The sequence below is a fragment of the Neomonachus schauinslandi genome, chromosome 13 (assembly GCF_002201575.2).
Source record: "Neomonachus schauinslandi chromosome 13, ASM220157v2, whole genome shotgun sequence".
NCBI lineage: Eukaryota > Metazoa > Chordata > Mammalia > Carnivora > Phocidae > Neomonachus > Neomonachus schauinslandi.
The window spans coordinates 46,667,619-46,739,707 of NC_058415.1; the positions used below are offsets into that span (position 1 = coordinate 46,667,619).

Consider the following 72,089-nt stretch of genomic DNA (forward strand, 5'->3'; position numbering starts at 1 on the left):
TCTCCCTCTCCCTCTGCCCCTGCTCATGCTCTCTCTCTTTCAAATAAATAAATAAATAAAATCTTAAAAAAAAAAGCCACACCTGAAACGTGTATATTTCTGAACTCTTTTTTTTTTTTTTTAAAGATTTTATTTATTTGACAGAGAGAGACACAGCGAGAGAGGGAACACAAGCAGGGGGAATGGGAGAGGGAGAAGCAGGCCTCCTGTGGAGCAGAGAGCCCGATGCGGGACTCGATCCCAGGACCCTGAGATCATGACCTGAGCTGAAGGCAGAGGCTTAACGACTGAGCCACCCAGGCGCCCCTATTTCTGAACTCTTATAAGAGATAAATCAGTTTACATTTTTTGCTTAAGTCAGTTTGAGATATATATATTCTAAAATATATGAAAATTATATATATATAACATATCTAAATATATAATTTATATATAAGTATATACCCTATATATAACATATATGTAATATATATTTTATTTTTTATTTTTTTTGTCGATTGTAACCTAAGAGATACCCCTGGCCTCTTCATTTACAGTTCAGGAGACTAATATCCAGTATGCCAGATTGACTCACTATCAAGTGATTCGTTAAAAACTGAGAATAAAACTCAGGTCTCTTGTCTCAGAGACCAGGTTTAGGAATATCCAGCATTCTAAAAGCATCTGTATGTGAGGGCCTCAATATACATGTATCTAGAAATCTGTTTTGCAGGAACCACCTATTTGAGAGTGTGACTGAGTTTAGTTTAAAAGTGACATTTCTAAGTGACAATATTGTAGAAAGAGCATTCAACCAATAATCTGTCGTTATTGGGTCTGGGCCCACTTGCCACTAATTATCATCGTGACCTTGGGTGCATCTTTCTGGGACTGAGTTGCTCATGGGATGTGATTATCTCTAATTCCTCTTCCATTTCTATGATTTGCAGGAAAAGTACACTCAATTTTCAGTTATCCATTGTGGATTTTACATATTCCTACATACCCTCGGGAAATCTTCCTTTTGAATTGTTTTTTGATATTACTGGGTTCAATGCCACACATATTTCCTGAACAGCGATTATGGGTTAGGGGAGCAAAAGCGCATAGTTATTTCTAGTCAGTATTACTTACTCACTTTTGTATTCACAGATGCAATCTGATATGGTTTGTAGCCCTAAAGTATTAAACAATGCCTTCTAATCCAGGGAACATGTGATCCCAAATAAGAGCAGGGTTAGAGAGAGGGCTAGGCTGTCACTATGCATCAGTAGGAGAAGTGAGGCTATAGTGTCCAGCGGTCAGAGGGAGGCACAGAGCAGAGTCCTGAGAAGTGCAGGCAGATTGGGAACCAAATACGTGTACAAAAACAAATTTCCGCCCACATAGAATTGGTTTTGAATCATAAGTCTTCAGAAGATCGGCACCACAGTCATCACTGTGGATACCTATGGGTCCTTTTGGAGCGGTTGCCTTCAAGTTTGGGGACAGCTTGCTAACATTTTTCTTTGTATGATATTATAAGCACTTAATTGCTTGATGTACTCTTTTGGATAATTTTTTTGTAATATAGCAATTAATGTGATTCACCAAAGTAATTTTCTAGCTTGGATGAAGATCAGCTTTGGTCTGTTTCTTAGCCTGTCCACAAATAGTCGTATTGGCTGGAAAGTGACCCTGGAGCTCTACCACCTCACTTGAGTCTTGGGAAGGGGGCAAAGATGCTGGCTCTGCATTAGCTAGTGACCAGGTTCTGTCTCCTCCCTCACCATTTTGGCCTGTGTGGCTGCATACATGACATAAGTTCTTTAAGCCTTAGTTTTGTTGTCAGTAGAATGGGAATCATGATATCTTTCTCCTGGGATTGCCCAACACAGTGATTATTTACAGCATCAACTAAATAAGTGTTACTAGACAATATAGTGTTAGTGAGGTTTTATTTGAACTGTGTTCAAGTGATGTATTAGGTTCCAAAGAAGAAAAAGGACAGGAGCGTGAGACAGTCTAACTTGTAAGGTCGATGTACGGAATGAAGACACACCACAGTTTGATCATTTCATTTGACCAGAGGAAAAAAGTCCCAGGCTGTTCCAGGTTAATTTACAACTTTGCTTTGTTAACTTCGGGAGTATTCTTTAACCTCTCTAGGCTTCTATATCTTCAGCTAAATTGAGCATAATACTGCGATCTTATTTTATAGAAAGTGAAAGGAGATAAGGAACCTGAAAGTCTTTGTGATAGAAAACACGAATGTGAAAGTTCATGTTAATATAGTACAATTAACCTTAAAAATTAATATGATTATAGACCATTTCTTTTTTTGCACAGTCCACATTATTTTATATCCATGTGGCCTCTGCCATTGATTAAAATATTATTTTCTCTGTTTATTAATTTCTGTGGGGCTAACTAATACTGCCTTCATACTTTATAAAGGGTCCTAGAAAAGCAATACTTGTCAGATGTTTCAGGCAAAAGAGGTAGAAGAGAACCACTATACCACTGAAAATAGATAACTATTTTCAATATTTTTTTTCCTACTAAGAAAATAATCGCTTCCTTCTAAAGAACTATTATTTTTTAGGGCAGTATTTTCACTATTCGAAAAGATTATCTGGAACATATCTCAAACCTCTACTTTCTTCTGCTAAGTATTTCTAATAGCATTTGTGCAGCTAGGCTGGGAAAGTATGCAAAAATCCCCTAGCATTTTCAGATGAAACCACGTGAATTTAATATACACCACCTCAAAGAGGAACATTACCACCCTAGCACTATGTAGTGAGGAGAGAACTGAGAGATTTCTAAGAATATATGAGTGTAATTTTCTGTTAACTGAGAGTGATTGACAGTTCGTGGAAATCTGCCTCTAAAATAACCTGTTTGTACGACCCTTAGTTTTATTTGGTATAAAGGAAATTGCTTGTTGCTTACCCATCCAGCTATCAGAAACTCTCTTTCCTTACTATCCTAACTGCCTAAATCCCTATGGATATATCATATAAAATCTATGTTTATTTACTTTAGTTTTTTTTTTTAAACCTGTTCTTTCTGTTTCAACTTGAGAGTTGATTGAAATAAGATGATGTGTGTAAACCTACAATGTAGTCTAGATCTAAAGTCATTACATGCACCTAGGGGATTTTAATAAAATTTGAGGTTCTAGAATTTTAAGATCCTATTTCCAAAAGGAGAAGTTTTGTTTCATTTCACATGCATGGCCAAAGAGCAACTATACTGTACTGGTAAAAATAGTAGTCCCAAGTAAGAAAGAGGACTTAGAAGAAAAAGCCAAGCCGAATTTATTTTATCTGCAGAACTTGGCTTAAGGGGGATTTTGAAACAATCGCTAGTCTTTGATGAAGGAGAGGGGGAGGGGGAGAAGCACTTGACAGACTCATCTGGTCACTTGGGGATACACAGCACACTCTAAGTAAACTTCAGACTTCAAATACTTGTTTCTTTTTGCTCCCCTCTAAAGTCTTCATCCATCCCAAGACTCTCAACATGTTGCTCATTCAGAGGCCATTGCTGGAAGCTGGAAGCTGAGAATGAGGTGGGGTTGGGGAATGAGTTTTGGGAATTGTTGTTCTTTTCTTAGACTTGACCGAATTTCTATGCTTCCCTACTCCCCACCCCATCCTGGGCTCTGAGTCCAGAGAGAGGATCTGCATATCTGTGGACCGTGGTTCAGAGAAAGTCTTTGTCCTGAAGAAACTCTATCTGGTCTCCTAAACCATATGGATCGGTTCACCGTGAAATCTTCATAGGCTTGTGTCCACACTTTAGACTTTCATCTGTTCTGCCACTGACATTCTAGAACATCATTCCTCCGTTTCACAGGCACACTGTTGGTGGTAAAAGAGAGGATGTTAGGTGCTACGTGGGTAAATATTTTATTTTGATTGTTATGTACTTTTAATGCATGTGAAAAACATTAGTTCTCCATTTATAACAGTGATGTAAAGTTTCTTTAATTTCTTTATTTCTTATTTACATGCATTTATTTACATTAAAAGTGTGAGTTGATTTAAAGGCAAATATTAAAAAAGTTCTGGAGGATCTCAGGTATGGCAGCAAACATGAAGGTGATGTGTGAATAGTTGAGGTTAGGGAAGCGCTGTGATAACTCTAGGCTAGCTCCTTCCTTATTCCCAGACCCACAAACTAGTTAGACTCAAGAGTCAGGATGCCCTTTGCATGCTGGCCTTTGCTTCCATGTTGGCAATGATGGGGGAAAGACACCTCAGGAGATGCTAGGAGATCTTTAACCTAGAGAGTGGTGATGAATAGGAAAGAAGGAGGCACAGGGAATGACACAAATAGAGAAAAGGACATTGTGAATTAACAGTTGGGATTTGTGAAGATTTCCTGAAAGAAAGAAGTCTTAACTGGCAGTTGCAGGAGCTCGCCATGTGGAGAAGAAGAGGAAAGAAATGATGCATTCTACTCTCATTTCTTAAACCACAACCCCAAGTTTTGAGCTTTTGGTTAATTTGGGGGAGGGGGGAGAGGCCAGGCTGTAATTTCATTCCTGACACAGGCTTTCAAGTGTATGCAGCTTGGTAGTCACTGCTTCTCCCGTGAAGGACAGAAGGAACAGGGTAGTATTCTCTGTGACCAGTCCCGCCCAAGGGCAAATAGGGCAACCACCTGAGGGACCACCACCGGCCTGAGCAGAAAGGAGAAGGGATTCCTTCTTGTATTTAATACGTTCCAGAAATGTCCCATTTCATTTTTTGGGAGTGTCCTTGAGCAGGGAAACTGTGTTTCTAAGAAAGAGGTTCTGCTTAAACCTCTGCAGTCCTTGGAGGGGTCTGGGGAGGGAGCAATGCTGGAGATCTTGCTCTTCTTGGCGGTTTTTCTCTCCTTAAATCAGGCATACTTGATAGAAAAGTCAACTACTGGCAGCCTCAGCTTGGAGAGGCTTGAGTTGTTTTTTGAACATGAACAAAGAAAAATAATTTGCTCTTCCAGAATAACATAGAACAGGGATGTCTAATAGAAATATAAAGTGAGCCACATTTATCATTTTTAATAGACATATTACAAAAATAAAAATTAATGGGAAATTAATTTTAATGATATCTTTTAACTCATATCTAAAATATTTTAATGTGTAATTAATATACAAAACACTGAAATATTTTTCATTTTTTTCATGTAAATATTTGCTATCTGGGGCATATTTTCCACTTAGAGCATGTGCTAATTAAGATGTTTAATTGTCACTGGAAATAATGTTTAGATTTTATAATATATGCAGTTGAAAAAGTAGATTCATGTATCCCAAATGTTTCAAACATGCTTAAAGTTTCCAGTAACCAAATTGAATGTCAGTGTATATAATTATATTTATTATTTCAATTGACTTAAGTTAGATGAAAATTAAATTTTATTTCTTCAGTTCCGCTAGCCAGGTTTCAGGTGCACAATATCATCTGAGGCTAAGTGGAAAATGTATTGGATCATTAGGATAGAAGAAAAACAATAAAAATAATTTTGGGGGGTCACTTTTAGCCCCCTTTCTTCTGTAATGATTACCAAAGTAGGAATTTCATAGGAAACTGGGTGATAAAAGCTCAGAAAACCTCATTCCAGACCAAGATCCATCATTGATCAGGTTTTCCTCTCCTGTAATTCAAGGAGAATGGTACCTGCTCCTCTGCCTTGTTGGTTTTTGCAGAAGACACTTTGAAGATTCATTGTGGCCCAAGAGTAATGGACGTATGAGGTTTGAATGGTCCTCAAATACCTTAACCAATGGTTCTCAAGTGCTTGTCCACAAACCCAGCATGTGTGCTTCCCACATGACATTCCTTTATACTTTTAAGCTTTTTTCACCAAATCTTTCTGTAACTGGGTTTAACAGCTCCAATTCCTCCAAAAAAAATCTGACCCCCTCCCGCACCCCAGGTCACGACTTCAATTTCACTGTCCTGGGCCCTCTTTCCTGAACATGTTCTTATTTGTCTGTATCCTTAATTATGGTGGCTTGAACTGAATGTACTTAAGATTAAGATTAATGTACTTAATGATCAGTGTGAGGTAGAGTAGCGCAGTCATCTTGAACTAGATACCGTGCTTCTATGAATGTAGTCTCTAGCTTTTGTATTTGCTTGCTTTTCAATTTTTTTTTGTAGCCACAGTCACTTGACTCATATCAAGCTCATCAGTAACTGAAACCCCCATTTTCCCTCTTCCTATACTTGTTTAATTTGATTGTAGTTTTTGAAATGCCTCGCTTTTTTTTTTTTTTAATAAAAAAGAAAGTTGATCTAGCCTCTATACTATTTGGGGCAGTTATACCTCTTTTTACCCCATCCAACATTTTAAACCATCTTGTATGCAATTGGAACAGGGGGTGTAAGGGGGTTAAGGAGTCTTAGGTAAGTACCTCTCAAACTTTTTTTTTTTAATTTTTAAAAAAAATTTTTTTAAAGATTTTATTTATTTATTTGAGAGAGAGAGAATGAGAGACAGAGAGCATGAGAGGGAGGAGGGCCAGAGGGAGAAGCAGACTCCCTGCTGAGCAGGGAGCCCGATGCGGGACTCAATCCCGGGACTCCAGGATCATGACCTGAGCCGAAGGCAGTCGCTTAACCAACTGAGCCACCCAGGCGCCCATACCTCTCAAACTTTAATGAACACTTTCTGCACTGTAGATCTTGTTAAAATGCAAATTCTACCCCAGTAGATCTGGGGTAGTGTCCATGATTTTACATTTTTAGCAAGCTCCTATGGATTACATTTTGAGTAAAAAATTCTTAGGGTATCTGAAAGTTTGTGGGTTTTTTTTTTTTTTAAACAACCAATCCTCCTTCCACATTTTCTTCATTATCAGATGAATATTCATTTTCTCACTGTAAAACAGCTCCCTGGGATCCTTTTAGAATTTTGAAATTCTCAGCTCCTTAAGGGAAGAGGTGCCACATATACTCTTCTTTTGGCTTTCCTCACAGTCTGATGAAATGAAGACTGTTGATAAATAGTGTTAATTTTTACTGAGTTTGTTTGGCTTCTAGAGCTAGGGAAGGCCATAATCATGGAGGCCTTACCAAGAAGGCCATGGCAACTAACACCAAAACGGTTGTCAATCTCTGGGAAATATTTTTTTTAAAGATTTTATTTCTTTGAGAGCGAGAGTGATCGAGAGAGAGAGAGAGAGAGAGAGAGAGAGAACACAAGCAGGGAGGGGCAGAGGGAGAGGGAGAAGCAGACTCCCCACTGAGCAGGAAGCCAGACATCATGACCTGAGCCAAAGGCAAATGCTTAACTGACTGAGCCCCCCAGGCGCCCCTGGAAAATATTTTTCCAATTGGTTTTGTATCATATTTTAACTTTGTTTTCCTCAGTTCTGATTCATTTTGTTAGAATTAAAAAGAAATCAGTGTAAAACATGAATACTGGAGGTTGTTTAATTTCATTAAAGGGTGGAAGAGAGAGGAAGGCTAAGAGAGGGTGTGGTGGTGTGTGTTGTAGGTGAGGAAAACAATTTGTGGAAAAGTGAATTTAGTCCTGTTGGAAGATCTGGGGCCCCTCGCTGTCACTTACATCCCCGATGCAGACCCAAAGTGAGGTAAAATTGGGGGTTTTTTTGTCTTTTTTTTTTTTTTTCCAAAATAGAATTTTTCCAGGTTTTGTTTTTGTTTTTTTTTTTTACTCTTCTCTTGATTTCTTTATCATTCTTAGATCTATATTCCCCTTAGATGCCCCTATCCCTCTCCACTATTAGAGCTTTTTTTCTTCTTAACCTTCTTGGGTTCATCTGGCTTCATATTGCTGTTGGCACACTTTTTTGAAAGCCTTGTTTGTCAAAGTGTCTTTCTAGTAATTCAGATAGCCCTCAGTTGATACCTTTAATGTGGCTTTGCTATCGCCATTGCTTTACAGAAATGAATTTGACTGAATCTGTCTATTCACCAAAGCAGGGCTGACAGAAGATGGAAAAAACCAGGTGTCTCACACTTACAGGTCTGAAAAGGGCACCGTTGGAGCGTTCTGCGCTCTCCACGAAATCTCCGAGGCCGTGCTGAGTGACTAGCCGCAGAAGGCAGGAGATGTGAAGGAGTTCCAGTTTGGCGGGCTTTGTGCAATCAAATGCAGCCAGCCCTGTTTGTGTGTGAAGGGACTTTCCCCAAGCTGTTGGTCATGATGCAAGAACAGACTTTCCCCTCTCTGGATTCCTGGCGTAAAATGGCTGCCAAGATATTTTAGAACAGAACTTGAAAAGTATGTTCCAACCACTGGAACACGGTAACAAGAGCCCTTTGATATTTTTGTGTTCGCTCTGATCTGGCTGGTACCTGTTTGTTTCCTCTTAGTTGAGGATTCTGAGGTAGCAGTGGTTGATGCAAGCTTATGACCTGGCTACTTCTGTTCAGCATACACTGTGTTGGCGGTGGTGGGGGGGGCTATGTGAATTGGGGATCCTTTGGGAACAGCAGTTTACAGATGAGTTCTAGTGGAGCCCATCAGGGAGAAAAAGAAACCAAACACAACGGGGAATGTTTAACAATTGAAACCAGCTTGTGTGGTCGTGTGTTTCACCACATCGCTGTGAAAACGGACTGCTGGGAGGAAGACTGAAGTGCTGATCGTTTATGAAGCCAAAAACCTGTTGACGGCTCTTTATAAGGTATAGGAGAAAATGGCAAAACTCTCAAAACTTCAGGGAAGTTACTTCATCGGCCTGATAACCGCAGGCCACCAGGCTGTTGGGTCATGGGATCACGGCTGCATGAGGACAAAAATAGGAGGGCGGGCTGAGCCAGACTCAGAAACAATTCCAAAGTGCTCTAGGACTTCCCAGGAGTTCTGGAAAGTCTTTTTATATTTATTTTTAAATAAAGTGTTTCTGTTTTTTTTTTTTTTTTTGCATTGAGAATTAACCTATGCTCATTAAAAATATAATATGCCAACAAGCAGAAAAATAAACAGTATAACCTCTGCTACCACTGCCTAGGATCAAACCCTGCCCTCACCACCCAAACCCCCCCCCCCCCCCCCCCGGGCACAAACCCCCCCCCCCCCCCCCCCCCCGCCCCGCCGACTGTGGTGCATTCTTTTTGTTGTTGTTTTGTTTCCTAAGCTTTGGACAAAAACGTAATTATATCCATATGGTAGATACAATGTTGACTCCTTTTTAAAACTTCATCTTATACGATCAGTCTGTTTCAAAGTTGTCATGTACATTTTGTCGTGTAAGTCTTAATGGCTGTTTTGTAGGTTTACGCCAAAAATTACTTATTTGTCCCTGTGCTGTTGGGCTTTTTCCCTCTTTCTTTCTTTCTTTCTCTCTTCCTTCCTTCCTTTTTTTCTTTCTTTCTTCTTTCTTTTTCTTTCTTTCTTTCTTCTTTCTTTTTCTTTCTTTTTTCTTTCTTTCTTCTTTCTTTCTCTTTCTTTCTTTCTTTCTTTCTTTCTTTCTCTTTCTTTCTTCTTTCTTTCTTTCTTTCTTTCTTTCTTTCTTTCTTTTTCTTCTTCTTCTTCTTCTTCGTCTTCTTTTGGATTATAACTAATGAGGCCATGTTTGAATATTTTGGATTAATTCTCCAGAATTGATTCTCAAGGAGATTATTTACTTTTATGTGATGGGCAGTCTAGTAGATTTATGAGTGAACTCTTACATGCTTTCAAAGGACAGTGTTGTCTAAGCCAGTGTCTGAAACTGTTTTGCCAACTTAGAGATGGGACCAGAGACACCCAATTCATTCTCTGCTCCAGTCTCACCTGTAACCTGCAGGCTCAACCCTGTTTGGCTTGAGCCAAACTCATATGTGGAATTTAAGAAACAGAACAGATGAACATGGGGTGGGGGGAAGCGAGAAAGAGAGGGAAGCAAACCATAAGAGACTTAACTATAGGGCGCCTGGGTGGCTCAGTTGGTTAAGCGACTGCCTTCGGCTCAGGTCATGATCCTGCAGTCCCGGGATCGAGTCCCACATTGGGATCCCTGCTCAGCAGGGAGTCTGCTTCTCCCTCTGACTCTCCTCTCTCTCATGCTCTCTGTCTCTCATTCTCTCTCTCACAAATAAATAAAATCTTTAAAAAAAAAAGAGACTTAACTATAAGAGAACAAACTGAGGGTTGATGGAGGGGGGTGGGGGATGGGCTAAACGGGTGATGGGGAGTAAGAAGGCTACTTGTTGTGATGAACACTGGGTGTTATATTTCAGTGATGAAGCACTGAACTGTACACCTGAAACCAATTTTACCTTATATGTTAACTAACTAGAATTTAAATAAAAACCTGAAATGAAAAAAAAAAGGGGGGAATCCTAGAGATTAAAGAAACAGGCACTAATTGCTATTCTGAGCACAGTATGCAAATTGTTTCACAAGTTCCCCTGGGACATGCCTGTGCTCAGTGAGCTAAAGTGTCTCATTCAACTGTTTTTATGACTGGTTCCTGTGGGAGGTGGGGTGGGGTTGGGGGTGGGCTGTTTTACTAGTTGTGTAATCTTGGACAAGTCATTTAACTCCTCCTCTGAGACTCAGTTTTTCCATCTGGCACTCAACCTCTCATAGGGTTGTTGTGACAGTTAGAGAAAATGTTTGTAAAGGAATTAACATAACACCCAATCCATAGTGGATACTCAGTAAAAGTCAGCTATCATCATCATTACCGTTGTGTGTGTTCTACTAATCTTTTTTCCCAAGGCTTCACTCTGCCTCCCCCTTGCGCTTCAGATACCCCCAGCCACAGGCAGGAGTACTGCTTCAACCACAATGTACCTTTCTGAAATCAAGATGTTTCACCCTCGATAAAGAATAATGGCATTCTTGCTGATCTGAGCACCAGACTCACCCACCCCCAGAAAAGGACATCTCTCCAGACTGGTCCCCTTTACCTGAGCTTCTACCTTCTTTACTTGGACCTGATCTTAAACTTTAGGTATTAATGTCATCCTCATTTTCCTGGTGAGAAAATTGAGTCTTAGAGAGATGAATTACTTGCTCAAGATTATAGGCTTGTTAATTAGTAATGCAAGGATTTGAATTTAGATCTGTTCTTCTCTGAAGCTTAGGTTCAGATAAATAAATCTGGCAGCACCGAGAAGGATAAATTAACTGTGGTGGGGGCCAGGGGTACTGGATGTAGGGTGACCACCAATGGAGTGATTTCAGTATTCAAGAGAGACCTGAGAGTCTGAAGTAGGAGAGTTGCAGTAGGGATGTGAGGAAGGTACAGATATGAGATCTGGTGAGCATGTGCACTATAATAGTGGCTCCTAAATCTCAATGAACATCAGATTCCCTGTTCATTCATTCATTCATTCATTTAAGTAAACTGTACTCCTGATGTGGGGCTTGAACTTACAACCCTGAGATCCGGAGTCATATGCTCTACTGACTGAGCCAGCTAGGCACCCCTCTTTATTTATTTTTGAATGCAGATTCCCACAGCATACCTCAGGCCTTCTGAATCAGAATCTCTGGGGTAGGCTTGGTATTTTTATAAAACACTCTCGTTCTGAAGCTCTGCCAGATTCAAGAACCACAGCTCTGTTGACCTTGATCTAGATGTTTGGGGTGGAACATGAGAGAGGGAGGATTTTAGGATGACAGCCAGGTTTCTGAATTTTGTGACTGAGTGAATTATGGGTACCCTCAGCTAAGTTAAGAAATAACAATAGTTTTGAAGTTCCTATGGGGAGCTGGATATCAGAATCTACAGCTTGGAGTAGAGGTCAAAGCTGAAGATTAAGATGTGGAGATCATTTGGTATTTGGAGAGTGGTTGCTCTGTATTTTTCATGGAATTTTTAAAATACCCAAACCTTCAATTTTCTCTCAATAGTCAAATAATCACTTTATATCATAAATGCATTTCCTTTCTGCCCCTTGACTGAGTCTATTGCTTTTTAAATTTGTTACCGTTTCTTTATAGTTCCTTAAGAGTCATGAACTATTATAACTACCTATTTGTACCATCTCATTGGAGTCAAACCAATAACTTGTTAAAATAAAATTTATTATCTTTATGTTTTAGATGGAAAGATTTAGGGAGGTCTTGTAACCTGCCCAAGATAATGGGGAATCAAATGGTTGACCCGGGACCTGAACCCAAGACTCTTTCTGACTCCAGGCTCAGAGTTTTTGGTCAGGCTGACAATCTTCATATCATCTTTGTATAAGAAACAATACAATCTACCACAAGTAACTTCTGCATGCTAATTCCAAAGTCTGTTTAAATACTGAAAAATTCATTTAGAAAAATGAGTTCAATGCTTTTTGAGAAATGGGATGATATTTAGTAAAATGAATTTATGTACACTCTCCAGACATTAGTAGGATTAGACTGATCAGAGTGCCTTTTGACCTTTGACCAATAGTGTGTGGAGTAGACTATATTTTTTTGTACTCTCCGAGAAAGGTAGGGGGAAGGGGTGTGGCCTTGGTTTTCTGTCTCTGGAAATTCTGTTGCATGCTTTGGCCACCTGAACTTTCTTTTCAGGGTATATCCAGCTTTGGGTTGAAACTAAATGGACTCTTGGTAAGCCCACATTGAAAATATGTCCTAGCACCAACATTGTTTTTCCTTAGGTTTGGATAAATACGGACATCTGCCAAGTCTTCTTGGTAGCACTGATAAGTATGAAAAGGGCTAATGAAAAATATGCAGGCCATTATGAAGATTGGCAGGTTAAAATTGATACACTAAAAGAAATTGCATTCTTTTCTACAGATGAGTCATACAGCTGAAACTGCATGATATTATTTGGACCGACAACCGTAATAAAGATATTTAGTCTCTTTAAGTGACAGATATCTAGATAACACTGACACTCAGGACATCTCAGGCAACAATAGCCCCACTTTTTGTTATGTGAACAGAAGAAATGCTAAAATCTTTTTTCCAGAGGGATCTCAAATATGGTAACACTATCATAGCTTCAATAATTGCTGATAAATTTTGGTTACTAAAATTTATGATAAAAATAACTTCAACCAGTGTATAAAACATGTGACTATTTGGGCTGTGATCAAGGAGAAAAAGTGTCGGTTGATTTAAGAGTTAGATGGCTAGACTGTGCCGCCAGATCCATAGAAGTGTAAAGTAAGGGAAATCTTACCTAGCGGTGAAAAGGCAACCTCACCATAAACTATGTTTCCCCCAACCCCACCCTGTAAAGTACATTCCTTGTTCCCCAGGTGTGCCTGTTTTTCCCCACGTCCCAGCCACACCTACTCCCTGTTCTGGCTCCACACCAGCGAACTTATAAAAAGCCCCTCCCTTTAGATCTCAGAGTATCTTGGGGTCACTATGGATTCTTGAGGTCCTTCCCTTCCCCCACCACATCTAGACAGGTTTTCCAGTCTCTCTTCTGTTCCATGCTTGGGACGCAGTTGGTGTTAAATATCTATTTGTTACTTAGATTTGTTTTTGACTTTTGGTTTTCTATTTCTCCACATCTCTTAACCTGTTCTTTTGATCCCATTTTATAACGTCTTGATTTTGTCCTTTGGTATTTGGCTGCACAAGCCCTCAGGAGGCAGGATAGTTCAACGGAAAGAATATGGGATTTGGGTTCAGAAAGACCCAGGTTCAAATCTTTGTTGCACTATTTACTAGCTTTGTAAACTCCAGCAAATCATTCGCCTTCTTTGGTCTAAAAGTGGACAAAAGTGTCTGTATTGTGGAGTTATTGGATCAGAATAAACACAAGGAACTTGACATCCCTTAAGTGCTCAACCAATATCTCAATATTTGTCGAATGGTCTTTCCTATCTCCTCATGGCTCCGTCCAGATCCTAATTCAACCATTTATTTGATTCCATTCATTCTGGAGTGGGAAATAAAGCCAAGAATTAAGCTTAGGAAGCATTTACAACACAAATAACCTGAAGGAGGTGAGTTGGAGGCTTATATCCTATTTCATTTACTGTCACTAAAGTTACCTGTCAGAGCAGATTAAAACATTTATGAGCTCTATGCACAGGTAAGATAAGGATACCTATTGACATATTCCACAAGTGAAATTTTTTTTAAAAATGAAAGTGTCCAACAAAGTCCAGTAATGTTCTTACTTTTTCCCCATAGTAACCTATTGTGCAGCTTTAAAAAAATAGATCAAATTCTTAAGAATAACAGCAATAACCACTTTTTTTTTTTTTTTTTTTTTTTACTGCTGTGGGATTGCCCTTGCATATCTTTATCCTGTTCATAAGATCTGAGGGGCGAGGTGGGATTGGGGAGAAGAATTATCAGCCAATTAATGTTTTTTAAATCCCTGAGAGTAATATTTTCTTGAGAGTTTACTCTATCTGGACCCTGAAAAAAACTACCATATTCTGTGTGTATTTTGATGGCCCAGGTTTCTATTACTTCTTTGTGACGCTGAAATAAGATTTTTCTCCAACGTTAATTTTTAGCCTTCTTGCACCCCCAGACATGTTAAAATCTTATGTTTATGCAAGCTCATGGCAAACAATGTGGATTGCCTGCCCAACAGCCATTCCCTTCACATGTGCTGCCAACAGAACCCCAATATTGGGGCACCTGGGTGGTTCAGTTGGTTAAGCGTCTGCCTTCGGCTCAGGTCATGATCCCAGAGTCCTGGGATCGAGCCCCGCCAAGCAGGGAGCCCGCTTCTCCCTCTCCCACTCCCCCTGCTTGTGTTCCTTCTCTCACTCTGTCTTTCTCTGTCAAATAAATAAATAAAATCTTAAAAAATAAAAAAAAAGAACCCCAATATTGTTCTGTTATTAGGCCTGGTATCTTCATTAGTCCCTCCGGTGGGTAAATGGGGATTAGGCTTAGGCAATCCTGGTGATTACTTTTTCTTGGCAATGTTTTATTTTGATACAGGCACAGGGTGGAAACTTGCCTATGAAATGTGAAAGCAAATAGGGGAAATTTTGGGGTAAGTCTCCTTTGTACTTGAAAGGGCCAAAGGACAGTGGTTCTCACTTTTCTGAATCTGGTCATTGTTGGACAAGGGGGTTGGTGTCTTGGAAGCTATCTGGAGATCATGAGGGAATAAATCTGAAGACAACACTGACATGCTAAGAATGGCAGAGGAAAGTATGGCAAGAGCTTGGGTCTTTGATGACGTCACAGAGTCAGGGGCTGAATCTGCTCTAAAACTACCAGGAAATAGTCCTTATTGTTTAAGGTAACTTCTAGTTGTGTTTTCTATTACAAGCATCTGAAAACATCCTAACTAACTAATGTTAAAGGCATCCCTCACATATTTTCAGAAATGCTTAATAGAAATTTCTATTGTTGGTTAAAAGATTTGTCCTAACTAGACTGAATTTTCTTTTTTTTTTTTTAAAGATTTTATTTATTTATTTGAGATAGAGAATGAGACAGAGAGAGAGAGCATGAGAGGGGGAAGGATCAGAGGGAGAAGCAGACTCCCTGCTGAGCAGGGAGCCCGATGCCGGACTCGATCCAGGGACTCCGGGATCATGACCTGAGCCAAAGGCAGACACTTAACCAACTGAGCCACCCAGGCGCCCTAGACCGAATTTTCCAAAAGACAGTCAATCTAATTAAAAGCATGACTTGATTAGCAGTTGTTTAGCATTTTCCAAATTTCTATCATTTACTTTTATGATTCTAAGTTGTCTCTCCTTTTTAAAATTGAAATACATTCACTTAAAAAAATTTCTCACTAGCTATACATTGAAAGCCAATATTATTTGCCTTAAAGAGAAGCTAATTATAAAAAGAAGTACCCTGAACAAAGAAATGTTATTAAATTCTTGCCAGATACAGTAGCCTGTGAAGACTGGGCTTGAGGCTTGCTCTCTCTGTTGAAAAGAGAGACTAGGGAGTGTTATAGAAGTGGTAAAATAATCCTAATGCCAACTGGGCCTATTTCTTTGCCATAAGCAGAAGAACTAAAGAGAAGGTGAAGGAAGACATCTGTTAACTACCTGAATTTATCTAAGTGTCACGCCTGTACCAGCTAAAATCATCTGGTATCCCACCAGTGCTCTGATGGCCCCTGGAACCCTCCAGAGGCCCTGGCACCCTGAGCAATACATACTGGAGTGAGGCTCAAGGTAACCCTAAGGAGAGGAGAAAGACCCAAGAATCAGCCTTTGATTGATGTGATTATGAAGGGTCATAAGAAGCCAATATTGCAATGTTTCATTATACTAGATACTAAAGCAAAGACAAGTAATCATGTATTCTTCTCTCCATGTCAGTGTTTTTTTTAACTTTTTGTAGTTGTGTGCCCTATTGAGAATTCTGGAAAACCATGGTTCTCCTACTCAGGAAAATGCATGATTACACACACACACACACACACACACACAATTTTCACACAGGATCAGAGGGCCCAGGGAACCTAGGCTAAGAATGAGCGTTCTTTATATTTTATGTGTGTCCTCCTATAGCTTACTGTGGGATTCAGTTGAGTGCAAACTATGGTTGAGTGCAAAACATGGTTTTTTGAATATGTCTATAAATGAGTAAGAGTAGTAGGTTAATTTAAATGCACTAAACTGGAGAATTACTTTCCCCTCAACATCTACTTTGAATAGACGTAGGTTACACTGATACCGCCTTCCAGGAGGCTTCAAGAGATGAGGTCAGACTCTGTAAAAAGAAAATCAGCCAACCCTATAAATTCATCCTTGTAAACTTTGAAACACCACTGGATGTACTCAGTAAAATTGTCCCTGAGCAAGCAGGCTCCCAGGACTGGATGGAGTTCACAAGCGTTCCTTAGTTAGAATAAACAAAAATGACTAGGAGCTTTGGATTGCCTTTGTCTGAACTTGAGTGTCTGGCTGGATCAGCAACATGTTGCAGCCTACCACACACCTGTTTGTCAAACCAAAGAGAAACCCGATAGGCACCTGTTTTTTACATTGTCGACTGAGCAAAGATATCATGTTATTCTTTTTTTTTTTAAAGATTTTATTTATTTATTTGACAGAGAGAGACACAGTGAAAGAGGGAACACAAGCAGAGGGAGTGGGAGAGGGAGAAGCAGGCTTCCCGCAGAGCAGGGAGCCTGATGCGGAACTCGATCCCAGGACCCTGGGATCATGACCTGAGCTGAAGGCAGACACTTAACCATCTGAGCCACCCAGGCGCCCCAAGATACCATGTTATTCTAATTTATGATGGCCCATTAGTCTTTAGAAATGCCCTCCAACTTTTTTTTACAAATAACTCTTCCCTTAAAAGGGATAGGATAAATAGCAAGTCGAAATAGACCGTTTTAATCTCTAATTTTAAAAGATAATATTAAAAGCACTCAACTGCAGGGCTAAGACATTAAATATGCTATAAGACCCAAAATTTTTTGGAACAAATGTTCATTGGCTACAAAATTTTAAAAAATCATAAACTAAGCATTTAAAATTTTTTCTTTAAATTTGGCATGAAATTGAGTCAATGGTTAGCTTCAAACGTGTGTAAATGGCTAAATTAAAACATTTTACTCCCAAATATTACAAGAAATGTTCGGATTAAAAATGCTTGATCAAAATAATGTTGAAGAGGAGATCTGGAATTGGTGATATTCACCTGATATAATTCTTTGCATAACAAATGCTTGAAAAATACTAGAAAAACCTAATAAAACGTGAGATGTTCATTATCTCCGAGTGAAGTTACTTGGTTTATATTAAGAACCACTTCTCAATTTTCTTTAGTTTTTTAGTTTACTCAAGGTTTGGCCAGAAACAACTAAAAATTATCGAATGCCTCAAAAATTTTTTTAAGATCAGTAAAGATGAATTTATCTACTTCACTGGCTTGTGAGCTTATATTTGTCTCTGGAAGGACTCTAGATTTAACTTCTTAATAATACCATGGAAGCCATAATATTAGCCAAAAGTGAAATATGAAAATTTCATTTGTTTATCTTTAAGAGTTCTTTTTCTTTAAAGCAAACAAAGATTGACTAAAGTCTAGTGATTTGGGCACCGAATTAGTTTGATGACAATTCATCATGTTGACTTTCTTTGTGGCCTGTGGACATGTAAACTCTTCCCCTCAACTTCTTAATCCAGAAAGTGACACTATCCATGAGTAAATTGTCTTTACTGATACTGGAACTCTTCACTAGGTGAACTTTGTGAAATGCATTGAAACATTCTTGATGAGTGTATGAGGAATAAAGTTTGAATAAAACAAAGTCGAATAAAACAAAGTTTGACAAAGACAATAAAACCCCTTCCAAGTTACAGAAAACACAAATTCATTATCCGTCTTGTAACAGTAGGTAAATATTGGACAAAACCATTTATAGGCTAGCAGGACGAAATTTAAGACTAGGTTGTATGAGATAATGAAAATAGACTGGAAGTTCTTTTTTTTTTTTTAAGGTTTATTTATTTCAGAGAGAGAGAGAGAGAAAATGCATGATCAGGGGAGGGGCAGGGCAGAGGGAGAGGAAGAGAGAGAATCCCGAGCAGACTCCCCACTGAGTGGGGGGGGCTCCACGTGGGGCTTGATCTCACAACCCTGAGATCATGACCTGATCCATAATCAGGAGTTGGATGCTTAACCGACTGAGCCACCCAGGCGGACCCTACACTGGAAGTTTTTTTAAGGATACTTCAAACTGCTGAGATTAATACGCACATGTATTTAAGTACACATGTATTTGTGAAAGGGGTGTCTGTTTATTTATTTATTTTATTTTCAAAAATTAAACCATGCCATGGTTGAACAAATGCTTTGCATTGGTAAGCAGTGATAAATATTTCCTAACAAATAATCCCCTTAAAGCCACAGTCACTCTTAAATCTCACTAAAAGTCCCATTTAGATTCTTAGAAATAATCTTGGCTCAAAGCAATAAATATGCTGATTTAATCCCAGGGCAGTGTTTTTTAGTGTAATCCCAGGGCTACCAACACTATCACCTGAGTGAGAGCTGGGCCACATCCCTTTCCTATTGACCAGAACTTGAGGGTAGTTCCCTCTTATCTGCAATTTTAATAAATGTCCCAGATGATTTTATACACCAGAAGTTGAGACTATTGTGTTTGAGTGTAGCCATGGGGTGGGGGGGGGTGCATTCAAATAATTTCCCTCCCTTTAGGAAGTAACAGTGACAAAATTTTCTATTTCTTACAGCCGTGGAGGGCAGATGGCAGGTTTTTTTTAGGTGGGAAGGGAGAATCAAGCTGAAAACATCATCGCCTTAATTCCTCATAATCCCCTCCTCTTCCTTATTCCCGCCATCGTTATAGATGCTATCATTTACTGAGCACTTACCATATGCCAGGCATTGTGCTAGTAGCCTTTCAAACATGATCCCACTTAATCTTACAATGGGTTTTATGATTGCTAGGTTACAGTAGAGGAAACAGGGGCTTCAGTTCACACAGCTGACAGCTGGTTTAGGACAGGGCTGGGAAGTAAACCGTGTGGTTCCTGATGGCAGCTCTCAAAGGGCTGTGACAATCTAAAAATAGAGAACTACTTGGGTGAAGGAGAGAAATGACTTTCAGTCAAACTAGATATTTTACATGCATGTTTATATTTACTACTCTCAACAAACTGTGAAGTATCTATTTCTGTCTTCACATTATAGATATCAACACTGAGCCTCAGCAAGTTTACATACTTACCCATAGTCACTGTTAATAGTGGGAAGGCTCAGATAAATTGTCTGCTTCCTCCCCCCCTTTCTGTCCAGCAAACCCCAGCTGTAGGCCGAGAGTCAGACTGCACAGGTTAAAATCTCCACTCTGCCACATATTAGTTTTGGAATATGTGTGATGGACAAATGACTCAATTCCCTGTGCCTCTGTTTCTTCATTTATAAAATAGAGATAATAATGGCATGAATTTCATCTGGGTTTCATGGGGATTAAATGACTATATGTATGTAATACAAATCACTTAGGATGGTGCCTGACATAAATCTAGCATTCTACAAGTATTAGCTACAATACTGATAGTTATTAAACCTTGAGAGCAGCAATTAGATGGCAAAACGGAAAGTGATTATTGTTAGAGAAAACTGCCAGAATCAGTTGTTTCTAGTTTTTTTTTTTTTCCATCTATTCTAGTTGGCAGGAGTAAGTTGTACACCCCGTCTTTTTGCACACAGTGCCGGTAGCCAGGGTTGGAAGAAATCCTTGTGTGTGGTGGTTGGTGGCCATGATCGTAATCAGGGAAAAAGACATGTGGGCGGGGGGGAACGACACTGGGCTTTGAGTTCTTGCTTATGAAAAGGAGACAGAGGTTATTGCAACGTTTCTGATTTTGATTCTGATACATTTTTGTTGTTATAAGATCACAAGTCTTAGGGAACATTGGGAGAGAAGTCTGGAAAAAGAGGCAGAAGTTCATACTTATTCATTTATTCATCAGGCCTTTATCAACTAGCTCCATTGTGCTGAGCGCTACGTAAGCATCAGGGACGGAAAGATGAATGACACTGGATCCCACCGTCCATCAATCCATTCATTAACTCATGACTAACTGTGTGCTAGGCATTGTACCCGGATCTGGAGATATAACAATGAGAAAGCAGACATACTCCCTGCTCTCACTGAGGTTACAGTTTAGTGCGGACAGATGAATGCCTATTACAATATAGTACGGTAGGTGCCGTGGAAGCAGCACTCGAATCCATGACCTACATGCTATGAGTGACCTTCCCATGACTTTAATCTCGTTATTCTCTGTTTAAAATCCTACAGTGGCTCCCAGTATTGCCTTTCACGTGAAAATCCAAGATCCATAGCATGACCTCACAAAATCCTTCATTGGCTGGCCATCTCTCTAGCCTCATCTCGTCTCTGCCATGATGCTGGACTTGTCTTCCTGGTATTCTGTCTCCATCACATGGAACTGTCTAGAGGTATTAAAATGCCTTGTTATTTCCAGACTTAGAGCCTTAGATTGTGTGTCTTGTTTCCTGTGCCCTTCTCCACCTGGCCATCTCCAGCTCATTCCTCAGACTTTCCTCCTATTCTGGCTCCAGCACCAATAGTAAATATATTGTGCCAATACCTCTTGGTTTGTGGAGAAATCAACTGCTAATGGGCTTCACCTGAATGTCCTAATCCGCCTCCCTCCTTCTATATCAGCGTGTTGGATTCGTTGCCTTTGCAGCTGGCTCCCATAACTTTGTGCACTTATTTTTCTTCGCCTGATGGATTTGCAGTGTTTGTGGTCTGTAGTGTGGAGAGACGACCCAGGCTCCCACCTGCTGGCCTTATGGGTCAGACACAATTCCCTCTGAGACATCAGGAGGTTTCTGTCCTCTTCCCAGCTCATTCTTAATCTTCCTGCTAAATTCCCTGTGGTGTGTATACATGATAAATGGGATCAGAGTGACGTGGTTTACTGGGTATGAGATGGAGAATCTGTTGTCTGTGCTGACTTCTCCCAACTAGCCTGTTTCCCTGCCCATGTTTCCCTCCCTCCTTCTGGGAGGACAGTGGGCAGTCAGGGATTTGAAGTGGGCAGCAGAGTGGATAAACGGGGGCCATTCGGATGAGAGTTTGGGACTTTAGGTCACCAACTCAGGGGATGGATGCCTGAGAAAGAAATCAGAAGGCAGGGAGGACATGGACAACCCGAGCCATAATTAAACTTGCCAGGGAAAGGAAGGTCTATTATTCTAACATCCTCATTTTGCCAAATGTTTAATATTCTTGTACTTGTAATTTTATAATTATGTAATCAACAAAACTGAAAGAATAAGAACTATTTATAGAGCCCAAACCAGCCCCTTGTACTACCAGATCTTGGTTTCTAAACAGACAGAGCCTTTATAAAAATGTGGATCTTGTTCCAAACCCGAGGCACAGCCCCCAAATGGAAGCTATTTACAATTCTGAAAATAATCTTTTCTTTTCAAGGTGAAGGCTCACTGGGGGGGGGGGGTGCATATCGTTTCCGTGATGAAGAACAGGTAGGAAACAGTAGGGGTTGGTGCTGTTTGTGGCATTCTTTGGATCTCAAGGAAATAATACTAAGATCTTTGTATCCCTTTCAGCCTGGTTGTAATTTTTTTGCCTGTGGCCTGATATAGCAGGCAGATAGTTTGTTGTGTTAGTCATGCAGTTACTTGGTGGTTGAGGCTGTGAGTCAGGGCTTTTACCTTCTGCTTATAGTTCAGAGCTGTGATGCCAGAAGCATCCCTCTTTCCACGACTTGTCTACTTGATGGGAATTCTTCAGGGCAAACAATTCTTCAGGGTCACAGAATCCCTTTAGATGTTAAGTGGAAAAAGCCATCTGCAAAACAGTATATGCAGAACATGACACATTTTGTGTAAAAAGGAGGGGAATATAATGTGTATTTGGCTGTGCTCGTATTTGTCTTACAAATAAAGCATGGGGAGGGTTAAAAAAGCTGTTACAGGTGATTACCTACAGGGGTTGGGGTAATGCTCCGGGCATGAATTGGGTCCACGTGTTTTTTGGTCACCTGGATTTCTGAAACATGGTATCTATCACCTTTTCAAGTCTCTCAAGAGGCATGACTTTTTATTTTAAATAATATAAAATAAGAGCAGGAAGACAAAGTCCATTTGGTATTGCAGCATGTGTCAGTGGTGTGTTTGCTTTGGCGTATACAAAATCATCCAACAGCGTAGGATCTTCCAGTCACTGTCATCGAAGCTGCTGAGTTTAGAGCACCAGCACCATGCCAGTGACGTCCTTAGGGCAATCCCTTCACCGGCCCTTCTAGGCAAGTAGTACTGTTCATGGTTTCAGATGAGGAAACCAAGTCTTAGAAAAATGAACTGACCAAACTAAGACCAGCGAGTGGGAAGTGTCAGAGCCTGCCACGGCATCCTCTGACTTCAGATCCAGGGTACTTTCCCCTATAATAAGCTGACCACACCTCCATGATTGCAGATGTGTTGATTATGTCCAGGAGCCAAAGTACACATCCATTCAATAAATATTTATTGAATACCTGCCGTGGACGAGGTACCATGGCAATCCTTGGTGATGTGAGAAAAATCAGAGTGACAAAGACAGGCAAGAGAACAGCAAAGCCCGATACTGGGCAGGGAGTGCTTTGGATGGACTCAAGCATAAGGAGGGCGGCAGGACAGAAAAGGACATTTCATTGAACTGGGGAAGTTCGTGGCAGTTTTCCCGGAGATGAGTCTTAGAAGATAAGTGGTATTTAGCTAGGTCCTCCCAGCAAGGGTCAAGTGTATTCCAAGCAAGAGGGGACAAGATGTACCAAAGCATGTCTGAAAGGACGTTACATTTTTGAGGAAGGGTCAATAGTTGGGCATGCCTACAGCACGTGGAAAGAAATAATGCCAGCAAAGAGAAGGGTCTTGTAACACTGACACTTGTCACCCTGAGTTATTTGGACTTCATCCTGTGGCAATGGGAAGCCATAAATGATTTTTAGTAGAGGCATGAAAAGATTAAACTTTGAGCTTAGAAAAATCACTCTGGCAGTAGACGATGAATTGAAGAGGGGCCAGGGATGATGTTGGAGGACCTGTTGGGACAATGTTACCGTATTTTATTATTTACGTGTTTGTGCATATGTATGCACTTTTTAGCATTATGGTTTTTTCCCCTGAAATTGAGATGTATCTTACAATGAATTTGTCAACAAATTTGTCAATCGTTCCTACCAAATAGCTCTTATTTTTTTATCATTTTATGTATTTTAAGTGCATAACAGTTCAAAATATAACATGTACAAAATAGAACACAATGAAAAATTTTTCTTCCACTATTTTCCCTCAGCCACCAAATGCCTCTCCTTGGAAGCAAGCATTGTTATCAGTTTCTTGTATGTTTTTCTAGAAACACTTTATGCATCTCTAGAAATATGTATGTGTGTGTATTCTACCCCCAAAACACACACACACACACACACACAACCCTTTTCCCCCACAACTTGCAGCATATTATACATAGTGTTCTACACATTTCTCTTTTTTTTTTACTTAATAATCAATAACATATCAGAATCTAAATATCACTCAAATCTTTTCCCTCTTTACCATCCCACTGCCAAGGAACTGGGTAGGACCCTGAGCACCTCTTGCTTGGACCACTGTATTTCATCTAATTTGAGATGCCATCAGTTATAAGACACACTGGTATTTGGGAACCCTTAAGAGAGAAAAAAAATGCCGCCAATTAAATTATGACATAAAATTCATTGTAAGATACATCTCAATTTCAGGGGAAAAAACCATAATGCTAAAAAGTGCATACATATGCACAAACACGTAAATAGGATAAAAGAGAATATTTTATGTGTCAGGTTTTCTTCTCTTAATGATTTCTTCTCTTAATGTTTTAAAAACAACTTTATTGAACTTTAACTTACACACCATAAATTCACCCACTTTAAGTGCACAATCTGATGACTTTTAACAAACTTACTAAGTTGTGTAACCATAACCACAATAGTTTTAGAGCATTTTCATCATCCCAGTAAGATCCTTCATGCCCATTTAGTTATTCCCCTCCTCACCCCAGCCACAGGCAACCACTAATCAATTTTCTGTTTTTATGAGTTTATCTTTTTTGGACAATTCATATAAATGAAATCATATAATATATGGTGCTTTGTGTCTGGCTTTTTTCATTTAGTATAATGTTTTTCGTGTTTATAAAGTTGTATATATCAGTATTTCATTCTTTTTTTTTTAAGATTTTATTTATTTATTTGACAGAGAGAGACACAGCGAGAGAGGGAACACAAGCAGGGGGTGTGGGGGAGGGAGAAGCAGGCTCCTCGCCTAGCAGAGAGCCTGACGTGGGACTCGATCCCAGGACCCTGGGATCATGACCTGAGCTGAAGGCAGACGCTTAATGACTGAGCCACCCAGGCGTCCCTACTTCATTCTTTTTTATGGTTAAATAACATGCTATTGCATGGATATACAACATTTTGTGTATCCATTCAACAGTTAATGGACATTTCAGTTGTTCCTACTTTTTGGCTATTATTTGGCTATTATTATTGGCTATTATAATGCTGTTATGAACATTCATGTTCAAGTCTTTGTGTGGAAATATTTTTTTCATTTCTCTTCAATATACACCTAGGAGTAGGAGTGCTATGTTGTATGGAAATTAATATTTAACTCTACAAGAAATGGTCAAACTGTTTCCCAAAGTGGTTGTATCACTGTACATCTTTATCAAAAACATATGAAGGAGGGTTCCTGCTTCTCCATATCCTTACCAGCACTTGTCATTGTCTGTCTTTTTGATGGACTTGATCCTAGTGGGGGTGAAGTGTTCCCTCATAATGGGTTTGATGTGCATTTCCCTAATGACTCATGACGTTCAACACAATGTCATAAACCATTTATACATCTTCTTTTGTGAAATGTCTGTGGAAATCTTTTTCCCATTTTAAAATTGGGTTGTCTTCTTCTTATTGAGTTGTGTCCTTAACTTTAATTTGACTAAGGAATCTCCACCAGTAAGGAAACTCATTTCTCTTTCTATCTCTGAAAATCTTATTTATTTATTTTTAAAGATTTTATTTATTTGACAGAGAGAGGCACAGCGAGAAAGGGAACACAAGCAGGGGGAGTGGGAGAGGGAGAAGCAGGCTTCCCACTGAGCAGGGAGCCCGATGTCAGGCTCAATCCCAGGACCCTGGGACCATGACCTGAGCTGAAGGCATACACTTAATGACTGAGCCACCCAGGCGCTCCTGAAAATCTTTTAAATTCTTATATCTTTTAGAGGGACCCTTCAAAAGTCTCCTATTTATTTTTAGAGTATTTCCATGGGAACACAGAGATGAATAATGAAAATCGATTATAACTTTCTTTCCTTACTAAGGACTCAACCAATATAAATATATATCAGTATTTCATTCTTACAATATAAATCTTTGCATCAAATTTATTCTTGTAGCACTTTCAAAGCTTATAACGATCTTCCTAATCACCGTCATAGACTGAAAAATTCAATCTAGTGAAACTATGTCTTACTTTATAATGCTCTGCAGGACACTTACTGTCTGAAATTGGAAAATAGCTCTAGAGATTTGATAAATGATCACAGAAGTAGCAACTTTTAATAAAGTAAATACAGAGACTGTGTCAATATTATGTGTCAATTTTATATCTTCAGTTTTATCTGACCTAAATTCCAATCCTTTTAGTAAAATATATTTTAATGCTTTGGGATAAAATAAGCATAGAAAAATGGCTTTTGAATTTTAATTCTCCCTGGTGAATAATTTTATTTTATTTTTCCTTCTAAAGTAATCATGCAGCACACTGCAAAGTAGCTATCCATAATACTCTTCAAAACACACACACACACACACACACACACACACACACACGACTTCTAGATTCTAAATGGTCACAGTCCAAATTAAGCCACCATAAGAGGAGAGGCCTAGAAGGAGGAAGGAGATATACTATCTCAGGGTTCAACAGAATATTTCTCTCTGCCTACACCAACGTTGAGAATGATTTTGAATATAAGTGACCTGGGCTGCCAGACCAGGTTGAGGAGGAGAACAAGGCCCTGTTTTTGATTTTGTCATGAACTGTCGGTGGTACTTACCTTAAATACTGTTAGAAGGGTCAGTGGGCTCCCTGCAACTGGCCACTTGTGGTCATACTTCAGTCCTCAAACACATTTGGTTGGGCCCACAGTGTGCAGTTTGCCCATTTGGTCTTTGAACCAACACTTAAAATGCACAAGATTTTGGGGCACCCGAGTGGCTCAGTCGTTAAGCGTCTGCCTTCGGCTCAGGTCATGGTCCCAGGGTCCTGGGATCGAGCCCCACATCGGGCTCCCTGCTCAGCGGGAAGCCTGCTTCTCCCTCTCCCACTCCCCCTGCTCATGTTCCCTCCCTTGCTGTGTCTCTCTCTGTCAAATAAATAAATAAAATCTTTAAAAAAAATAAATAAAATGCACAAGATTTAAAGTAAAAATCTAGTAAAAATGGGAAGATGTGGTAATGTTGGGTTCATGTTTTCATATGGTAACAATTAAGTGGATCTGGGTGATGGATACTTCTTTTGGCCAGGACATTTGTTCTCACTTTGGCTAAAGACAGCTTGTACTTTGTTATTTCACTGCCTTTGAGAGTATCAATTTTAGTTAATGAAAAATTAAATGGGATGCTAAAACCACAATTTCCCTACCTGGACTGCTTGCTCATTTGACTACCTGTATGATCCTTATAAGGCATTTGAGTTTATAACTGTATTTGTTTTCTATGGCTGCTTACCCAAACTCGGTTGCTTTAAAACAACCAAAATGTATTCACAATTCTGGGGGTAGGAAGTCCAAAATCAAAATGTTGGCAGGAGCTCTGCTCCCCACAGAGGCTCTAAAGGAGAATCCATTTCTTACTTCTTCTGGCTTTTGGTGGCTCCAGGAGTTCCTTGGCTTGTGACTCCACTTCTGCCTCCATCTTTATATGGTGTTGTCCTCTTCTCCCCCGTGTCTCTCCTCTGTGTTTCTTTCTTTCTTTTTTTATAAGACTTATTTATTTGAGAGAGAGAGAGGGTGAGGGTGGGGGAGGGCCAGAAGGAGAGAATCTTCAAGCAGACTCTATGCTGAGCACGGAGCCCAATGCAGGGCTCAATCTTATGACCCCGAGATCAAGACCTGTGCCAAAACCAAGAGCCGGAGGCTTAACTGACTGAGCCACCCAGGAACCCCATCTTCTGTGTTTCTTATAAGGATACTTGCCATTGGATTTAGGGCCCACTTGGATCATCCAGAATGATCTCATCTCCAGATCCTTAACTTTTTCCAAATAAGGTCACATTCCCAGGTTCTGGGGATTAGGACATGGACATATCTTTTTGGGAACCACCCTTTAGCCCACTACAGTAAGCAAATTGGAGAATCCTAAAGGACATTCAAGTAGAATGGGGAGTGGAGGCTGATGCCATCCATCAGGTTAAAGAAATAGAATGAGGGCAAGATCGCAGAGAGTGGTTTTTCCTCAACTATTAGTGTACCAAGGGAATCAAAGAGCCGTAAGCTCTGGGATCTCCACACTTTAGCAAGTGGAATTGGGCAGACTTAGTTTCTGTGATCCATCAGTTTCACCTTGGCTTAACTGCTTGCTTGATCTTAGCCATGATTACCTTAAGTGGGTATACAGTCTACTATCTGTTGACTGCTTTCAGTTGCCCCAAACCACAAGACCCATTGCAAAAATGCAAAAAAATATGAACATTTTAATTAACACAGGACTAAGACTCTCCTCTCTTTTTGTTTTTTTAAAGATTTTATTTATTTATTTGAGAGAGAGAGAATGAGAGACAGAGAGCACGAGAGGGAAGAGGGCAGAGGGAGAAGCAGACCCCCTGCTGAGCAGGGAGCCCGATGCGGGACTCGATCCCGGGACTCCAGGATCATGACCTGAGCCGAAGGCAGTCGCTTAACCAACTGAGCCACCCAGGCGCCCAAGACTCTCCTCTCTTAAAGGGGAGATGAGATGTGAAAGTAGGTGACATATAAAAATAGGTACTCATGGAACTAGGACTACCCACTGTGGGCAGACAACCGGCTGGGTCTCATGAGTATCCTCAAGAAGTTATTCCTCTCAGAAAGCTCTTAGTTGTTTAATTTCATGCAAACATAGACTGTTAGGGCAGAGAGGACCTCGGGGATAGTCCAAGCTAGGCTAGAGCTAGATCTGAGGCTTCAGTTGAGACAGTCAGAAATGTAGGGGAAACAGATATAGCTCGAATACCAGGAGTACAAACAACACATAATCCATTTAGAATCTAGAAATTTTGCTAGTGCCTGTTTGCAGGTTTCTTTCTGTATATGTGCTGTTTTCCTTCTAGAGAAGACCTGTGTGTATGTGTGTGTGTGTGTGTGTGTGTGTGTGTGTGTGTGTGTTGAAGAGGAGCATGCAGAAAACCATACCCAATCCCCCAACTATACCCAATCCCCCAAATATCTAAACCTTAATCAGGCAATTACATCGGTATCCCCAGAGACACATAGCTGGAAAAGTTTATTGTTCCCCTGCCGAGAGGTAGTGGGGATTTTCTTTGCTGGAGCATGGTAACCAGGGCAGCGAGAAGCCCAACCAGGAGGCTGGGCAGAGGCTAACCCAAAGAGCTTTGCTTAATTCTGGGCCACTCCTGGGGGTTGGGTGGGAGGTGGCTGGCGAGAAGTGTCTGACATTCTTGCGTGCTGACATCAAGCTGCAAAGCTGCTGCCCTCTGGTGAGTCAACAGCAAAAGGCCCCTATCTTTCGAGAGCAGCGGCCCAATCAGAGAATGTGGTGCCACGCCTCAGAAATCTTCAGCTTTCAGCAGACTTCAGAAATCTTTGTAACTTTCAGCAGACTTGAGAGAGCTCCTTCCGGAGAAAGAATGCAGAAATGTTTAAACTTATAAAAAGCTTAGAATCTGCAGTAATAACAATGAGACAAAGTCCGCCTTTGCTTTTAAAGCAATTTATGGCTATAGACAGCCAACACCCTGAATTTTACTCATTTAATAAATATTTAAACTTTCACTCGTATGCTGAGGCAGGAGGGCATACTGAAGGACTCCCCCGGGGCATTGGGGTTTTCTGGATATTGAAATTAAGGTGCTCCAGAATGACATTGGTATTGTGGGATAGCGTTGAGTTCCAACAGCCATTGGTGGAGCTGAGCCACCATATCCACAGATTGTTAGCTGCTATAATGATACTTGCATGTGTAAGTATACATATATGTAAATTCTACAGTAAAAACGAAAATTAAGGGTAGACTTCTCACCTTATTAATGAAAGCTGTGTTGCTGTTTAGTAATTTCTCTCAATTTCACTAGGTTGAGCAGGAATCAGTGGGGAGATATCACGCATGAGGCAAGAGGGACTTATTTGCTAAGTACAGCATAAACCTGCTTGTCAGGTAAGAGCAGAGTCCCTTCTAGAGTATTGCCACCATATGGCATTGTCATATCATGGAGTCCATAAAGGGGACTGACACTGTAAAAGATTAACTGGGTTTGACTTGGCATCTTGATGGCAGGCTATAAAATAGAGGAGGAAAGAGAATCTGCAGTTGGAGGCCATCTGAGATTTTGGTGCTGGTTTTCCTTATAGTCCTGGCATCTCGTTTGGAGTGTCAGAAGCAAAAAGGTTCACCTGGCCAAGGGAGGATGCTCTCTACATGGCTTTGGGTAGGAGGGAGTCTCAGAAATAATGGCTGTGGTACTACCTGCCACTGGGAAAAGAGAATTGGTCCCGACATGAAGAAGAGCATGCAGCCAGTGCCCAGACTGATTCCTATAGGGCTGGAGATCTCTTGTCATTTTACGCCTCTTTTTTTTTTTTTTAAAGATTTTAAAAGCTTATTTATTTGAGAGAGAGCACAAGCAGTGGGGAGGGGCAGAGGCAGAGGGAGAAGCAGACTTCCCGCCAAGCAGGGAGTCCGGTGGGGGCGATCCCAGGACCCTGAGATCATGACCTGAGCTGAAGGCAGATGCTTAACGACTGAGCCACCCAGGCACCCCTCACTTTAACCCTCTTACACGCTAGATCTGAGGAATTGAAAGGAGGCTAGATTATACATACCTGTTCATTTCCTCCTTCCTTTGTTTTCTTCTTTATTCATTTATTTGTTTCTGTATTTAGCAAAAATGTTTTTGCATATCTTAGGTGCCAAGGCATTGAGCATACACTGTTCTTGTTCAGAAGAGGAAACAAAAAAAAATAGATAATTGCAATGAAGTATGATTAATGCTCTAATTACAGCAACATGTATTGAACTCTTATTAAATACTAGGAACTTTGCTAGGAGCTATAAACGAATCCCTGTAATACCAAGATAGGGGTTTGGTTATCACTCCCTTTTGTAGAAACAGGTTTGGAGAGATTAAGTCTTACAGCTTGGAAGCAGTGAACAAAAAAGTTTAAGCCTAGACATTTTGACTAGAAGTTTGTGTCCTTAACCACTCACTTCCAACTTTGGGAAAGATGACTAAAACTACAACACCTACAATGACTCTTGAAAGCCAAGTCACTCTTTTTTTTTTTTTTTAAAGATTTTATTTATTTATTTGAGAGAGAGAAAGAGAGAGAACACATGAGAGGGGGGAGGGTCAGAGGGAGAAGCAGACTCCCTGCCGAGCAGGGAGCCCGATGCAGGACTCGATCCTGGGACTCCAGGATCATGACCTGAGCCGAAGGCAGTCTCTTAACCAACTGAGCCACCCAGGCGCCCGCCAAGTCACTCTTTAAATGAGGGGGTGTGTGTGTGTGTGTGTGTGTGTGCTGGGGCATTGTGGGCTGGTGGTGATTTGTAGGCAAAAGCGATCACTTGTGCAAGGGCCGTGAGAGGTGTGTTGTCAGGGGAAATGAAAGTGATTAAACAGCGTTGGAGGTTTCCGTGGCTGATCTGGTTTTCTATTAGGGCATAACGAAGCACTCCAAAACTCAGTGGCGTCAATAATCACGACCATGTCTTTAATTCACAAATCTGCGATTTGGGCGGGGCTTGGTGAGGACAGCTCCTTTCTATTCCATGCAGCAACTGCTGGAGATGCTTGAAATATGGCTGGCGGCTGGGGCTCCAGCTGCTGGTAGCTGACCTTCTTAATGGCAGCTTAGGCCTCCAGAGGGGCACGCTCTAGAAGAGATTGCCAGACAGAAGCTTCATTTCTTTTTATGAGCTAGCCTCGGAAATCACATAGCTTGACTTGTGCCAGACTCAGTTAGTTGAGGCAATCCAAGGTGCTGCCCCCGTTCAAGGGGAGATGACATAGATTCCACCTCTTGATGGAGAAGTGGTGAGGTTCTGGAAAAGCATGTAGGACCAGAAATACTATTCCAGTAATTTGGGGGAAATAAGGTGGGATACACGCAGCAGAGTGTAGTCATTAAAAACAAAACAAAACAAAACAGATTTGGAGTATGATGGACTTTGATTTCAACTATGGGCTCCTGCTTCGTAGCTGGGTTACTTTGGCCAAGTTGCTTAACTTTTCTTTCTTTCTTTTTTTTAAAGATTTATTTAATTTATTTATTTGAGAGAGAGTGTGTGCACATGCACCAGTGGGGGAGGGGCAGAGGGAGAGGGAGAGAATTTCAAGCAGACTCCATGCTGAGCATGGAGTCAAACTCCCAGGTCCATCTCATGATCCTGAGATCATGATCTGATCCAAAATCAAGAGTCAGACACTTAACCCACTGAGCCACGCAGGCACTCCTTAACTTTTTTGAGTCTCAATTTCCTTATCTGTAACATGAGCATGCTAGTAATGATCACGTGGAGTTGTGAATGATTAAAGAATATATGTAAATCCTTTGGCATTGGGTTCTGGCATAAAGTGGGTCCTTCAGATACAAAACCTGTGGTTACCAATGAGCTAGTAGCAAGATACATAACTGGAGAGGAGGAAGGGGCCATGGTGGGGAGGGCTATTGTAGCTAATAGTAAGTTGGTAAAGTAACAATAGCCATGATAGCCAAAAGTTACTGAAAACTAGGCAGTGCTAAGCTCTTTGAAAGGGGTATCTCATTGATCTTAACAACAAACCTATGAAGAATGATGGTCGTTACCCTATTTTATAGATGATGAAACCGAGGATCAAAGAGGTTCAGAAACTTTCCCAGATTGGTAAATAGCAATGACAGGATATGAACCAAGGGAATTGTCTTACCAGAACCTGTATACTAAGACAGTTTGGATTTTAACCTGAAGGCTATTGGAAGCCACTAAAGAATTTTTTAAATTGGGCAGTCTTAAACCTGTTCTTTCGAAAGCAGTATGGCATATGGATCAGGGGCTCTAATCCAGGTGAGAAATATTGAGATAGCTGATGTATTGCAGACACAGGTAGTGTGGGAAAGGTGGAGGAGGTCCAAAGGAGCAAGTGGCAATCATCCTTGGTTCCTGATTGGATGTGGAGAGAAAGGGCGGGGGCTCCTACAGCCTTTAGTCAGCTCTGGTGCAGGCACCAGCATGCGCAGTATTACTCAGGGCTCCGAGTGGAGAAAGAAAACAACCCCAGGGTGTCTTCTAACTTAACGCATATTTCCTAAGCCCTTGCACTCTCAGTCTAGACTAAAAACAAACAAAACAGACTCCTCTTGAAGCTCTCAGATCTCGTACCTTGCTATTGTAGCTTTCAAATTCCGGGTTGCCCTTCCTTTCCCATACCCCAAGCCCTCGTACCGGGGATGACAATGATCGTTTGTGTGTGCTCGGTGATTGTTCCTTCCACATCAGGGACCTTGGGAGGATGATCTAAGGCTGCTTTCTGCTGTCCTTGTTTCCTCCACCCAGCACTGGAACTACACATACAGTTTGTTGGTTCTTGTAAAGGATGACCGACGGGGGCTTAGATAGGGTCTTCAGGCAGCCTGGGGAGGGAGGGTCTCCGTCTGAGGTCCTTATTAATTGTGTCATTTAGTTTCATGGTAAAGTTCCTTGGGGGGGGGGCAGTATGTGCTTTAAAGGACAGAGAAAGAATGAGATGTCATGAGATACAGCATTCCGTATCTCTGATGAGGCACTCGAATCTATTGCCGGGTCAAGGTCAGAGGCACTAACTGGCCCTTGATAGGAAAGTTAACTAAAACAAGCAAAACTAAAGCAACAGACAACCCCCCAAACTTAGTTTTTCTGACTATGAAAATATTTATCTTTTCAAATTATTTTGTCTAAACTGGAATAATTTCTGAGATTAAAAAAAATGGCCGTGACCTTGTCTGATGGATGTATTTACTGTTATTTATTTGTTTGTGCTTTCTATCTCTTTCCTTCTCTGTTTTCTTTAGAAAAGGGTTAATTTTTGAAAAATAACTTTAATCTGATACTACATTTTGAGTAAATTCCTGCCTCTCCCAATGGACTATGGAGGTTGACATTTGATCAAACAGCTTTTGTCCACTGACCGTTGCCTTTAGATATAGCGGGTGCTCCATTTAACTCAGTGTTTCAGACAATAAATCACTTGAGAAGAGGGTATCATTCTAGTTGTTTGGACTCTGTGCTCATTGCTTGGTCATTCAGTAGACAGTCATTAACTTCACCTTTTGCTGTCAGTCTCTGAAGTTAGAAGCTGGTTAAGTTATGCCAATGCATAAGGTCACTGGATGCTCACGTAGTTTGGTCACAGTGCCGTGTTAGGATCTTAGATCTAGCTCCCTTTAATAAACAGGGAGGCTTACACTTGGCTTTGTCTACTGACTTACTCCTTTAGAGAAATTATCCACTATACTTTGATTACAATTCAAGTTTTTCATTGATAAGTAACAAAAAAGAGTTATTTTATAATTTAGAAATTTCTCCTAAAATGGGAATTTCCAGTGAAACTCATTAAATTGGTGGATGGTAGTGAGTGAGTAACGGATGAGGTCATACTTTCTTGTTATGAGCTGCTACAAACACTGCGGAGTGGCAACAAGTTATGATATAAAAGTTAGAGAGGGGTCTGGTTTCTTTTTAGAGGTGTTTTTGCTTGTTCAAAAAGCTCCCAAACCATTAAACATCAGACCCTCCCCCCCCCAAAAGGCATAGTTTGATAATCTAGGCTACATTTTCATTAATTAAACCTTGCTTTAGGGGATGAATATTTTTTTTTCCCCAGAAGGAACCTTCTTGTTTGGGACAGCTTCTGCAATTTAGCCACATTTTCCAGCATATAGAGCAAATAAGAGGCAATCATTTGTCGGTCATAAAGATAAGCCAAGGAGTGGAAATATTTTTTGTAGGTCACGTCACCTGACAGAAACTTTGGACTGATCCTTTCCTGGTTCAAGAGTTCAGCCATAAGACCTACTTTCCCTATCAGCTGGGCTCAAGCTGATAAAGTTACGAAGCAAGCAAAGGTTCTTTATGAGCTTTCATTTAATTGTCTTATGACAAAAGGGTTGAGGGGCATTGTCTGTATCCAGTTACTTCTGGTTGATACGTTCTTTTTTTGAATAAGTCACTGTCTCCCATGATTGGACAGGGTAAATGGAGTTTGATTAAACACTTTGCATCAAATATCTAGTGCCTAGTACAGAGTCTTCATCCCCGGGAGTACTTATTGAAGGAATAATTGTGAACTTAGCCTTAGATTGGTGATTGGCTTGGGATAACCATGACTCAAGAGAAAACTAATCACGTAAGAGCAAGTATTGTATTGTAAGCCCATCAAGTGCATTAGATGCAGGTGATAGAGATGAGAATGAGCTTGAGATAGAAATTTCCCTGAAATTGCATATGACATATTTTCTGCTATGAGAATTAACTGAGTCTATCTTCTTCCCAGGAATTTGTCCCCAGAAGAGTTCATTCAGAGGTGTCACTCAGAAAGTGGTGTGTTAGGCCTACATCCATGGGGAGCTTCAAAGGATTCCAGCTTCTCTACTCCTTTGAAAGGAAAACCAGTGCTGAATTTTCCATACCTGATCTCACTCACTTTCCCTTCTAGTCCCATCTTCCCTTCTAATTGGTCTGTGAACACCCAATAGCAGGACATTTTCTGCAGCTTCCATCCTAACTTCTGTACTAGTCCTGACCCCACCACAAAGTCACTGTTGACCTTGAAGAGTCCAAATAACCTCCCCGAGCTTTTCCTTCTTCAGCTGTAAACTAAATAGTTGAATGAGATGATGGTCAGGGTGCTTTATGAATTCCACAATTCTCTTATTTTGTGAATAGACCCTAGGTAGAATAGCTTGAAGCTGATACTTGATCCATTGTTTATTATTTTCTCTACTAAGATGCCCATGTTAATCAATTGTTTTTCTTTAAATGTTGGGCTAATTATGTGATATCAGGTAACTAAACACCTTAACACCTTAGATTCATTAGTATGGCTATCCACTGGGTGCCTGATACTAACCAAGTAAATTCTTGTCTGTGGCTGTGAATCTGAGAATCTCTTCTGGTATCATCCCTTAGGTGAGTGGAGATTGAAAACCACGAAGTTCCAATCTCTAAGTTCTAACAGATTTTCAGGCATCTTGGACTATATGGTGTACACAGATAAAGACATACTTTTTGGTATTTTCTTCTTCTAAGTGGTACAATTATCTTCATGTGATAATATTAGTATTATGGCTCATATCATTTCTTAAGAGCTTACTATATGCTGGACCCTGTTGTTAAACATCTGTTTAATCATCTCAAAATGTGGTAGTTAGTTATTATAATAATTATTTTTGTTTTAAAATTATCGTATATAAGTGAATTCAATATATATATGCATGGAATTAGGAAACATCCTATATAATAAACACCTCTCAGTTTAAGAAATTCAACTTTCTCAGTCCTTAGATGTCTTTGTGTGTCCTCTCCAGTCACACCCCCCCCCCCCACCTCTGGAAGCAGCCACTATCCTAAATTTTGTGTAAATCATTACCTATTTTCCTTTAGTTTTGCCATCTCTGTATTATCTCTAGATAATACATGGTTTAGTTATACTTGTATTTGAACTTGATGTGAATGGAATCTTATAGTATGAGTTCTTCTAGAACTTACTAGTTTCCCAATATTTTATTTTGAGATTTATCATTATTGACATGTTTAGCTGTAGTTTATGTAGTATATGTAGTTTGTGTAGTTTATACATTACATAGTTTATAATATTCCATTGCATGACTTTGCTATAATTTATTCTACCATTGGTAGATGTTTGGGTTGTTTTCATTTTACTTATTTTTGCTGTTATGAACAATGTGGCCTTGGGTATTTTTATACTATACAATGATAGATATTTTTATGGGAAAACAAAGTGAAATTTCTCTGTTGTGTGAGTCACATCTCTGTTGGTTACAAGTGACTAAACCCATCTTGAACTAGTTTAGGTAAAATGAGAAATGCTGAACCATTAAACTATGGGAACTATAGGGGTACAGGTGGACTTCCTGAAAAGCTGAAATAAGGGGTCAAAAACTCCCTCCAGGATCTCTCTCCAGCTCTTGCTTCTGCTTCCCTCTCTGAGTTGACTTTCTTCTCTTTCACTGTAGATTGGCTTCTTCTAGGTGCAAGAAACATTGCTGTCAACATTTCCTGAGTTCTACATCAAAAAGATCTCATACAGGCCTTTGGACCTAATGTAGCATCAAATATGCAAATGAATAACTTCTGACCCGGACTATTCTCACCTCCACCCCCACCATCGTAACCACTTCTGTCACAACTTATTCTCTGAAACTTCCCTTTTAAGTCTTAAACTCTTCGAACTTCTTTTATCATCACCCATTACCCTTCCTCTTACTATTAGATCAAATTAGCCTAAATGCATCAAATGGCCTAATTCTTCCTGTCCCTCAAGTAGATCCCTACCTGGATCACTGTGTTAGTTCAGGTCTTCTGAGAAGCAGATGCCATGATGAGAATAGACATGTGAGAAATTTGTTGAGGAAAACCTTGTGGGAGAAAAATGGGGAGGGTGCTGGAGGAGGCTGGGAGAGCTGTCAGACCACTATGCAGGACTGATCCCTGTGAAGGAGAGAGGGAAAGAAGGCAAGGAAGAAATGCCTTAAGATTTCAATTCTGGGGTCGCCTGGGTGGCTCAGTCGGTAATGCATCTGACTCTTGATTTCAGCTCAGGTCATGATCTCAGGGTCGTGCTGAACAGGGACTCTGCTTGAGACTCTCTCTCTCCCTCTCTCTGCACGCCCCCTCAGCCCCACTCTCTCTTTCTCTAAAATAAATAAATAATATCTTAAAAATTTTTTTTTCCTTCAGATTTCAATTCTGAGGAAGTTTTGGCAAGGCTAATTTGGAGTCCTCAAACTGATGCTGCCCATTAGAGGAGTCCTGCGTCTTTCAGGAACAGGCCTGCCTTAAGTGGCCATGCTCTGCTTAGTCATGGCTGGGATCCGCCACAGAAAACATGGACTCAGAGCAAATGTGGTGATGGATTTCAGAGGGCAGCAGCTGGGACCATTGGTCTATTCTGCTTCCCACAGTGGCCACCATAATTACTATCCCAGCAATCTTTTTTGGTACATTCATGGGATAATGGTCTTCTTTTTTATGCCTTCAAATGCCAGGTCATTGAAAGGGCTGATTATTCAAATTCATGTGGCATCTCTGACTGCATACTTTCTGTTCATCACATTTTATTTTATTTTAAAATGCTTTTACTAATTAACTCAATTCACCCTTACCATCCTAGTTGTTTCTTTTGTCTTCTTCCTATAAATATTATTATTGTAATGTATGCATGATGGCTTGGATCCTGATTCTCCAATCCTCACTGAACAGCCCATAGTAATGACCAATTTCTAACTGCAGAAATGTATTAGACAAAGAAAATGTTATTGCTAAAACCAAGGTTTGGACCCCAAATGCTTTTGTGATTTTTCTCAAAGGATCAAATGGACAACTCATCTGAGTCACAAGGACTCCTTTTTCTTAGTGGGTTGATGTTGGACTGGAAGAAGATTTACATCATGTTGTTTATGACTCCTTTAGAGTGGTTCCTGCTTTTTCTTTTAAGTGGGAGGGAGAGTGGGGAAGACATTCCTTGGAGTGACCATATACTATACAAATGGAAAGGGAGCATGAATAATACTGCCATGACAACATAGTCATAACCAGGATGGTCCTGGGAAAAGTGCATTATATGCTCACTCTAGGCTCTCTCCTCCCAAGAGCAAGGAGAGCTTGTCCCTCTCATCTCACCAAGCACATGGAAAGAAAGAGAGCTGTGAAATACTTTAAAAGCGATGTCTGAAAAGAGAGGGATGCAGAAAGATATAACTTTTAGTCTCTTTCCTTCTCAAAACTTGACACCTCTTAGGACTCAAGGTTCACTTTGGTTTCTTTATTCCTGAGTTCCTCCACGCTGGGGTGAAGATGGGGTGAGGATAACAAAGGATAGGTAAGGGCTGTTCTCCCTTCAAGGCTCCTCCAGAATTATTTCTAGATGATTATCAGCTTGGATCATATGTACCTGGGGATTCTCAGTGGTTTTCCAGAGTAAATAGGACACATCCTCTTGGAGGGCATATTTTTTCCAACAATTTGAGGGGAAATTTCTTCTATGCTAAATCAAACCCAGATATGTGATTATTAGAATGCAAAATTCATCTGGATTTTATTTTATTTTAAAAGATTTTATTTATTTATTCATGAGAGATAGAGAGAGAGAGAGAGAGGCAGAGGCAGAGGCAGAGGGAGAAGCAGGCTCCCTGCAGAGCAGGGAACCCGATGTAGGACTCGATCCCAGGACCCTGGGATCATGACCTGAGCTGAAGGCAGATGTTTAACCGACTGAGCCACCCAGGCGCCCTCATCTGGATTTTAAAAACATAATGTATGACTTCAAAGATATATTGTCCTTGGGGGCCATTTTATACTCCTGGTCTGATCCCCTTCTAAATGTTATTATTCGCTATTCTAGACTATTAGTTGTGTTTTGTTGGAAAAGTTTGAAAAGAACTACCTGAGAAATTAGAGTGTGTCATCAACATTCTCTTAGCTCTTTTGTCTCTTTCCAAAATTGGATGGAATGACATTGGACATTACCAGCTTTTTACTGTTGTGACAACTGTCTGAGGATATCGTTGTAATTGATAATTCAGACTGGATTACCCAATGTGTAATAAGACTCAAGGCAACCAGAACTCCCCATGATAAATGGAGATGAGCTTTAAGTAGGTATGGAGATGAGCCAGGGTTTCTTCCTTCAACCGTATTTATTGAGTGCCGCCTATGTGTCGAGAGCTGTTCTGGACACTGTGATAAAGCAGTGAACAAGACAGATAAAGGCTTTCTTCTCCTGAAGTATAGCAGACCTGACAGAAAATGAATATTGACAAAAACTAATAAATAAGGAAACAAATTAAAGCATTCCAGTCGTGCTTTAACTGCTGGGGAGAACACAAAGCAGGAAAGTAGTTACAACCTGTTTGGTGTGGGAAACATTGATGGCTTCTATGAGGAAATGACATTTGACCTTAGAACTAAATAGGGAGAAGGAGGCAGTCAGATGAAAATGAGGGAAGACTCTTTCAGGAAGTAGCAATGGCAAGTGCAAAGAACCTGAGACAGCCTGGCCCTTTTGAGGAACAGAGAGAAAGCCAGTATGTGGGCCACAGTGGAGGAGGGAGAGATTGGTTGGAGAGAAAGGCAGGGAATAAGCCATATGGGGATCTATAGGTCATGAAAAGGAGTTTGGCTAATATTCTAACTATAATCAGAAGTTACTAGAGGGTCTTAAGCTGGGGAATGTCCAGATTTAACCAAATAGTAAAACCATCTCTTCCTGAATAACTTGGCTAAAAAGGAGATGATGGCTATGGATATGCATGGAGATTAAGCAAAACATGGAAGAAGGGCCTCAATGAAACTTGACCTCACTTAAATATGAGAGGACAAATGGTGGCTGTCAGTGTTAAAAGGATTTAAAGATCATGGTATTTATTTATTTGTTTATTTATTTATTTATTTAAAGATTTTGTTTATTTATTTGATAGAGAGAGACACAGCAAGAGAGGGAACACAAGCAGGAGGATTGGGAGAGGGAGAAGCAGGCTTCCCACTGAGCAGGGAGCCCGATGCAGGATCCTGGGATCAAGTCTGCATCAGGCTTCCTGCCTAGCAGGGAGTCCGCTTCTCTCTTTCTCTCTCCCTCTGCCCCTCCCCACCACTTGTTCATACAACAATAAGCCTTTTAAGACACATATAGGAAATTTGTATATCTAGAGCTTGATTTTTACAGAGCTCCAACTTCATTATATATAATATGCTATGAAATTTTGTTTATAATTTAACCTACTTGAGTCAAAAAACACAAGAAGTTTAAAAAATACAAATAACATTTAAATTGACCCTTTAAGTAGTTTTAAAGTCATGTATGAGCACAGTGTTTTTTGGATATGACAACCCCTCCACCCCAGGACATTGAAATGATGGAGGGACCTCAACCTGGAATGAAAACGGCACTGTCATGTTTCCAAGGAAAGTGCAGTGAGATAGGAAAAACAAAAACAAAAATCACCAACTCATTTGGAAGCTGATGAAAGGCAGAGAAGAGTCTGCACATCTCAGCCCGATTTGCCTTGGCATGTGAATCATTTAACAGGAAAAAACACGGGACTGACTCAGCTTGAGCAGGCTCTTATTGTCCCTGCTGAGGTCCTCATTTGGTGTGGCCCCCGCCACTCTCCTCAGACCTTGCTTCCCTCCTCTTTTCTCACTGTAGGGAAACAGGAAGTCATGTTTATTAATAAGACTGACTGGGATCACACCCAAGGCAATGTCAAATCTTTACCTCTTCCGGGCTTGGGAAGAGGTGCAACAATCAAGGACAAGCTTCTGGTTAGAGTGAGAAGCAAGGCCAGAACTCTGAAAAATCAACCCACAACCGTCGTAGACACAGGCCCCCAGAGTGACCTAGAGCATATCTGCCTGCATGAGATCTCATCAATTCCCACTGAACCCTCTGGTGAGGATTTATCCCTTATAAGAGTGAGGCAACTGGAGCCTCAACAAGAAAAGGAGCTTGCCCAAGATTACAGGGTGAGCGGCACTGGGATCCAGACCTTCTGACCCCTAACTAGGGCTGTGCCATTTGTCATGCCTCCTTGGCAGATGGTTCTAACACAGGGAAGCATTACCCAGGGTGGGGTCTCCTAGGTGCCTTGTTATAAGCCCTTATCCCCCTTTGTCTTTCAGTTGTATCTTGTAGCCACCTACAATTAGCTCCTATAATGGGATCCTCCCTTGTGTGACGTAAATTGAGCTGCATTAAACTTGAAAATAGGGAGAGAGAGAGAAAGAGAGACAGAGAAAGAGAGAGAGACTCACAAAGAGAGACTCATATGTTTCTCACTCCACCCTACTTCACTTCCTCTCAACAGGGAGAAAGTACCTAAAGAAGATTATTACTATGAGGGGCATAATGAGCTAAATGGGTGTTACCCAGTCTGAAAAATCTTAGCGATGTCAATAAGCCACTTGAGACAACAAGGCACCTGTTGTTCTGTCCTCATTCCTTATCGGGTCTTGGCTTTGGGAAGAGGAACTTTCTGGAAGGAGAAGGACCTTTGTGGAGTTAGGAGGGGAAGGTTTATGAACTCTAGGCTCTGAAACAAACCAGTGACAAGTTGTTCCATGGGCTGACAGTTTTCTTTTTACCTTTCCTTTCTAACAACTATTCATCTCATTGTCAGAGACTTCCAGTAAAAGTCATAGTAATAATCAAATGTAATCCCCTAAGTACACTTACCACCAGTTAGCTCCAGCCATGCCAAAAATTCTCAGTGTAATTCCAACTCAGGTGTTGCGTGTGATCAATCCAACAGGTAAGCGAAGAAGTGAACCTACGGAGGAAATTCATGTGATCTCCGTGGCTTGGGTTTGCTTAGCATATGCAGATCTTGTTCATTTTCATAACAGTAACTGCTTAGTACAGGGTTGTTTAAATGGATTGGGAAATCTCATGAAAACTATTAAACTAAACAGTTCCTGTTTATGGGCAGGCACCTGAGTAACTTGCCATTTTCCAGAGGCAATCAGAAACTTGCTTTGCGAAAGCATGGGCGTTGGAGTTTGGCTGCTGGGGTGTGGATCCTCATGCTACTATTGTTTTGTTCTCTGACAAGGGGAAAGTTACATAACATTTTTGTGCCTCAGCTTCCTCATTAAATATGGGTATAACTATTGTGCCTACCTCACAGGATTATCTGTGAGGCCCAAATGCAATAATATATAGTGTACCCTGCCTGGCATTAGTAACTGTCTATTGAAATGACAATGAAGATAATGTAGATGTGTCTTAACATAGAATTGTAATTTCACTTATTTAAGCCAAGTATTCTAATTCAGTGGAGTTGGCCAAACACAGTGAAATCCTTGAGATCTCAAGACCGTGACTTCATTGCTCTCATTTTCATGCTACTTCCTTTAAGCAAGTCTGTTGACTGACTGGAGACTTTTTAGCAACGTATATTATGCTGACTTCACCTTCAGGTGCCCTCAGGACTAGCAGCCATCAAATCAGGGAGCAAAGAAGTGTGTTGGTGGGAAATAAATGAGGAAGAACAAGAACAAAAAAGTGGTCTGAGCTCACTCAATGACAATATTTATTGTATGGAACAATGATCATGCTTCAAACGTGTTTGTTCTCTGTTATTCTGTAAATATGGAAGAAATGTCATTGCTCAATAGCTGTCTCGATCACTTACCTGATAGACTTGTGAGGTAGAGCCGTCTCTGGGTGCCTTCAAAATACAGTGATATTTTTGCTTTGAAGCTTTTATGAGGAGCGCCAGATTGGGTCAGTCATGGAGTGAAAAACAGCACCACCTATAGGCTAGTTGTGTATAACGAAATACCTCATCATGTTCTTGGCACCATTTATGGAGAATTTTCCATGGGCTTGAGATTTAGTGGAGAAGTTAAAATGACAACCAACACCCCAATCCTAGTAGATTGCAAATCTCTGCGAGGCAGCAAGGAACTTTAGCATGAGCTCGAGCTTCGGTCTGGGTCAGACTTCGTCTTGGTTTTAAAGTCAGTAGCTGTGTGACCTTGGCACTCCTGTTGAACTTCTCTGAGGAAATTACCTCAGAAATATGGCTAATAAAACCTTCCACCTAGGTTGTTGTGAGGACGCCATGGGACTGACATTCTGATGACCTGTAGTGTAGTGTAGTATAGTGTAGATGCTCCATAAATATGATTGCCTTGTTTTATTCTTTGCATGTCTCTTTCTTTCCAGTCTCTTGGTGCCATTTGGGAGTCCAGGCTTACAGGCCTGAATTATTTTGCAGATAGCAAGTCAGATACTGGAGGAGGCATAAGCTATTTGAGGACTTTGGCTCTTTCTGCTAAATGGAGGCCCAGGCCAGAGTCAGTATTTATGCTTTGCAGCACACTGGTCGGCTGTGCCAGCAAGTCGGATATGCTGAGAGCAGGGGATACCAGTGAGTGCTTCCCAGTGACCCGCTGCGTATGGATGTGCCTCGAAAAGTGGCAAGGGCTCTAGGATCACACAGTCATCACTACCATTGTCGTCAGCATTTGTCCTTTTTCCTTTTCATTTCACAGAGTAGGAAACTGAGACATGGGAAGACGAGAGTGATTTTCCCTGAGCACATACATCAGTATCCTCCTCCTCATCATAGCAGCAAACATAGTGCTTGCCTCATGCCAACTACCGACCTAGGCACTTTACATGCATTACCGGTAATCACGTAATCTTCGGAACGACCTTATGAAGTGGTTTCTATTATCCCTGTCTTACAGATGAAGACACAGAAGCTCAGAGAGGACACACAGCTGTTCAGTGACTGGGATTTGAGCCCTAGCCCTGACTCTAGAGTAGTCACTTTGGCAACTACGTTATACACATACACAGGAAAATAAAACCGAGATCAGGGGATGAGCACGGTTCTCTCTCAAACAAAACACCAGCATTTCAGCAACAACAGAAAGGACTACATTCACAATTATGTGGCTCCTGGTCACTGCTGAGATATATAAGCAGAGGCGGCATTACTGATAACATCGTAAAGGGAAACAAAGCAAACTGCACAACAAGAAATATTAGACTATGTTCCCACTTCATAAAACTTATATATAACATATACATACAAAATACACCGAACAAACTCATAAACACTTGCCGTATATAGTCATTTTTTTTTTAATTTTTAAGGAACATATATTAAATAATTTAGGACAACCTACAGTAATTTTTTTTTAATTTGGAAAAGCTTAGGAAGATTAATTACATTTTCTGAGGTCCCCACTAAAAGCCAAGATTTGAATCCATCTCTGTCTGACTTGAAGTCTAGCCTTTATTTCAGAAAACAACGATTCCACTTTTTAGGGGATTAAGAAGGGAATGAGTAAACAAAACCTGGAAGTAGTAGGCATAGAATACTAAGTTGTAGGAGATAAGAAGCTTCTAAAGTAGCAAAGAGCAGATTTGGGGAGTATGACTCGACAGTGACAAAGGGCACAGTTAAGTCCGTTGGAGCTAAATGGTGACAAAGCAGGGTTGTTGGAGACGGATGACCACACCTTGGCAAGTACAGATGTGGAATCAAGATAGAGTTGCTGCCTCTCTCTTTTAAAAGCCCTCTGTAACCGACAAATATGCTCCTAAGCCAATATTATGCTTATTTCTGTCTTTTAAGCTATTTTGATTTTTTAAGTCACTTTTTATCCTTTCTCAATATTTGTTCTTTTGGGATGAAATTTCCTTCTTTATTTTCCCATGTAAGCTAGAAGTCATATTTGTTTTTGGGAATAGATTCTGCGGTCCTGGCTACTTGGGTATGGCATGGAGTCTAGCCACGTTTAGGGCCAGCAGTGGTCTTAGCTGACTTAGAACCTGATAACATTATTTATACAAGTGTAGTCTGCTTCCAAGATAGAGGGAGGTGTTTTATGACCACAGGCTTTATGAGTTGTAGCTATAAAATAATCAATCTTTTAAAGCAAACAGAGCACAATGTCTATTTCCAAATGTGAATTGTCCTTCAGAGCTGTGACCCTTGGAAACTTTTCACACATATTGGCATAAAACATATTTAAACTTTTCAGTGGAAACATCTTTCAGACCCAGTTTATCTCTCTCTCTCTCTCTCTCTCACACACACACACACACACACACATTATTTTAAAGTACACTTTATTTTTTAACAGAAAATGCTTTATCTTGCTTGATAACCAATTTTATTTCCCAGAGGGACTGGCTGTGACTATCTCTTGGCGATCCGAAAAATCAGATCCATCATTAAAAGACAGAGTGTTACCACTGAAGAGGTAAAAAAAAAAAAATGGGGTGCTGATTCTGAAGACCCTACCCAGGAAAGAACAGCAAAGTATTTGGAGTATGGGCTGGGACAACTGAATGATTTGCTTATCGTTAGCCAGGAGCTGGAGAGAGGTGGACACGTGGCTCCTGGACTGAGTTGAGAGATACCACGCAAGAAAAGAAGAGGAGCCCGAGAGATTTCTGCAAGTTCTGATGGATATAGCAGCTTCACTTATGGGGAGACAGACTGGGCTAAGACAGGAAGGACCCCTTCAGGATGCAGATTATGGCTGGTACTTTCACCGTTCTTTTTCCTGATTCTTCCTTATTCTTTTTATTATCGTTTCACTTCGGTTAGATGTTACTTAGTAAAGCTAAATCTCAACACATATCATTCCTAAAGAATTTTGGCGAGATTTCCAAAGATTGTGCCAGAGGTTGTTCACGTTTCATGACTTTCTGGTCTGATCTGAAGTCACCACCCATCTTGGAGTTTCGAGGGAGACATGGTGCACAAAGTGTATGGAAAGTGGCAATCTTTAGGTAGCACTGGGCTTCCCTGTCTAGTTTCTGGATCAGAGAAATGCAAATACCCACTTTTTATGTGTATCCTATGGAGAGCGGAGCTGACTTGAGGAGCAGATGATCTTTCTCCTTCATCTCTAATAAATAATGGTGCTTAGAGCAACGTGGAAACAAATTCCACCACTGGGTATGGTGGAAAAAGCTGAGCCGTGTGGACTGTGTGGCTTCTGCTGTTGTCCACAGCATTTCCTCTCTTGTCTCAGACGTTCCTGCCTCCTCAGGTGGGAGCAGTTGCAGGTCCCGGGACATGTCTGGGTTCTCCCGCTCCGAGGATGAGGCGGCGGCCACGGTGGAGCAGTCTTTCTAGCAGGGATTCCACGATGCAGAAGGTCTATCTTTACCACAGAGTAAGCTGGGGCAACCAGTCTCAGCAACTAAGTGATTTCCTTATTGATATGAGGTGAGGAAAAGATGAATAGCTTTGGGGAAAGAAACTGTGAGGCTAGAAAGGAAGAAGAAAAAGGAGTTAAGCATTGGGGAAGACGTACAAGCTGGAAGAAATATCAAGGTAGACGAGTTGCTTTTTCAGTTTGACATGGAGACACGGTGAGATAATCTTTCCATCCTAAATTAGGAAAGCCCTGGTGTCTCTCCTGCCCCGGGGAGCACCAGTCATTATATTGAGCCCCTACATAAAGATAGCCAACTTACGTGCCCTAAATCCCATCTTGTGGTGAGAGGCCCGAAAATTCTAGGGGCCAGAGTCAATATCTGTAGGGTACACATAAGAGGTGGTGCCCTCAAATAGGATTAGGGCGTCTCGCCACCTTTTGTTATGGGTGTTTCTCTGTAAATGTGGTATGGGATCTGACCAGTTCACCTGATTTTTTTTTTTTTTAAACAAAACTGCAGGCCATCTTTGAGAAAAACTCAGCCTAAACAATGGAAATATATATATATTCATCTGCACATTGAATTCACATAGAGCAAAGCCAACACATACCATGGAGTGGGTTTGATAACCAGCAGTGGCTTGTCTTCTATTCCAAACCATCAGGATGATGATAATTATGGTCTGGTGAATGCTTGGTCTGGGTTGTTCCGTTTGTGGGTTTTTTCTTCCTGTCCTCTGGTTTTGAGTCACCTGCTGATCTGTGTCAGTGTCAGGAGGCTGGGGTCACGTCATGCACTCTCCAGGTTTTACGGGTCACTTTCTTGAATCAAAGCTGATTTTCCACAGAAGAGGTTTCTGTCTCCGGCAATTGTTCAAAACTAATATCTTAAATGTAGATGCTTCAACTGTGTTTACGGGCATCGTGCAGGCTCTTACTTTTCTTAGCTTTGAATTCTTCAGATATGGGATAGGCTGGGGTATGATTCCTGTGTTTTTCAAGGGTGATTTGCCAATCGTCCTGACCAATGTGCATGCACAAGTTGCCTGTGACTGGGACTGTGGTGGCAAGGGCTTTAGAGACGTGTGACTTTTAATTTTTATTTATTTTTAATTTTAATTTATTTCAATCCAATTAATTAACATACAGTGTATTATTAGTTTCCGAGGTGGACGTCAGTGATTCATCAGTTGCATATAACACCCAGTGCTCATCACATCACATGCCCTCCTTACTGCCCATCCCCCAGTTACCCCAGCCCCCCACCGGCCTCCCCTCCAGCAACCCTCAGGTTGTTTCCTGTAGTTAAGAGTCTCTTATGGTGTGTCTCCCTCTCTGATTTCATCCTATTTTATTTTTCCCTCCCTTCCCCATGATCCTCTGTTTTGTTTCTTAACTTTCACATATGAGTGAGACCATATAATTGTCTTTCTCTGATTGACTTATTTTGCTTAGCATAATATCCCCTAGTTCCACAAATCATCTTGACCAACATCTGTGCACAATTTGCCTGGGACTGGGGCTGTGGTGGCAAGGGCTTTAGAGATGTCCATGGCTTTTTTTTCTAAGATTTTATTTATTTATTTGACACAGAGAAAGAGAGAGAAAATGAGAGCACAAGCAGGGGGAGCAGCAGAGGGAGAGGGAGAAGCAGACTCCCCACCGAGCAAGGAGCCCAATGCAAGGCTCGAACCCAGGACCCCAGGATCATGACCTGAGCCGGAGGCAGATGCCTAACCGACTGAGCCACCCAGGTGTCCCCGAGACATCTGTGACTTTTGATGGAAGGAAACAGTTTCCTACTGAGAGTCATTTAATCCTTAAATCCGTCTAGTCTGTCCGTGAGTCCCATGTTGCCTTTATGGTTGCTCAGCTCTGTTGAATACCATCCTCTTGCTATTTAGTGAAGATTCTGCTGTTTTTTGAAACCCTATAAGTGGGTCCATCTCTGTGTCTCTCTCTCTCTCTTACACATACAAATATAACAATGAGTGACTCATAAATATGAAAAGTAAAATTTTGAATTTTAACTCAGAAAAATCAACATTATTGGCAAGGAGCTGGTATCATATTTCTAAAGTGGAAATTCATGAAGAAAATAGATTCTTAAGCACTTACTAAGGCCAGGGACATTTTACCAGCATTTTCTCATTTAACTTCTGACAACTTTTAAAGACAGATTTGCCTTACTCTAGCGATGAAGCTCTTAAATGTGAAGTAGCTTGCCAAGGCCACGCTAAGCGCAGGGCCCTGCTGCCTCTGACACCCGAGGTCCCACACTGTTAATTATTCTCTATCCTGGACTTTAGCTAATTTGCAGCTCTTTTTTTTTTTAAAGATTTTATTTATTTATTTGAGAGAGAGAATGAGATAGAGAGAGCATGAGAGTGGGGAGGGTCAGAGGGAGAAGCAGACTCCCCGCTGAGCAGGGAGCCCGATGCGGGACTCGATCCCGGGACTCCAGGATCATGACCTGAGCCGAAGGCAGTCGCTTAACCAACTGAGCCACCCAGGCGCCCTAATTTGCAGCTCTTTATTGCATTAAATTTATAATCCTGGTTTCATCATCGTAAAAACAATAATAATCACACAACATGACTATTATTTGCAGTGGCCTCTGGCCAAGGCTGTTTGATCCAGAGTCAAAACCTCATATTTGTATAGTGCTTTTACTTTGTCAAAATCTAGTAAGGGTGGTTTTCATATCTGAGGACAACCAAACCGATCTCTCTCTGTTTAGTATAGTGACATATCAAATTGTTAATTTCATATATTTGAGTCAGTTTCTAGACTTCTCATTCTCTGTGTCTTAGGAAGTTGGGAGCTTAAAAATGCTTTTGAAAAATGTCTTCTCCAAGGACAGGACATGGTTAGGTGTCCCTTTTAAAGGCAAAGCTTCTTAGTGAGAAAGTGGAGATAAGAATTCATGTCCCTAACTGAGAGTTTATTGTCCTTTTTAATAATGCCCTACAATCTGGTGTCTATTCTGTCTAAAGACATGGGATCCTTGTCTATTAATAGCCCTGCTATTAATAATGTGCAGTGACTGGCTAGGCCAAGATTTTACTGGTGTTTTGGAAAACTGAAAAGATTTCAGAGTTCTATCTTGGAAAGCCTTTGGAGTTTCTTCAACATGTTATATGATTAGCAACTGAAACTATCACAAGAAGGAAGGAGGGGCATCTGGGTGGTTCAGTCGGTTAAGTGTCTGCCTTCGGCTCAGGTCATGATCTCAGGGTCCCGGGATCAAGCCCCATGTCAGGCTCCCCCCTCAGCAGGGAGTCTGCTTCTCCCTTTCCCTATGTCCCTCCCCACCATTCATGCTCTCTCTTGCTCTCTCAAATAAATAAATAAAATCTTTAAAGAAAATAAATACAAATAAAATAAAATATATTAAAAAAAAGAAGGAAGGAAATGAACATGCATTGAGAATCTATTATTTGCCAGACATATGAATAGGCACTTTTCCTATAATAACCTTGTGAAGCTGATATGAACTCCACTTTGCAGGGGATGAAAGGGCAGAGAAATTAGTCATTTCCCCCAAGTTGAACCCTAAGAGGGTTTGAATGTAGTCTGTGCAATGCCAAAGACTTTACCCTTTTTATTTCTTTGCTTCCATGTAGTTTGAAAAATCAAATATATAGCATTTCATGTGTGGGCCACCTCAACAAGAGAACTGGGCACTCACTAAAGTAACTCACACTAAAAATAAACACCCCTCTTCCACCCACGAGCTTCCCAAGGTTGCAAAGAGGAACACTGGAGGTCTGCCGAGCATAGGAATGCTTCCTACAGTAATCTGACATCAGAGGATGATCGTTTAGATGATATTTTTTTCTTTTCTGAGTCTGTCTCTAATGTCATATACATTTTTGAAGTTTTTTTATGATGGAAATTTTCAAGCACACACCAAAGTAGAGAAAACAGAACGTGGAGAAACTGGGTGCCTAGACCTGGCTTCAATAACTTCTGTCGTAATTGTATGCTCTATATCACACTGACATAAATTATGGTGTGTCTGCATTTGGTGGTGAGTAGATAATGAACCATATGCTTTTAGGCCCTCGTTCTTACCCCAGTACAGGATGGATATTTGTTCCTCCAATACAAAGTCTTAATGGATTATCAGTAATGACGTCTTAAAAAAGCATAGTGAGAGACAACAATAAATCAGCTATCAATATAAGGTACAGTAGGGATATAAATACTTCACTTTGAAGGCCAGGAGAAGAGTGTGAGGACTATGAGAATTAGGAGTGTGGGAACAAAGGGCCATTTGGAGCCATTCTATTCCCATGGGTGCACGTGTGTTGATTCCATTCGATGTTGGGAAGGGCATCGAAAGGGCACAACTGTCAGGAAAAGATCCCTGGATTACCCGAGAGATGCAAGACGCAATTGTCCTTTGTTACGTGGGGTGTTTGCCTTTGGTATCATAGCTCATTTGCCTTGAGAGAAATGGAGAGTCAAGGAAAGAAATGTGTTATGCTGTCATTTTTCAGTTATCCACATAAATGTCTGGGAACAGGGGCATGGGTTCTAGAAGACGATAAAGAACATTTGTATTTGACTTTGGAGTGTGTTGCCATACTTACCTACGTTTGTCTGTGAGGTGTGTCCGTCCTGGAAATTCCCTTTAAAAGCCATAGAAGGCCATTCTGTGGCGGCCAGTCTCTGTTGGAGCTGCTTTCTTGTTCTACCAACCTGCAGCCCCACACCTCCCCCGCCCCCCTCTCGGTCTGTCCGTCTCCTTCTCTGGCTTGACCCAAATGGTTGCAGAAGGTCCTGGTTCTTATACTAGAAATACACATTTAAAATATTGACAAAATTGGAATTAGGCAGATGAGGTTCTCAGAGTGAAGCTGGGATTTTCCAAAACAATCCAGTTAACTGGCTTGAAAGCGTTTGTCAAGTCTGTTCTCAGACACAGTTACTGAAGACTTTGGACATCATAGACCTTCTGGCCCATTCTCCTTGTCAACAGGGGTTCCAGCTCTATCAGCAACTTCCTCCCAGCTCCAGTCTTCACATGATAATGCATCTATTTCACCCGCTGGGTTTTGTCTGCGGGCCCCTCCCACCCTGGTACTGGGAAGGTTTTTTTTTTTTTTCCTGATATTGTCCTCACAACAAATTGTCGGAAGAGAAGATAAGGTTTTCTCTAACAGCAACGACCTAGGACACTGCACAGGTGTCTCTGTTTATGCACGTCATGCAGGGAGGGGAAAAAAAAACTTGTTCTAATCTGCCTATGAATTCAGAATCCAAACCCAAACAAATTAGCCCTTTACTTCACTGTGTAGACCAGGCATGCTTTTATTTGAGGACTCAAGCTATTAAAAAAGCAAAGCACAGGACTTACGGACACCGTGATTTTCCCATCCCGAATCACCTGGGACTGTTTTTATTTCACTGCCTCTGTTTCTTTGCTGCGTGAGTGCGTGTGCTTTGCTGGATCATTTGTCCTGATTTTAGTTCAAACGTGCAGTCATCATACTTATGGGGTGATACAAAGTAATATAAGATACCTTGCTTTTGCATTGAAGAGAGTTGCCTCTGTGTGGCTGAAATAATAAATACGACAAGAATAATAAAAACCAGTATTTCTTAGGTGTTTACTCTCTACCAGCACTGTACTGAGTGCTTTACTTGCATTACCTCAGTCTAGCCTCACAATATCCCTATTAGGTAAATTCCATTATAATCCTCACTTTACAGAAAGGGGCACTGAAGCTTAATGGAGTTAGTTGACCCACCTCACAGCAGTAAGAGCAGAGCTGGAGTTTGAGCACAGAGAGAATGACTCTAAAACACAAGCTCTGACACACACACACACACACACACACACACACACACACACACAGAACAGCTGCTGAACATGGACCCAAGGCAAAACAGCCGTGAGCAGAGGCAAAGGAGATAGGAAAATAGTGGTAGAGATGGGGGTGGGGGTCAGCGGATGAGGTAAGTAAAGGTAGTGGAGGAGATTTTAGGTCCAAAAAAGAAGTTGGGAACATTTGGGGACAGTGGAAACATCACTAGGCTACATGTCATTTAAGAAAAAATGGTGGTCTATTGCTTTGCTTTTTAATAGAAATGTGCCTATTATATAGACTAATGGGAAGCTATACAATCTACAGTTTTTAGAGGCTTCCATCTCCCTGATGGGTTAGAATTGGGGTCTTACTTCTTTATCTGCTCTTTTGATGTGAGAAGTTTTCTTGAGATTTATTGAAGGAAGTGAAGCCCATGTATGCTTTTGAATTTGATGACTATTATTTATTGCCATATCTTACTATAAATTATTCTTTTTTTCAGTCTTATTTGAAACACATTAGGAATCTAATGTATAAAAGATAGTAACCATGAGGGGTGCCTGAGTGGCTCATTTGGTTAAGTGTCTGACTCTTGATTTTGGCTCAGGTCATGATCTCTGGGTCCTGGGATCTAGCCTTGCATCTGGCTCCATGCTCACGTCAGCTCAGAGTCTGCTTGGAATTCTCTCTCTCCCTCCCCCCGCTGCCCCTCCCCCCACTTGCACTCTCTCTCTCAATCAATCAAATCTTTAAAAAAAGATAGTAACCTTGAAATATGAAGGTGTCCTCTATAGTGAGTCCTATGACATTGTATGATTTAACATGTACTTAACATATTTGATCAAAGGGTTTATCTGCCATGGTTTTATTGGAGTAGATAACTTATCTTTTTTAAGGTAAATTTTACCTTGGTGCTGGGGTATTTGCTACCAAGGTAGACTGTCATAACTAAAACAATGTCTAAATAGGAAAGAATAATATTTGCATAAACAATGTGGTATATAATTATATTTAGGGTTGAATCATATTCTGAAATATATTCTATAAGATAAAAACTAACACATTTAAAAATCACTTTACCAAACTCTTTAATAATACCTGTTCCCCTTTAAAATCTTGGTCTGTTTCACTAAAGACACATTATTATTCTTTTAATTGTTGACCCTTCTGACCATACAAATTCTTTTTTTTTCCTGATCATACAGATTCTTTTCATGTTTCATTGTAGTCATGTAAAATATTTTACTTCAAAGGAAAAATGCTATAAATTTACAGTGACTTCAGAATTTAAAAATCTGTTTCCTATTTTATTGATTGAGACTGAGGAGCATTGATTGTGAATAAAAAATATGCTATGTTGAAAACAAAATTAAGGATCCTGATGTTTCTCTGCCAGATAGCACAAAAACTAAAAACACCACAGGAATTTTTCAACATTATTAACCTCTTGACAATGTGTGGGTCGTATAAAGGACAAATGAATGTTTTGGAGGGACTGAGAATGCCAATTTTAACAGACTGTCCAATCACTGTAGATAAATATTTGTGTTCCTGGGGATTATTTGATTTTTATCAAAGCAAATTGAATTGGAAACATGGCATGTATTAAGTCACTGGTGCTTATTGTCTAATTCTTTTTCCCATAGAAGTTTCTATGCACTGAAAGAACACTAAGTCATCAGTTAGACATACCATGTAATGATTCTTATCATATCCAGACAAAATAAAAGCCTTTTAAGAAGCTACTTCACAAGACAACTGCATAGCTTTCCTCACAGGAACTTGTTAAACAAATAATGATTATTAAAGCTTTTGGGTCAATCGCTTACACCAGTTTAACGAGAACAATTCCAAGACGTCTAGCCCATTCCACATTCCATGTGACTAACTATGGTATCCAGAGCTTGGAAAATATCCAGGCAACTCACAGTAGCTTTTCTCCAATGCTTTCTGGACACTGGATTTTAAGGGAAGTGATAGAATTAGGTTTGCAGAGAGGAGTCTTCAAGGCATACCCATTGTCAAGGCTATAAATGGTCTCAACTGTATCTGAAAGTTGTCTAAAAGTACCCAAACTTGAAAACGTGGCTGGGGTAGCCCCTATCTATATTGGAGTTGGCAAATGCATCGATCCTAATTGTTGATGTGGAGATTAATTATATTTAGTGAGACGATGTACTAGCAATTTTGCACAAGCCTCCAATAGAGGTTACTGTGAGTTGGACTGATTAGGTTTTAAAGCCGTGTTCATAGGAACCATGCTTTTATGCTTGTCATCATGGTCTGATTGGGGTGGAAACAAAAGAAGGCAGATTTTGAGTGGAGAGATAGGTGTAAGAGAGAGGGAAGACAGGAACTGAGTCAGACAAGGAGGGCTTTCGCAGGTTTGGGGTCAGTTCTGTGCTTATTAACTAAGCCAGGTAGGAGTAGCAATTACCATATTCAGCTCACGAAAGCTGAAAGCTCGAGGGCAGGAGGAGGAAGGGAGAAGCCTAGCTGGTCCTCTCGGTCCCTGTCTCTTGTAAACAGGGTCTGGAATCCAGAACTTTGGAACTAAGTCAAAAAGCCAAGATAAGGGACTTCAGCGTAAAGTGTCAATAACCCAGCAAACAGAATCAGAAGCCTGGGACACTGGCACCAACAGGCTGCTAAGGCAAGTGGCCTACGTTTCCTGCTTAGAGCCTAAACTTGTGAGGATCTGGAGAAGGCCTGAGCCCCAAATTTTATTTTTCTCATTTAATTTGTATCTATGAGGCACCTATTTTATGCCTGGTACTATATGAGCAGCAGAGGTTTTACTGAACTAGGCAGACATATTTGCTAACTTTCTAAAGGAGACATACGGTAAGCCAGGAGATCATGAAATGAACAAATAATTCTAGAAGGAAATAAATGACACAAGAAATCTGAGAATCTGAAGAAGCTGTTCTAGAGAAGAGGGGTGAGCCAACCTCTCCAAAGAAGTGCTATCTGAGAAGAGAGTGAAGTTTGAGAGGGGGCAGACATTTGAGGAGCTGGAGGAAGAACCTGTGGAATGGCCTGGAGACAAAAAGGCCACGGGAATGTTCAAAGAACAAAAGGAAGTGGATTTTCAGGACAGGGATCAAAGGAAAGAATGGGATGAAATGGCAGGGGGGGGATAGAGAAATTGACAAGAGCTAGATGGTTCAGTTGGAGGGGAGAAGCATTTGGCTAGGACAAGGGATGGGCCAAGTGGTCTCAGCACTGATTTGAAGGGACTCACTGTTCTTTATAGTTGTAAACCCGAAAACAGATTATGAAGGATGGAAAATTCTGCCCATACATCATGAAGAGCTCACTTAGGAAGCTTCTGAAAGCGGAGATAAACTAGGAAGCATATCGCTGGTGCTGGATATTAATGTGCAAGTTTGTTTCTGAAGAGCCCAGGGTTGAAAATTAACTTCAGGGCGAAACACCGCAGTCCAGAAGAGTGGTGGTAGTAGCCAGAGGCTTTTTTCTTCGGATGACAAAACTGATGGGGCAGGATGGTGAGTCACCCTGCGTGGGCTGCTGTGAGGCCAAGCATAATGGGGGTTAGCCTGGGAGGCGCATGAAGAGTAAAGTGGAAGAAACACAGAAAGCACCATCCATCTGGTGATTTCCTTCCTTCCACAGTCAGCTAAGTCAGGGGTCCCCTGAGGAGGTCTTTCAATTGGTTAACAATATACTATGCTCTTCCTTTGCATTTTTTAGGAAATACAAAAATTTGCTGATAATAATAGCTAAAAAATAGTAGCAACTTCTTCTGGGTTAGATTGTGTCTCCCCAAAAGATCTGTCGAGGTCCTAATCCTCAGTACCTCAGAATGTGATCTTTTTCGGAAATAGGGTCATTGCGATGTCATTAGTTAAATTAAGGAGAGGTCAAACTGGAGTAGGGTGGGCTTGTAATCCAACATGACAACAAGTCCTTATGAGAAGGGGGAATTTGGACTTAGAGACGGGCACGGTGGGGAGATGGCCATGTGAAGGCAGAGACACACAAAGAGAATGCTGTGTGAACGTAAAGACAGAGATTGGGGTGATGTATGTATGAGCCAAGGAATGCCAAGAATTACTGGCCCTCACTGGAAGCCTGGACAGAGGCATGGAACAGATTCCTCTCAGAGCCCTCAGAAGGAACCAACCATGTTGATGCCCTGACCTCAGATGGAGGACAGTAGAACAATACATTTCTGCTGTTCTGAGCCACCCAGTATTTATTTGTACAGCAGCTCTACAAAACTACTACCATCCCTTTCTGTTCCTCTGTCTTATTCTCTTCCACCATCCCCCTCACACAATATTATCCATTAAGACCAAGTCATTTTTCCTACCACGTGTCCTCTTTCTGCCCAGAATATCCTCCTTCCCTTCTCTGTCTGCCGGGCACTGATTCTAAAATAATGTATAATTTTTAATTTTTGATTATAAAATAGTTCACGCATACACAGAAAACAACATAACAGACTCCATTTTTTCAACATCTGGACTTATCAGATGACAACTTTGGTTTTTGCCGTATTTGTTTAAAATCTTTCCTCTTTCTAAAAAGGAAATGTTCCTGATAAAGTGAACGCCTCCTCTCTTCCTACACACTTCCACTTCCTTCTTCTCCACAATGGTTGCCCTTCCTTAATTTTAAAGTAGCTTGCAGAACATCATGAACATCACCCAGGCCAACCTTATAACTCTATCCCGTGTTCCCACAATATTTTATACACTACTTGTGTGAAGCAATGATCGTATTATATTTTGAGTGTAGTCTTTTTTCCTAGAAGAAAAAGAAACTGACTCGTCATTTCCAATCGTTATCTGGTGCCAGTACAATGTCTAGCTCTTGGTTAAACAATTTTAATTACATAATGTCTACATAAGAACATTTGGCCCTCAGAAGAGCCCTGTGCTTATCAGGACTAGAATTGTCATTCTTTTTTTCCCCCCAGAAATTGAAACTATGAATTTTGCTTGTCTAATGCGATAGGTGATATTATTTATCCACAATTCTCCCTTCCCTCCTCATCCTTGCTGTGGGGTGCCGTGTGGAGTCTACTTCCCTGGCCCCTGGAGTTGGGCTTGGCCAGATGATTTGTTTTGGTCAATGGAATGTAGGCCGAAGTGACAGTGTGTCAGTTCCAAGCTGAGGCTTGAAGAGGTGTATGTGTTTCTGCTCTCCCCTTCGTGCTTCTGCCATTCACAATGAAAACACGCTCCAAGTAGAAGCTTGTCCCAAAATGATGAGATGTGGGGAGCCAACCTGACTCCAACCCGAAGGCTGGGCTGGTTGTAACCAAGCCTAGTAGAGCTTCAGCAAACATGCAGACTTGTGGCGTGGGCAAAAGTAAATGCTTTCCCATGTAGGTTACTAAGATTTGGGGTGGGTGTTCACATCATGGTGGGAACTTCGCTATTACACCTCACAGTTGATGATTGAGCCAGACTAGAACACACACTGTCTGATTAGTAATCCAGTGTCTTTCTACTATTATTCTTTTATTCATCTATGCATTCAACAAATATTTATCATGTATTTACTATAGAAAACAGTACACACAACAAAAACTAAAAACAAAGAGACTATAGTCTCTGCCCTTACAAAGAGCATTATTTTTAGTAAGAGAACTAGACAAAAACAAGTAAATTTAAACCAGAATACGGTGACAAACTTATAATAGCACAAAAGTCCTTCTGAGAGAGAATAATGGATGGGGTGGAGGACAGGAGAGGATGACCTTCGAGGGTCTAGTGAAGCTGAGCAAATGTATCTTTCTCTCCCTTGAATGGTCTCAGAGAACAGCTTCATTTTCTTTATTTTCCTTTATTTGCACAGTGTCAGCCCAACTGTGTGCCTGTGCTCCAGGCTAACTAGTTGTCCTTGGTTTGTATCCTGTGTTTAGACACCCACTGGAGGGTTTGACCGAGAAAGGCTCTGTTTTCCCTTTTCCAGAGGGAGCCTTTATACACCCTCACTAGAACAACAGGCCGGCGTCCTCGGCTGTGAATGCAATCTGATTTCTCTCAGGTGAGAGGTATTCTGTAGATGGAAAGTCAAAGGAAAAATGTGACTTTAGCAACACTGTAGGGACTGTGGTCAGCACTGAGCTTATAAAGGCCTTTGTTTTCCATGTTTTGATTGGCCCCCGGAAGAGCCTGGAGCAGCCCGCACACCCATCTGTATCCATGTTAGTGGGACTAAAAAGTGCTGACACAGGATTGCAGATCAGGGCCTGTGGCTTGCCAGGGTAAACTTGTGTAATGCACTGTACATCCCTCCTAACAACACTGGTTCTTTTGTCACTTAAACAGAGGCTATTAAGAACACGAGTCATTAAAAAGAGCTTGAGGAGAGCAGGCAACATTTTCCAATATTGTGGCTGCAGGCGATCCTCATAAAGTTTCAGAAGCTCTGGAAGAAGGGAAACATTTCATGAATAACTAACAATAGATTCAGAACCATAATGTGAATTGATTAGAAGGAAGCAATATTGCAAAAGATGGCTTCTGAATGTCAAAACAAGTCCATTATTAGGGAGACTTGATGAGGATTAACTGAAGTATTTTTTTTTTTTTTGAATGGATATAAGTATCACCAAAGAAGAATAGTTCCAAATCTTAAATTGGCCTGGGAATCCCTGGCTTACTGATGAAAGTACAAATTCAGAGACTGGTTTTAGGATTCCTTTTTTATATTTTCAGTACACAAAAAGTGCAATGGTAAGAATAAGGAGGGGGCAAAGTTCTTATTCTACCATCCAGGGAAAAATCTGGTTGACATTTCCAAGCAGTTTGTGCTAACATTTTTCTCTACAAGTACTTCTTGCACAGTTGAGCTCATACAGCACATGTAGTTTTGTTCAAGCGTTTTCTTTCACTTTTGTTATTCTGTAGAAGAGATCAGGGATTGGCAGACCTCGGGCCAAGTCTGGCGCTCTGTCTGTCTGCGTGGATCACTCACGCTCACTCACGAGCTCACTGATAGCTGCTGCGGAGCCACAAGGGGCGGAATTGTGTCGCCTCCACAGAGCCCACGTGGCCCACAGAGCCTAAAATATTTGCTCTCAGGCCATTGCAGAAACAGCTTGCCAACCCCTAGGATAGATTATTATTATTTTTAAAAGATTTTGTTTATTTATTTGACAGAGAGAGACACAGGGAGAGAGGGAACACAAGCAGGGGGAGTGGGAGAGGGAGAAGCAGGCTTCCCACTGAGCAGGGAGCCCGATGCGGGGCTCGATCCCAGGACCCTGGGCTCATGACCTGAGCTGAAGGCAGACACGTAATGACTGAACCACCCAGGTGCCCCCTTAGGGTAGATTATTAAAGTCACATGTCAACAACGTTGTAAGGCTCTTGTGAACATATACTAAAGGGCTATGCGGATACGTTCGCCAGCATTTGTTTGATGAGACTAGCTTTTCCACCTAACGTGAGTTCCTATTGACGTTTCCGACTCCGATCCATTACCACTTGTACCATTTTAGCCATCCCCCTTGCTTATTGGTATGTTTCCACTCCGCAGTGTGAAAACTTTCTCCCACCATCTGCCAAGTCCAGGGTTCATGTACAGCAGTGATCAGGATTGGGAACCCTTGTTCCTGTGGAAAAAACTTGATCAACTGGAGTCAAGTGCTTATGTACAGTACCTTTTACTGTAAGTCAGAGACTCCACTCATTTCCAAAGTCATTTGGTCTGTCCACTGATTTTTAACTCTTCCTTTACTACGTTTTCTACCCAGGTTTGCTTCTTGTTCCTGGTTATCAGTTATGATGTTGACATAGTGATAAAGGGAACAGGTGGTAGACAGGAGAATTTTCAAATTCCTTGAGGTCATAAAATATGTATGTATGTGCATATATGTAGGATGAAGCCTTGATCAAGCAGAAAAGCTGCTATTAGATTGCAGGTAGCAAATAGTATGAAAAATGTCTCTGTGTGATTAATCCCACCAGTATATATAAAGGAGTAAGGCTGGGTGAAAGTTGTGGGCTTTATTATAAAATATTTCTCTCCCTTTAAGTTTGATGTTCTCAGCAAAATAAGTGCAGCTTCTGTACCATTTATTTTCTGCCATGACTATTGCTTATATTAAATATTATAAAGATATGTGTGGGATTTAGTCTCACAAAGCAAGTAATGCAAATGTCAGAACACAAATATTACGGACGTCTCATGCTGAGTCACCTTATAAAATGGTTTGCAGAACTCCAATCAGCAAGCAGTTTGGTTATCAGGCTTTCTTCCTGTAGTCTCCACATTCAAAATATTAATATATTAATATTAATTAAAATATTAATAGAAAAAGTGAGCATATGTGATTTCACGATAATACATTTCAAAATCATCCCCCGAACTTCCTGCTTTACTTTATGTTCTCTTTATTCATTATTTTTCTTCTTGCTTCTGTTTACTTTCCAGTTTTGTTGGCTGAGTGTCTGTTTGACCGCTTTGAAGTAAAATGTTATCCTCCTCATCAGATTCACAAATTCGTTGAATTTAGACATTAAAATGGTTACCAACGCTGACCTAGAAGATGACATATTTTGGTACTTAAATTTATAGAGCATCATGGCTAAAAAATTCTTTTTTTAAAAAAACAGGCCAATAAGTAAAAAAAATGCCAGTTCAGTTTATTGCATACAGATATTAGTAACTTACACTAGAGACATACTATTTTTGGTTCACGAAACACACACATATTAGACATAGAGCACACTTAACAAATATTTATTAAATTAATAAATGCATGAACAAACAAATAATATCTATCTCAGTGCTATCCTGTATATGTAATATTCCCCCCTCCCTTTAACACTGAGAAAGTTGAGGCTCAGAAAGATTAAGTGAATTACTTGAAGTTATACTGTTAATTAAGTGCTAAAGTAAGATACAAATCTAGGTAATTACCATCAGAAGGCTAAGTATCATGTCTACAGTATGAATGATAATATCAACAACCCTACCACAGTGATACATTGTAGCTGCTCATTAAATATCATTGACAGAAAATAAAAAAGAAAAGTATGGGGCTAGGTATTTGAAGGAATATATATCCCATGAAGGAAAAAAAAAGTAGCATATAACCTGATAAGTGTTCAAATAATAGCTAAAGAGATGCAGAGGATAGCACAAAGCCACATCGGAACTGATAAACCCCGAAACTAAAGGGTTTTTTTATAGACTTATTTCTACCTTGTATCACTATCTTATGAAGTGATAGACTTTGATGCTTTCAGCATTTTGGTGGCATTTGGTTTGTTCCTGCAGGAATTCTTTTCATACATTTTTTTTTTACTTCCTTTTATATTATTTATTTTTTTTTAAAAACCCTCTCTTTCAATTATATAACATTAAATTTTCTGAGCATAAGAGACAAGATTTTCTCTCTTCTTTTTTTTTTTGCATATATCTGTGTGTATATGGAAGAAGTTCTATTTCTTTTTTATTTTTTTATTTTTTTAATTTTTAAATTTTTTTTTATTTCTTTTTTATTTTTGATGTCTTCATTCCCCCTGCCCCTGATTCTAGAACCTAATATAGACTATATATCTCATGTTGAAAGATAAAAATTCCACAAAGATAATAATTTAGAAAATGAAAGTAAAAAATCACATCAATTTCTCCTCTACCCACCCCCTTGGAAAAAACCACAGTTAACACATGAGTTGTTCTCTTTTTCCTGTGCCCATACTATGACTGGCCTCATGATCCATTCGTTGGCCTAAGTTTGAAACCACATTGACTGTATCAACAAACTCTCCGCTCCCTACTAACTGATAGGTAATAGCTGGTTGCTGATACTTTGTTAAAATCGTATTTTTGAGCAAATTATCAGTGGGAAGCTTTTCCCAAATTTCCCTCCATCTCATGTAGCTCATTAATTCCCTCCTTCTTCCTTCTTCACGGACACTGCTCTCGTGCACAATCAGCTAAAGGCAGACTCTCCAGAATGTTCTCCTGTACTTTGCCATCCCATTCTGTGCCGAATTCATCCTCCTCAGCATCTCAAGTGTTATCTGCCTACAATACAAACCTAATTGTCAGTCTTGTTCTTAAAACTCTTTGCTATATGCTTATGTTTTACCGAATTAAGTTCCAAACTCCTTGAGAAGCTCATAAGGACTCTACCAGAGCCTCTGAGACCCAAAACCACATCTTCTCAGTCTCACCTCTGATTCCAACCTAGAGGCAATGGGAATTCTGGATTTGACTATATTGCAAAAGAGTCTCATCTCAAATGAACACCATGCATCTGTATGGTGATGAACATAACATAATAATAAAAAAAATAAAAATAAAATAAATAAAATAAAATAAAATATTAACCGACATATCCAAGAGTCTTGGTGAATCTTAAGCAGGAAAAATATAAAGAAAACTAGGCATCTCGAGGACTTCTCCCATGCTGCAGCTGGGAATGAGATCTTAGTTGTAAAGCTCACACATGGAGCCCCAAATTTATAAAAGTTAACTTTGAGACCAATCCTCAATCAACAAGGGATAGAAACCTATGGATTAATGCTTTTCCCAGTTGTCCTTCTAGAGGACAGCTCTGAAATACTTTCTGTATGTTCCTTAGACACAGAATTAAACCCTAGTGCCCAAGAGCTGTGATCTCAGAAATGCACCTTTATATAGACATTTTTCCCTTCCCCCATTTCCTCCGGCCCCCCACTTGTACTCTGGGATTATCTCCTTGACTAGGGCTTTGCTTTCTGGTAGAACCCAAGCTACGATATATAGTCCTAGACTCCCAATGGGAGTGATTTAGGAAGAGGAGACCTGGGAAAAGCCTTGGGCAATTTGAGGTGGCTAAGGCACTGACAAGGTGTGGGTCAATCATGGGCACTTCTTGCCTTTCACATGCCTGACTATAACGCTGAATGCCAATTGCAGCAACCATGGTCTGACACCAGCAAGATAGCCAAGAGCTCAGCCCACTCAGGGATGAAGGTTGCATCACCCCACTAGGCTGGGAACCTGGACAAGTAAGAGTAGTGGCTGGAGGAGAGGGAATTTTAATATGGGTGGTGGAGGAAGGAGGTGATAAGATATCAATGATAACTTCAGGACCAGTTGCAGCAATGAAGGCTGTAGATTACTGTAGTAATCTTTACCTGTGAAATGGTGTAGAGATTGAGGCTGACCTTGAAGACTTAGAGGCAGAGGTATTTCTGAGGGATACAAAGGATAGACTGTGTGAATTGCTTCTGGATTCCTGACTCACATCCTCTAAGTCCCGTCTCTGATTTCAGCACACTAAATTCAGTGGGTAGTTTGGCTTACCTCGGGCTGACATCTTTTCTCAAGCCCTGGCTATGCTTGGTCTGGAAGTATATAGGGGTTGATATATCCTCAAGTAAGTTTCAACTAATGTGGGATAGGAGTGGTGGATAAGAATCATCAATTCTCAGGTGAACAATTCCAAAAGGTATTCTATATCCTCTTTAGAAAATTCTATAAAACTGACGGAGCGCCAGTTGCCTACAGTAGTTACTTTAATAACAAAACTGTATGTTTGCTTTTTTCCACTTTCCTTTGTTCTTCCCTCACTTCTGCTCCCTGTTTGCAACTTCTTGCCTCAAGCACTACTTTTGGGAAAATTCAAGCTAAGAAAAAAAATCCTTACATTCCAATATATCTCTAGCTTCTATTTTCTATCCTATTTTATGCTGTCTGTCTTTGCTGCTTCCTTGGTATGTGCGAAGGAAATAAATGGAGAAATAAAACAAATGCAACAAACAATTGAATAGAATTTCCACAGGACTTAAGTTGCCAAGTTGAAAAGGTCCCCTAAGTAGCCCAGAAAATGGCTGAAAATAGATTATTTTGTAGTTTTTCTCCATGAAGAGTCTGTTTTTAACTCTACATCTGGTGTACAGCTGTTCTGAGATTTCTCTTTGTGATCCTTTTGTGCCAAAACTTCTATTTCTTATAACCCATGCTTTCTTTGAGCACTTCCTCAATAGTCTTAGGATGAATAGGAGGTAATTTTGTTTGAGTCTTTGAATGTCTGAAGAAGTCCTTATTTTTGCCTTCTACATGTTTGAATAGATATGGAATTACAGGTTAGAAATAATTTCCTTCAAATATTTGAAGGCAATATCTTCATATTTTCAGTGTAATTGAAAAATCCCCAAGCAATTTTGTTCATAATCCTTTATATGTGATTTCTTTTTCCCCTCTCTGGAAGCTTGTAGAATCTTCTTTAGTCCCCAGTGTTCTGAAGATTCAAATGAAGTGCCTTGATGAAGCTTTGTTGTTTGGTTCTGATCTCTATGTTAAAAATTTCCACAGATGTTTGGTAATCTTTGGAAGGCTTTAAATTTTTCAGTTGTCTTTTAAATAAATTAAAAGAAGAAAAAAGACAGTCTTCCTATTTACTCCTATTTACCATTTCGATTGCTCTTCATTCTTTCCTGTAACTACTGAGCTTTTATCTGATGTCATTTTCTTCAACCTGAAAAACTTCTTTTAGTGCAGACCGGCTGGCTGGTAGTAAATTTTCTAGTTTCCATTCATCTCAAAAAGTCCATTTTATCTTCCTTTTCAAAGGGTATTTTCACTGGATATATAATGCTGGTTTGATAGATTTTTGTTTACTTCCATATGCTCCATTTTGTTTTGTGTCCATTGTGAGTCATGAGAAGTCAGGCATGATTTGTATCTTTGTGTAATATTTTCTTTCCCCTCTAGTTGCAATCAAGATTTTCCCTTTATCTTTGGTTTTCACTAGTTCGATTTTTGATGTACTTAGGCCTAGTTTTCTTTATATTTTTCCTGCTTAAGATTCACCAAGACTCTTGGATATGTCGGTTAATATTTTATTTTATTTTATTTATTTTATTTTTATTTTTTTTATTATTATGTTATGTTCATCACCATACATTACATCATTAGTTTTTGATGTAGTGTTCCATGATTCATTGTTTGCGTATAACACCCAGTGCTCCATGCAGAACGTGTGTCGGTTAATATTTTAAACAAATTTGCAATTTTAAGCCATTATTTCTTCAAATATTTTCTCCTGCATTTTCTTGTTCCTCTCCATGTAGGGCTCCGATTGTATGCATGTGGACCTCTTAATATTATTGGTCCATAGTCATAAAGGCTCTGAAAAATGAAGGCTTATTTTTTTCAATATTTTTCCTTTTAGCAAGTCAGTCTTAAAGTTCACCCCCACCCCCTCCCACTTTCCCCCTGAAATCTTCAGTCTCCAGTTTTTAAGTTCATTGAGGAGTTTTCCACTTCAGATATTATATGCTAGAATTCTATAATTTCCATTTTGTTCTTTTTTTATAGCTTTCATTTTTCTGTTGATATTCCGTTATCTGTTCATTCTTGAGGACCATAATTTCTCTTAAGTCTTTGAACATATTTATGATACCTGCTTTAAAGTCTTTTTTGCTAATTATGATGTCTGCATCATTTCAGAGTTTGCTTTGTCTTGACTATTTTGTCTCTTGACTATGGTCACATTTTCCTTTTCTTCTAATGATTTTATATATAAGGCATTGCACCTAATTTGCTGTAGAGATTTTGGGTCTTTTACCTTTGTCTGAAGAACGCTGATTATTTTGCATGGGGGCATGGTCAATCAACTGAAATCTCTGCTCAGTTTCTAATGGTTGCTCTCTGCTGGGCTACTTGGAGCCTCCTCCATGGATGCACGGTTCAGTAATTAGTCAAGGATTTGAAGGGAGTTTATATGGAGATCTGGGGGCTTTCTTCTCTGTTGTTCCCTCCTTTCAGTCACTTTGGCATCCCTGATGAATCCCTGATTCATTCTCTGACTCCTTCCATCAGAAAGACAATTGCTCTCTTTATGAATTTTAGCCACCCTGAACCACATGGATTGAGAAATGCCCTCACAAGAAAAGCTTTTTAAAAGTAAGTCTCACCCAATGCAATTGCCTTCTGTGAAGGGTTGACTCACCTCTATCTTGGACTCCTTTTGGTTGTTCTGAAGTAACTTCAAATAATTGCTTTTTCTACTGGTTTGGAGTTTATAATTGTTATCTGTGGGAGGGTTACTCTAATACAGGTACTCGACCATTTCTAAAACTAGACTCTTCTATTATACAGCTCTTACTCTGTCATGTATCTCTTTAAAAAACTTCAGTGGTGGGGCACCTGGGTGGCTCAGTTGGTTAGGTGTCTGCCTTCAGCTCAGGGTTCTGGGATTGAGTCCCCCCATTGCGGGCTCCTTGCTCTGCGGGGAGTCTGCTTCTCCCTCTCCCTCTGCCCCTCCCCTGGCTTGTGCTCTCTCTTGCTCACTCTCTCTCAAAAAGATAAATAAAATCTTTAAACAAAAACAAAACTTCAGTGGTTATTCCTTGCCTATAGATTAAAAACTGATTCTTTAGACTGAATACACTCCATTTTTTTTTTGTCAGTGTGTTAAAAAATTTTCCCCATGGGGCGCCTGGTGGCTCAGTCAGTTAAGGGTCTGCCTTTGGCTCAGGTCATGATCCCAGGGTCCTGGGATTGAGTCCCGCATCGGGCTCCCTGCTCAGCAGGAAGCCTGCTTCTCCCTCTCCCACTCCCCCTGCTTGTGTTCCCTCTCTCACTGTGTCTCTCTCTGTCAAATAAATAAATAAAATCTTCTAAAGAACATTTTTCCCCACAACAGACCCTATATTCCAGCCAAACTGAACTGTTCTCCAAACATTCTATTTTGCTATGCTCCTTTGTTCACATAATTCTTTAGAATAACATTTCTCCTAAATTTGCATGCCCCAATCCTGACTGTTCTTCAAGGTCTAACACAAATGTCAACTCCTCCATGAAAGCTATCCTAATCTACCCAGTGTGAAGTGACTTCATTCTCTACTAAATGCCTCTTTATAATTATTTCATTCATTTAATAAGCCACTCAGGTGGCAGAGTGATATGAGTCGAGTGATTGAAAGAAGAGTAAGACGTAGTCCCCACCCAAGAAATCTCTGCTCCCATAATGGTAGAGAAAGCAAAGTCAACAGGAAGGCAGTAAATGCTGCAAGCAGAAGTTGCTGTGGGAAGCTCCAAAGAGGAACTCAGTCTAGGGTATCAGGGACAACCTCTTGAGTCAAGTATTCCTAGATCAGAGTCTTGAACAATGAATTATCTGGATTAGATACACAGACCAGGAGAGGAGAAATATTCCTGAAAGAGAAAACTACAAATTTGAAGGCACAGAAGTATGAATTCCCATTAGCACTGAGCATTCTGTCCTTAGGGGATCTGACCTCCTAGTAGATGGTAGGAGATGTGACCATGTATCCATAGTTCCTGCCCCTCCCAAGCATCTGCCAGCTGACTCTCCACTCCTGGCTTCTGCAGGGTCAAGCCCTCCCCTGAGGTCCAGCTCTCTCATCAACCTAAGTTTGCACAGTATAAGTAGATGCGGGAATCATCTACACAGGATCTTTTTCATTCTAATTAGTTGGCTGTGTGTCTTGTTATGACCTGCGTGTGGGCAAAGACAATGCTAAATGCTTTTAGTTCTTATAACATAAAAGAGAGCTTCAGTACTATATAATCCCTCATTTAATTTTATTGAGTGAAGGAGGAAATTCTTCATGAACTTTGCACCAGCTTTATTAAAGTTATAATGATGAGCTAGTTCACTCAACACATGCTCTAGATTGTGAAACTGAAGGAGAAATTTTAAAACTTGGAATAAATTCAAAAAAATTACACATAACATTTACAAGGATGTTGAATGTGTATGGAGGACGGGCGAGAGCAAAGAAAATAAAAAATAGGTTGCTTTAGTGCAGTAAAGTTACTGGCTAATTTTCATTTCCTTTGCTTTTTGTAAATATCATTTTGAAAGGATATGTGAAATGAATGTAAGGTCGAAGGAAGAAAACTTGGCAGAAAATGATAGGTGAGGAACAGCAATGATATAAGAGCTGTGACAAACAGTGTTAGAAATCAAGGGGCTTCTGGCTTGCGGGATTTGAGAAGAGCCTCATGCGAGAAGGCTGATCTGTGAAGGGTGATGACCATCTCCATCAGGGACCAGACAGGAGGCAATAGGCTTATATTTCAGAATGAGGGATTTAGATAAGAGAGAAGGAAAAATTTTCAGACAGTGCAATTTGATAGACACAGGAATGTGTAGCTGGGGAAGCTTGTGGAATTTCCTTCTCTAGAGGTCTTTTAAAAATAGAACAGTGTTTCATCTGCCTGAAGGATGGACTCTGTTTGACCTTTCAAAGTGTCCATTGAGCCCGGAAGGTGCGCCATACCTCAGAGAAGAAAGCAAACCTGAATCATCTTGGGTGGCTTGATTAATGAGAATAGGGTGCATAAATTTCATATTTGATTTGATTTATATTAAGTCACATATGTAAATATGGCTGTTATAGTTCTTCTTTCTTTTCCTTTTGGTTGAATGTTTTCATTTTTAAGGCTTGGAGATTAGGGTTTAAGTAAAAATATTATAGAGAAAGGAGGAAGAATGCTCATCTTACTGTAGGGCATATTTTTTTTATAGGAACATAGGCAAGAAGAAAAGGATGTTTTGGACATCTTTGATTTTGCTTTCACTTCCTATTCTAAATAAAAAAAACACTGCCTTTTCTGTTGGACTTGATATTTTGAGGGTAAAATTTCAAAAAATTAACTTAGTCTAAATGTTTCTTATGGTGTTTTTGGTATCTCAAACTGGGAGAGGTCCTCTGTATATTTAATTTCCTCTCAGGAAGTTTACCTTCAGAAGTCCAAGTGTGAGGTCAAGCTTTGGGTTGCCGGAAATGGTAATGTCCTTTACTGTCTGAGCACCCAGACAACACTTAATAAAACATCCTCCTTTGTGGACATTGGTAAGGATTAAGGTGCTTTAACCATTTCCTCTTATTTTATAATTGGTGAATTCTGTGTTCAGTCTTCTAAAACTCAGAAATGAAATTATATGTAAGTAAGAGCTATATTCTCTGGATTCAGCTATAACTACAGCTTTCCAGTTATAGGTGATATCTATCTTTTTTCCTTTCTAAAAACCAAAATGTTGTAAAGGCCAAAAGGGATGTAAGCTTTAGAACTCATTATTTACCTCAAGCAACAATGCCAGGGTGTTCTAAACTTGATTTCTAAACTGTTTCAGTTGACACGAGGACTTTCACAGGATAAAGCAGTGAGTCATAATACCTCATATTCATATAGCTCTTGTCAAAATGCTTACTCATCTAATATCTAATTTGATCTTAACAAGAGCCTCATCAGTGTCATGATCTTACAGGTGAGAAAATGGGATCTCAGTAAGGAGATGTGACTTGCCCAAGATCACAACACCAGAAAACGCAAGGTTGGAACACTCCTGATTTCAAAGCCTGTGTCTTTTTCACTGCATTATGCTATGCTGTCTACGAGAATCTGTGATTTCCTGCTTTGTTTGTTTTTTTTTCCCGCTATTGATGAGATCTTTGTCTCTGATTCATTCTGAGCCAACATCATATTAGAGACCATGACACTCATGTTACGGTCACCAAATAGAAAGTTGCGCTAGCATTCTCATGGAGTGAAACACCAAAGGTTTTAAAAAATCCTACCATTCCACATAGGTCATGCAAATTTCTGATAGGGCAGTCCATATGGAGATTACAACTTCCTCTAATTCATGCTAGCTTTTGGTTATTAAGCAACATTTTGTTTTTATGACAAAACTTACTTTAATTCTTGTATCAGTCTCTGACAGAAATTAAATATTAACAACTCCCATAATCCCTGGCTGTCTGTCCTGGGTATTTTTGGGGGTACAGTGGCTTTATTTCCTTTCCTAACAGTTAGGATGTTTGTTTAATACTGACTCAGAGGAAGCATTCTAGCTGAGTCCTCACATGGTCTTGTTTACAGCTCCGGAGTGCACATAATAGATAAGCTACCGATTTCCACAAGAACCCCCACATTTCCTGGGTGTGTGGGCATGTGTGCTTGTGCTTGTGAATTACGGTTGTGCAATCCGCCCACTAGCTGCATCAGGTTGCAAAGCCATTTCTGACCTCTGAAGTATTTCTCTCCCAAGCCTAATTTAATCAACCAAAAACCATTGTGTTCCATGAGAGCCGTGCTGGTAACTAATAATTAACACTGAAAAGCCCATGAGTTTATAACAAGATCAAACTTGATATTGAGGCAGGGAGTAGGGCAAATTTGCCTGAGGAAGTATTGTGAAATAAAGCTGCAAATGGCCATAGATGAACGCTGTTCCATCCGTAGGATTTCTCTCCTTGATTGTAATTATAACTATCACTTACAGAGAGCCCAGTTAGGTCAGTATCATCTTATTTGATTCTAACTGTAGCTCTGAAAGATAAATATGGCTGAAGTACTTTTATAGAAGAAAGGTGACCAGGGTGCTTGTATTACACACTGATGGTAAGTGATAGAATGATGAAGGGGGCCGGGGCTGTTGGACCCCAATGACCAGCTAGGTTCCAAAAATCTCTCTTTGGTTCCTTTTTTGATGACTTTGCATGAAACTTAATTGTAGGTTACATAAGGTATAGAATTTACTAGAAGAACGGTCTCTGAATAGTAAGGGGATTCAGCCTACAGAGGTTTGGAAGATGACGGTGGCAGGCTGAGAATAGCTCCGTTAAACTCTTGAATATTTCAGGGAAGGTGATCTGAGGCAGAAACGTTACAGAGACCTCAGATCATTCTTTCCTGGAGATGGCGAATGGGTACACGACTGTGCATGTAATTTATCTTGGGTGGAGCGCTGAAATTATTAAATCCATCATGAACAAGTATTGGACACTAAAAATGCAGAAGCAGATTTTTTTGAATCAGTTTTTATTTTTTATTAAAAATTTTTAAAAGTTATTTATTTATTATTATTATTATTTTGAGAGAGAGAGCCCAACATGGGGCTGGATCTCAGGTACCCGAGATCATGACCTGAGCAGAAAGCAAGAGTCAGATGCCAAACCAATTGAGCCACCCAGGCGCCCCTTGAACCAACTTTTTGCATCAAAACTAAGCAACCTGTATTATCTCGAGTGTGCTTACCAAATTTAGGCATTCTTCGTAACTTCCATTTTTTAAAAGCCATCATAATTCTTTCCCTTTGTTTTCTCTTTCCGGCTGCTGGTGCTACTGAATTTGAGGCATGCCATGTCCCACTTTTGCAGTGATAGTTTTATTTTTGCAAAGTGAATGGAATAGAGTTTGTGGGGATATAGAATGCAGGCACTGAGAAACCTAAATGAATGTGTAAGAATGACCACAAGGCGCCAAACGTGGGTGTATTTATCTGCTTGTCTCATTACTAAGAGGTTTTAGTTCTAACAAATATCCGGAAGGATTTAGCTTTGGGGAAGTGGGAAGGGAGAAGGAGTGGAATAAGAGTTTTGAAATTTTAAACAATTTATTTGAGCTTCCAACTGATATACTCCATTTTCTTTACATCAGAAACAAGATTCCTTAAGGGACAGTTATACCACGAGTGTACGTAGGCATTAGAAAGTTGATCTTAAAATTTATTTAGTATATTAACAGGAAGACATTTCATTGCAAGAAAAATTGGAAACTGCAAAGTTTAAATATTAGCTATTAAAACAGCAATTAAGACGTTTTGTAGCACAGAAATAGGTCTGTCTTAGTGGCATATGCTTTGCTCCATTTGCAAGTTAATTGTGTTGATGCAATTCTATCTGATGTTCTACTCCTTAAATAGGTCATGTGGTGGGCGCCTGGGTGGCTTAGTTGGTTAAGCGACTGCCTTTGGCTCAGGTCATGATCCTGGGGTCCCGGGATCGAGTCCTGCATCGGGCTCCCTGCTCGGCAGGGA

General features: G+C 40.3%; 1 long non-coding RNA gene across 2 annotated transcripts; it reads right to left on the reverse strand.

Annotated features, from left to right (window-relative positions):
* Nucleotides 1-21,836: 21,836 nt before the first annotated feature.
* On the reverse strand, nucleotides 21,837-42,117 carry LOC110572622. Of its 2 annotated transcripts, none has more exons than XR_002479875.1 (3): nucleotides 42,037-42,117; nucleotides 30,431-30,541; nucleotides 21,837-22,156 (listed from the first exon to the last, which is right to left on the reverse strand). It is a non-coding gene; the product is annotated as an uncharacterized LOC110572622 (long non-coding RNA). The 2 variants fall into 2 exon arrangements; XR_002479876.2 differs by lacking the exon at nucleotides 21,837-22,156 and adding an exon at nucleotides 27,301-27,378.
* Nucleotides 42,118-72,089: the final 29,972 nt, after the last annotated feature.